This window comes from Argopecten irradians, chromosome 3, assembly GCF_041381155.1.
Source record: "Argopecten irradians isolate NY chromosome 3, Ai_NY, whole genome shotgun sequence".
Lineage (NCBI taxonomy): Eukaryota > Metazoa > Mollusca > Bivalvia > Pectinida > Pectinidae > Argopecten > Argopecten irradians.
Window position 1 is genome coordinate 13095075 of NC_091136.1, and position 65300 is coordinate 13160374.

At 35.1% G+C, this 65300-nt stretch overlaps 4 protein-coding genes across 5 annotated transcripts; 2 read left to right on the plus strand and 2 right to left on the minus strand.

Moving 5' to 3' along the window:
• The first annotated feature begins 12232 nt into the window (after positions 1–12232).
• LOC138317588 (uncharacterized) lies at positions 12233–16508 on the plus strand. The gene is made up of 2 exons (XM_069259364.1): positions 12233–12639; positions 13792–16508. The coding sequence occupies exons 1-2, from the start codon at positions 12628–12630 to the stop codon at positions 14524–14526; spliced, it is 747 nt and encodes a 248-aa protein (XP_069115465.1). The 5' UTR covers positions 12233–12627; the 3' UTR covers positions 14527–16508.
• A 10237-nt stretch (positions 16509–26745) lies between these two features.
• On the minus strand, positions 26746–30731 carry LOC138317589 (uncharacterized). Its single transcript, XM_069259365.1, has 2 exons — positions 30395–30731; positions 26746–28672 (listed from the first exon to the last, which is right to left on the minus strand). The coding sequence occupies exon 2, from the start codon at positions 28546–28548 to the stop codon at positions 27634–27636; it is 915 nt and encodes a 304-aa protein (XP_069115466.1). The 5' UTR covers positions 28549–28672; positions 30395–30731; the 3' UTR covers positions 26746–27633.
• A 3948-nt stretch (positions 30732–34679) lies between these two features.
• On the plus strand, positions 34680–38690 carry LOC138317592 (SAYSvFN domain-containing protein 1-like). The gene is made up of 2 exons (XM_069259368.1): positions 34680–35116; positions 37558–38690. The coding sequence occupies exons 1-2, from the start codon at positions 35012–35014 to the stop codon at positions 37969–37971; spliced, it is 519 nt and encodes a 172-aa protein (XP_069115469.1). The 5' UTR covers positions 34680–35011; the 3' UTR covers positions 37972–38690.
• A 1864-nt stretch (positions 38691–40554) lies between these two features.
• On the minus strand, positions 40555–60152 carry LOC138317591 (conserved oligomeric Golgi complex subunit 2-like). 2 transcript variants are annotated; one of them, XM_069259366.1, is made up of 18 exons: positions 59821–60152; positions 56541–56702; positions 55825–55890; positions 55031–55111; positions 53423–53520; positions 51540–51645; positions 50731–50910; positions 50025–50137; positions 49679–49802; positions 49037–49176; positions 48129–48190; positions 47101–47267; positions 46178–46378; positions 45806–45881; positions 44512–44657; positions 43507–43643; positions 42884–43055; positions 40555–42020 (listed from the first exon to the last, which is right to left on the minus strand). In XM_069259366.1, exons 1-18 carry the CDS (start codon positions 59902–59904, stop codon positions 41919–41921), a joined length of 2217 nt encoding a protein of 738 aa, XP_069115467.1. In that variant the 5' UTR covers positions 59905–60152; the 3' UTR covers positions 40555–41918. The 2 variants fall into 2 exon arrangements, with proteins under 2 accessions (XP_069115467.1, XP_069115468.1); XM_069259367.1 differs by lacking the exon at positions 59821–60152 and adding an exon at positions 57532–58287.
• Between the last annotated feature and the right edge of the window lie 5148 nt (positions 60153–65300).

Sequence of the window (65300 nt, forward strand, 5' to 3'; positions counted from 1 at the left end):
ACAGTTTGCAACGCGGATTCTCACAAAATTTTGCAAACAAAATTTCTTTCATAACCCGATGAAATAAAAACAAAAACAAAAACAAAAAACACCAATGCATATAATGAATTTGCCAGACTTCTTGATAAAATAAAATACGTTCACATGTACGATTCCACTGATTTCACAAAAGTATTATTTTTCCAAATCAATACGCAACGTAAATGTTTCAATTGTGACGTCACGATAGCGTCGGGTTTCCGCAGCCAAATCCCCGGATTGTTTTTCATAGTGGTATGAAAAAAATGAATTTGTCAATCAGAAAGCCAGATTAAGTATGAAAACAAAGAAAAAAAATTATTTTGTCTTGACGGGACGTGATTTGCTTTTGAATCTGATATCCACAAGATGTACAAAATCATTGACCTAGAATACATATCCGATCCAAGCTCATATATCAGACTGCAAAAACTCGCCGAAATCCCAACTAATATTACCGATAATGTCATTTTAAACGCACATTATCTACAATTCCGATTTGCGAGCGATGACGTGGAGGTAATTTTCTGCCATTTGCGTTCAATTTCACGTCGAAATTAGATAAATTTTGCTATTGAAAACTGCTATAGGACACGTATTGGAGCTGAAGACGGACCAGCTACTTTCATAATTCAGTAATAAGAATGTTTATTAAGCGAAGGCCTATTCCTGACGAAAGACAGACTGAGAGAAATTATGCCCCCTGGCGGTCTTCCCCTGCTATCTATCTTATTTGGTTACGTGGCCAATTCGACCATCCGAAAGCTCCATTCGGATAACGTCCTTACTAGAGGCCTGAGTGACAAGTACGAAGGTTGATCTTACTTCAGGACCTATGGAACTATGAAAAAGCTTGTACTGATACTGTAACACAAAGATACATGTAAGAAAACAAAACTAAACAAAAAATAAATAAATAAAAATAAATAAAAATATATGAATAAATAAATTATAAGAAGTATGAACAAAAGATTGCAGTTAATGGACTCGCTTTGATAGCAATCTGCATTGTAGCATCACATGTAGCTAGATATCATCCCATCAGATATAAAATCTAAACCGAACATTGTGCGCGACGTCATAAGTGTTAGCTTGAGAAGTCAAGAAAAGATGGTTGTTAACTTATCAAATTAGCTTATTTTTAATTTATTCCATCTTTGATGGTTTTGTTTTGTATGGCGTTTACTATAAAACATGCATTTCCGAACTAAATAGTTATCAAATATGAAATCAACATGTATGTACAGAATCATATGTAGTCTGGTCTGTATCTGGTGGGTGAAGGTAATTTCCTCATGGCTGCTGCATTCTCATTTCTTTATTATTATACTTTTTTCAAAACAAAATTACTATTTATAATCTTATTAATAATATCTCATATACTGTCATTACTTCTCAAACATATACTTTCAAATGCTTTTAAATACTCTTTCATGTCATTTGTAAATATAAATTTTGTTACCAGGGAGAGAACTTACATAGGCACTGCCTGTTGTTTGATCCCATTTCAATTTATTTGAAATAAGATTTTGCTGAAATGAAATTATATGTAGTCTTCTGGTTCTATTGACATACTGTTTTATAAATACAATTAAAGACAAAACAAAATAGGTTTGTTAAATTGTATCTCTCTCCTGCAATATCTAACATATATTTCCATACAACAAAACTATAGGTAACTTTATCATTTGTTTTATCTGAGTATAACATAAATATGATGGTTAATTTTTGTCAATACATCACACACTTTTTAATAGAAATGTTTATATGCAATCGCATTACCATAATGAACAACTGACTATCATGCTTCTGTGTCTATATCTTGTTTCCAGATTCTGCATATGTATGTATGACACGTTAAATAGTTGATAATTCAGCAACCAGTTTCTTTCACATTTTATGTTTTGAAATGTAAGATTTTCATCAATACTTCTTTCTTCCAATATCATATCATTTACATCAATTAAGTTGGAATCACACCATGTAAGCTTTGTCAATAAAAGTGATATACTATAATTTCCCCATATTACCATACTTAAAGTTGGCCCAAATAAACATCAATGATGCCGTAATGTTTTCGCAAAAGCTCTGTCGATCGGTGTTGATTTTGACTTGTAGACAATTCTTTCCAGACTTATCAAAACATAAGTGAGGAATTAGTTTCAAGTTAGCATATTTTTATCTAAAAATCGTGATACACATTAGGGTAAAGTTTTCTCCGCTTGGCGCTTTCTTGTTATGATTGATAAACTGGCATCAGAACTAGTCGGTCAAGGTCTTTGTCTTGGAAACACATATTCCATGTATATTATTATTAGCTGATGACACTGCAACATCGAAAGGGCTACTCCAGAAAGAGTTAGATACAGTATATACATATTCTATTGACTGGCGTCTGAACTATAACCCATTAAAAAGTTCGCTGTTAAAATTTCAAACTGACATATAAAGCGTTGTGAATTAGAGTATGGTTGTGAGCTGTGGAACTCCTATACCAAAAGAGCTGTAGATGAGGTAGAATGGATACAAATATGAGTGTTGACGCCGTATTGGTCTTCTCAAAACCACCTCCTCAGCAGTGACTGTTCAAAGTTTAGCATCGTTTGATATATGGGACAAGAGGGAAAGACGGAAATTATTGTTCTAGAACAAACTGTGTATTGGTGGTGCTAGATGTTTGCGGAAAACACTTTTTTCTACTAGAATTTGTCAATTTTGTATGGCAATATCTAGTACCCAAAAGGGATTTCTGCTTGACATATATATAATTTTATAGACACGTTTACGCTGTTATTGTAAGTCATATTGTTTTAAATTGTTCATAAACTAAACAAATAAGAGATGATTTCATATGTTTTATTGTAGCAATCGAAAATATATGTTTTATTTCATATTTATACCCCCTCCCAGATTTTGAGCTAATTCATGTATTATTGGGAGGTCCCATGGGCTTTACATTGCAAAGGTATGAAGATTGATATAACTGTATGCGTTTAAAAAGATATTCAATTTGTATTTGTAGCTGATTTATAATCACTGCAAAACGTACTCTTATAATTCTTTAAATATATATGGGTCAAAGAAGTAATAACAACAGGATTTTCCAGATGACACAGGATCCTATCAAACGTAAGTCTGTTGGATACGAATTACTTCAAATGGTAAATATGGGACAAAGAAGTAATTCAAACCGTGTGGACGAATATACACATATTGTACATGTATATACATTGCAATAATTTTTTATATAGAAATATCCAAGAGAATTGTGCCCTCTTCACTTTTTTCTCTGATATAAATTAATCATATATTTTTCTTTCTCTCTCTTTCCGTAATTTTGTACTTCGTGTTTCATGTTATTAGAATATATCTTATTATCTAAATACGCGATATCATGTGTGAACGAAGTCGTACAAAGTAAACTTTGTGGTAAAACAAGTAGTGATAATTTTATGCATTTTGTATTAGAATTTTCACTTTTATATTTAACTCGTGATAAATCAATGGAAAGCTTGGGTGAATGCAATACTGGTAATGTGTTTTGTAATTTTTTTCAAATTTAGGTATTGAAGAACAATGTTGTTTTTACTTGGTGAGCGTTTGAATGTGTGCTTGTCAGATGAAGAATGGGAAATAATGATGAATAATTCAATATTGCTTGTAACGACCACGTTCACTGGCTTAAAAATTACTTTATCAACCCTTAAAGGACAAAATGGCGTCGCCGTTTGTAACGTCGCTTCTGATTGGCTGGGATAACGGCGTAATAATTTCATGGACAAAAAATCCCCAAATGAATTTTGAATATTGAAGAGATTATTTCAGTGAATTAAATTATAAGGATCAATTTGAATGTGTTTTTATGTTATGGAGATACATTATAACACAGAAATCTTAAGTGTACCCTGATCATAAACCGCTTCACGCTTTATTTTAGATAGGCCTACACTCAGAGTTAAGTGTTATATCTCCATTGCATAAAATATATATTCAAGTTATTCCTAAATAATGTGAAACAATAGTGAATATAAAATACATGTGATGCGAGAAGCAGAGCCTATTATAACCTAAAAATACATAATAATAGTCATCTCTGTGTAAATATGAATTGCAACCTTTACTCTAGACGATGTCCCTCTTCCTTTCTCAACACGGGCATGGGACCGGCCACGGAGGAGTTCCCAATATCGGGTCTCTTGGCCTCTTAGTATAATTAAAAAAAGACTTGTGAACTAAGTCCTTTACCTCAGGTTTATTGAGTTTTTTTTTTGGTTTTTTTTCTCTCTTCGTTTCATTGTACGTCATCTAAATATTCATTTAAAAGAAATTAGACATTATATCTTCGAAAATGATTAGTTATGTGGATGGTCTGCATATGTATATAGAGAATACATGGTCAATGCCTTAAAATATAAGCTGTATTTTGGCGAAGGTGGCGAGCCACTTTTTTTTCTTTCTGACCCGAGCCAAAATACAGCTTATATCTTAAGACACTGACAATGTATTCTTTTTATCCCACAATATTACAAAAATGCATAATATGATTCATATACTTAGCAGTGTTACATTCATTTATATATTTGTACTCCAATGTTCAACAAACATGGCCGACTTTCAAACAGTGGATCAACCAATAGGAGGTCGCCAGTGCCGAATAGTTTACAGCAAAAATATATATGGTAGGTGTTTTTCTGACGATGCAAATGCTGGTTCTTTTCATCATCCTTCACATTTTATTTTGAAAATATTAAGGTTTCATTATTATGTGTCTTTTTAAAATATTAAAATGTATATTTCTTTGCAATACAAATCCTTTATTCTTAATGTTGAACATGTTTGCTGAAGTAACATTGGTATGTATTTAAATAAAGTTATTGGGCCTCGTCATTGTGCTAAAAATGGTTTATAGCTATAGTGTAGATATATTTATTCAATTTTACTTTTACTAAAAACCCGATTTTGCCCAACAGAAATCTCTAGAAAGTTATGTATCTTAAGACATACTACATATATTATATATATAAACAACTATGAAATTAATATAAAGAGAAATCCATACATAAGATCAATCAAGTGAATTGTAGATAATACTTGTATGTTATTTCCTTTTCCAGGATTTAAATACTCCCTCTTAAAAGTAAGTTATTCCACTGAATTTTATTTCAATTATTTGTTTTATGATGTTGTAAAAATTAAAATACACACACGACAAAATCAAAATCAATGTGTCACTTGCCACGTTATATCTCATAACGGTTTGTTTGACGGTTTTTTATATTATGTGTGGTAATCTTATCGCCCATCAACGCAAATCACAGAAATGTGTACCGTATATGAACTTAATATTATTTTGCTCTTTCATATGAAAATATTTCCCTTTTCATATCAAATAAGTAACTATTTGATAAATATTTAAATTTGATTTTAACATAAATCAGTAATATTTGAAAAAAATATGCGTTTGTATGATATAATAAACAATAATGCAAGGAAATAAATTAATGCATTCATTTATAATTAAATCCAGTAAAAATACATTCTGTTTGAACATCTTTTCTAACCAAATAGTACTTGGAGTTACCTCCCCTACAATACTGAAATATTGCATGTTGTGTCCTGCCGTTTTTTTCTGTCCATGTGTCAACACAGGTAATATGGTGTTTAGAAACAAAAAATGTTAAAATGAGCATCTGTATGTCACACAGATGTTACTGAAATATATATCAAAACACTATAAGAATGTTAAATACTTTTATGTACCGGGGTATGCTAATATAGTAAAAAGTGAAAATTGACATAATATATAATAATGTTGCATAAGTTAAAAAATTAACTAGTAAGTTTATTCGTGTAGAGAATATAAACAGGACATATACATACATTGTTGTATAAACAGCATCAACAGTGAAATAGTGCAGAAAAATATTACACATACGCAATAACATTAATGAACTGAATCAAGTCTGTCTTGTATAATAATCATAAATTTGTAAGGGAAATTAGTTCATTGTTGACAACATAATTTTGAAAAGGTATCAAATTTAAAACTACATGTATTAAATTTGGTATTTCATAATAATACCTAAAAAATAAATTTATTCTATTGGATGATAATTGACCGTCAGTAAAGTTAAATAAACAATGGAACTCTTTTTTAAGGTTACACATGGTTCTTGGTATATTATTCTATCTGCCATATTCAATTGGTAGACTTACATTAATGTTCTAAATTTACGACAGACCTTCGCTAGACGTGGAGGAAGAACAATCAAATAGTTTTCCAAAATCAAATCATGCTTATACATTCTATAATTGGTACCTTTCGGAGAGTTGAAAACATAGTTTTTCCAACTATGTATAAAATTACTTTTGAGGTCATGGAATATCATTTTTTTTCTACTAATGAACTAGTGAATTCCCTGTTCTCGAAGAAATGAAAAAAAAATTACATTCTCTAAAATACTTTTAATACATTTTAACTCCTGTGTATTATAATTATCAGTAATCTGGAACAGTTTATAAAGACGATTGTAATGCGATAATCTATCATCCTTGCCCAATAGCCAATCATGCGAGCTTTAATACTGATAGCTAAAGGGAATCTACCAAGTTCTTCGTTTACCATAAAGTTGGGTGTTGATGTTTTCAACTTAAGAATATGTTTGCAAAATTTAAGGTGGAGACGTTCAAAGGGTTTATAATCACAGATCCCCATACCTCATAACCTTATAATATAATTGGTTTTATAGCTTTATCAAAAATGTCTGAATTACAATCAATGGACAGATCATGATTTCTATATTTGGCATTGGCACTATACATCGCTTTTATACCATTTTAATATAATTTCTTATCATTAGATTGAGTGAAACCATTGTTGGTGAAATAAACAGCAAGGTATTTGAAGTTTTTACAATTTCCGTGTTATTATAATTAAAAGTAAACCGTATATCTCGACATAGAAACCCTGTACCAAAAAAACATTACTTTAGCCTTATCGATGTTAATTTTGAGGTGCCATAACTTTGAAAATTTATATAAGACGTTAAGTTGTTTTGTAAATCTCTGGCAGAGTCTGCAAGTAATATAGTATCGTCAGCATACAGTAATACATACAACTGTATATTAACCTGTAACTAATTTTCCAGTTTTACGGATAATGCCGATAAGCCTTTACATTCATGTACTTATAATCAAATTTATAATTATTGCAATATTGTTCAACATGTTCAATGTACAATGTATTGATTATAGAAAATTGTTATCCTAAACTGTATAAATTTATATCGTCATTAATGCATAAACCGGTGTGAAAACACTTAAAAATCGTGTTTTGACTGAATATACCACATCAGATACCCTTCATAATGATATATCACACGTCTGTATTAATAGCATTCTATCACAAATCGTAGGTAAATTTCAAATTTGACAGCAAATACAAGTTTTTCATTTTTTTTTTCGTTTTTCGATTGAACAACAGAATAAAGTATAGCACTACCCGATTACCCAGCTGTAAAACATATCAAGGTTATCATCAGTTCAGTTCACCATTTATTGTTGTTGTTGACGTCCAAATTACAGCTAGGGTCAATTAAGGACGTCGACCCCTGTAGGCAATGATGAGTAAAGGACATGTTAGGACATTTATTTTTTGTCTCCATACAGTAATGGAACTACTGCTTATCTTGTATCCTATCAAAACATGATGTAAAAGCTAAAGACAGCACAGCAAGATCAACGAAGCAAACAATTAACTTTCTTTAAAGACAAATTCCTACATTCTTGGCTCTATAAAATTGTTTCCATCCTTGGTTCATTTTAATGCCAATTAAGATGTATAATGGCTTGGGAATAGGATACACAATTACATTATCAATTGGTTCTGTGTACGTACTGCCCGACAATCGTTATATACATATACAATCTAATTAAAATTAGACTTGTAATATGCTTCAATACAAGATCTAACAACTCCGAGTTTGGGGTCATCTAAGCATGACCCCTATGAGCCGTTTATAAATTAGATGACATCAAAGATTATATAAGCGACACTTCAAACATATCGAACAGTACACCTCACTTTATATTGACGACTAAACTCCTGTGGGATGTCTCGTAGGATCTCGGTTCTATATTCTAGTATAGGAACATCATAGTATAAATGGTGGTGTGTTCCTACTTAATAAAGGAAAAGTACGACTGGTTTAAAATTGTCATCATAATATGACCGGTAGGGGTGTGTTGTCTTTCGCATTTGCAGCATGCTTCGATGCGATATGTATAAGATGAACAAGAGTTCAACTACTACACGGAGATAAAAAAAACCACATGGCACAGGTTTCCAAAGCACACCTGCCTATACAATATACACATCGCATACAGGGGAGAATGTCATCAAATTACTTTAACTGTAATGGTACGACAGTAAAAGGCAACGGACAAACGCGTACATTTGTGGTTCCATAAAGTTGTTTTCATCGTCAGTCCATTTTTGGTGCATAACCGCTTGAGGATATGGTGCAGAATTAAAATGTGGACTGGTTCTGTGTACGCACTACTCATTGCTCAACTGTCGTCAACTGTCAGAATGACACACATATATATATATATAGAATATATATAGTGATCGTATTTTGAGGGCACTCCTATGTGAGGAAGGCTCTGGTTGTCAAGATCAACCATAGTCTAATAATGGTTATTTCTGCTCCTGCTTAGCGCTCAGCATAAAGGGAGTGGGGCGACCGTTTTACCCGTTGTCAGTATAATATGACACGTGTCTTTGGCGGTATACTGCAGTTAGTAAACATTATGAAATGAGCAAGCGATTTCTGTGCACTATTGCAAAGAAACTAACAACTTCTATTGTTTAATTTCTAGCATGCAATGTTATGTTTCACTACCCTATTCCGGTATTATGTTGCATTAGTTCATGACTTTAGGATGTATACCTCTGAGAAGTAAAACTTTCTTGTGATAAACCTTTTTCTTTAGCGGGTGTTTGGAAATAGGAGTTCATACGATAAAAGAAAATGGAAGAAAAAAACATATGTCCGTGTGCTCGGTTAATTTTGAGCTTATGTCACTCAAAGATACCTAATTGACAAAATATTGTATATTATGGGATGTGGTCTTCTTTACAAATGTAGCAGTTTTGATTATCAAGACAAATATTTTTTACTATGAATAACAACATATGCTATCCCTACCCCTTAATTTTGAGCTACACATTGCACTATTTTCAGCCATTTCTGCCAGATTTAACCCTTTATAGAAAAAGTATTTGTATTAACTTTTGTATATATTTTGCATATCAAAAGGTAAAAGTTTGCTCTTTCTAAATTAGGCAGAAAAATAGGTCGTGTCTTTGACCGGTACTTTTTAATTACATGTTATTTCACTATTTTAGAGTAAAAAATGAAAGTGCTCAAATTACCATTTAATGCAAAAAATACAAAGTGAGAAAAGTATTATATCATTTAACACATTGATACTTAATATTTCTGACTGGTTTCAATATGGCGGGAAATGTTGTCAATGTCAGTGAGTACACAAAACATTGTTCCGCAATTACTTTATTTACGAGAGGCCGTGTATAGGCTTGTTGCCTGTTACCCAATTCCGATTCTCTTTAACATTAGACTATAAAATATTTGGAAATGAAAAATAACTTAAATTTATCTTTTTTTTTTTATTTATTCATACAATGTCAGTGTTCCGTTGTTTGTATTCTTGCGTGACAACCTCTGCGTTTACGCAAGTATAAACGATTTTCCGGTATGTAAGGTTATATAGCAAAGAGAAAACGGAAATGTAAATATTAGCGTATAATTGACAAACTTACGTCTAATTTACTCTCACCGATTTATCACTGTGGATTTAAACCAAGTGGCGGAGACTTTCATGTCTTCTTTGTCCAGCTATATAGCCGGGGTCGATTATCGGTGACCAGGCAGTGCTGATCTGGTCGTTACTTTTTCTCCTCTTTTCATAGAGCTGTAAAATCAATGCACTGAAAGTACTTGAAGCTAGGCATCCAGACATAGTATCGATAAACATTTTTGTTGTTTCTATGATGTTTACAAATTGTTGTCCTTTGCTATGGATAAAATGGGAAACTCAGTCACCCTCTTGGTATTGTAATAATGTTGGAAACGGTTTTACATCCATTTTTAAAGTCTAATATATGTATGAAATGTTGCAACATGTATACATTTTGCGTGACATATAAATACAATATTTCATTGATTGAACAAAATTGTCAAGATGGATCAATGACGGTGATTAATAAATCGAGAACCTTGAGATAAACTTAAACTTGGTAGACCTTATACAATTACATTATAGGTATACATTATATTGAAGGAAACAAACATTTTTATCAACAGAAAGTAAAAAATGAAAGAGTGGTTTGTTTACTTTTCTGATACTATTAAGAAATACAACTTTTTAAATGATCGTAATCAGTATCCAACTCTAGTCATATATCGCTATCCAACATATGAGAAAGTCGGTTTATGACTGTTTATGTACCGGTTTAACTTTGGTAACACGAATTCCCCCCACGCGCAGCCTTATTCTAGTTCTATTTTTTATATATATTTTCAATTTTTCATTTATGTTAAAACTGTGAAGATTTGAACAAAATGAAGATAAATTCATAAAAATATCTAGTTTAGTTTGTAGAATGTTTACTTAAATTCTGTCAAAAACATAACGGGACTTAAGTTAATTGAATCTGACATATAGAAGCTAAGCCGTTAACGTTTATCGCATTTAAATGCTTGAGTTCGGGTCATTCAATGCCACATCATGTAGAGCCCTCACTGATCACTGTACGTGTATCATTACGCTATATGTATAAGGGAAAACTTCAAAACGTATTTTATGTTGGAAATTATACATATCAACATAACTTCGCTTTCAATAATCATCATTTAACTGCATTAATCATTTTATAAATATGCTTTAAGCGTGGCGATTTTGATAAAAAGAATGATACCATTCGATAACTGTTTCCCGACCTCTTCACAGAAGACACCTACCTCTTTTTTCGGCGATAAATATCAATACCACTATTTAAGCTCCATTCAAATTCATATTTTTTCAACCTACGACCTCTGCACACGACATGATAGGACAACTTAATGTCCCTCATAGTAATTACTGATACTTTTGCATAGACATAAACGTGATACAATATCGAAACATATTAACAAAAAAGCTGTTGATGTTTCATTTGAAGTAAGGATTAACCTGATTTTTATGTAATGGAGATATAACACAAAAATCTGAGTGTACTCTTAATAAACCGCGAAGCGGTTATGATGAGAGGTCACTCAGACTTTTAGTGTTATATCTCCATAACATAAAAATCTATTCAAATTAATCCTTATAATTCAGTTTACTAAAGATAATTTCTTCAATATACAAAAAAAATTCATTTTGGAACACTTTTTATGAAATCATTACACCGTCATCTCAGCCAATCAGAAGCGACGTTACAAACGTCGACGCCATTTTTTTCTTTTAAGAAAGATTTATGAGCCAATGAAAATGCTCGTAACAGGCAAACTTAAATTATTTGAATTCAAGCCTAATCTTATTAATTTGTAAATGCTGAAATACTTAATTATGCAATTTAAATACATGTACATATGTACTTGACATTTTAGCTTTTGGTTAGAATAAACTAATACAGTAACTGTTTAACGGTTAATTTTCGTGTGTGTGTTATTATAACTATTTTTGCGTTCTCATTGAAATCAACGAACTCTAAACATCGAAATATTCAGACAGTCATTAACGCACCTACAATATGTCCGATATAGGGAACCGCGAAATATGGACCCGCGAATATAAAGCGATATACAGTATTGAAATAAACACGGCATATTTGTGATATCATGAGCTCTAACAAGCTCTAATTATTATTAAGAGTGTTAGATGAATTTTGGTTGATGTCCAAGCACGCCATGACTAGGCGCCTTAAAGAACGTTTTTGAAAGATATTCGGCTGTCTTAATTATACCAGTAAGAGATGTGACGCAGACAGTCCTTTGTTTAAAGCGTAGTTGGGATCACGCCGAGCTTTGGTCACCAAGTCAGGCGTACCATCGCTATTTACAATAGTGTTTACTTATCTAGCCAATACAGATACATTAATATTCAAAAGGCCTATTGCTATATATACTCAAACCATTGTTATCGCAAGCTACGTGGGCTCATTTAGACAATCGGGTGGAGTCTTTCGTCTCCTGAATCACAGAACTGACATTGCATTGACTCACAAAGGACGAAGAAATACAACTGAACGGTGAAACATTGGTATATAGATACTGTATTAAATCTGTAAGGAGCTATTCTTGAGGGTTGTGGAAAAACAAAATCACAGTTCAATAGCAGCAGTGTGTGACACGAATATTGACAAAAAGGGATTTAGTGTGTTTGCCATTCACTTTAAATGTCAACTATCTATTACCTGATGTTTTGAACACACACTTACATTGTGGAGAGTATTGCTTTGATATGGAAACTGTAGTGCATACCTAGGCACGGATAAGTAAAGTATTGATATTGTATAGCGTTTTTGTGACTGCGGAATTCAATATGGTTTATCAGGTAATGCTCTTTTATTTTATTACATTTTTTATTCCTTTTTATTTTTAATTTATTCATAGCGAGTTATTTATTGGTTTTGGAAATTCATAGCTACAAGTAGCTTTTTTTCTCGTTTTGGTCCAATTAAATTTTCGTATGTTCTGATATTATTGTTTACGGTAACAGTTTTACTTTAGGTATGTTGCTCGTGTCTTACGTTAAGCAGTTACAAGGTACTGACCAGTGGTCGATGGGTTTCTTTCTTTTAAACCAAATTGATAAATCATGATATATATTGTGCTCATATTTTAGGTATAGTGATATTTTATGTATTTGAATGCCTCTTTTGAAAAGACACAAAAGTATCGGGTCCCGGCAACACAAAACTGTTCTCAGACAGATTTGAGTAAAATATCTGTCTGAAAAAGTTTCATGGTGCCGGGCCCAGTTCTCTGTCCCGTTACTTTATAATTTCCTGTCCAGTTACTATAAGTTTGTACTGTTATTTTGTTTAAACAAGAACTTTGTAACTTGTTATGGTCTTCAAACAATTAAAATGCAATTTAAAGTAGTGAGATATTTGGGAAAAGGCACAGAACTAATAATTCTTTTGAAATGAAAATCCTCAGATTTGTTGCCCCTAATTTTGTTAAAAGCAAATTGAACTTAATTCTTGGTTTTCTGTCTACCACTGCATAACATTGTAGCATCTGGGATTAACATAACCAGCTTGACAACAACATGTTAAAGTAGTTATGATTCGAGGACATTGGAACAAATTCAATTTGCTTAACAGAATTATGGGCAACAAATCTGAGGATTTTCATTTCAATTCTTGGTATTCTGTCTACCACTACATAATATGATAGTTCATTGTAGTATCTGGGAATAACATATCCAGCTTGACAATAACATATCAAAATAGTTATGATTCGAGGGCATTGGAACAAATTTTTTCATTGACTTAGTAGAAGTATTCCGTTAGTCGAAAATGTCATGAGCCAAAAATGGTCTTTCAAAAGAAAAACTGGATATCTATGTTTTGATGGTGGTGCATGCTATGTCTTAAACTTTTACGTTTATGTGATACAGTATTAAAATAGTTTGTATAGATAATCCTGGATGGATTTTTAACTTATTGTTATAATGCAATGAGTTCTACTTGTTTTCCAGGTGTTGAGTGGTGAAGACTCTTTGGGCCAACTGCAACTCCTAAGTCCTCGACGAAGGACCAATCAGTTGGTGGATCGGCTGACCACTGATAATATAAGGCAACCACAACCATCTTTATCGCCGAGACAGGACCATCAGAATCAAAGTAGGAAGGTTGCCTATAGGAGACCTGACTCTGGCACGGAGGAGTTCATGAGATTCGTCCGCAACTATCAGTATGAAAGACAACCAACAAATATCCGCCTACAGAAACGAGTGCCCCTCCCGGGTATCGGTGAAAGCAACAGAACTGGACTGACCTCTACATTTGAACATCCCAATTCTCCATATGACGATACTTATGTGGATAGTGATGTAACATTCGTGAACAATAAGCAGGACCCGCGACAGGACCCGATGCTCCAAGAAGTGCTAACTTTAGCTAGGGAAAGGACTAAGGACCATATCATTCTTAGCTCTTGGAATGGACAGATGCAAAATGGCAACCTTGTGTTTGAGAGTAACAGAAACAATGTTGTTCCTCCTCGACATTCTAATGAATCATACAAAACACCAAAAACATTGCATGGGGTTAAACCAAATACCAAAAATTTTTCTAAACAGTTACCTCCCCTATCATACGAGGACATTCCAATACGGCCCTGTGCCCCATCACCGTCACTCACCCTGCCATATCTAAACTGTTCCGAGGACAGTTTTGTTACTGAAGAACCTGTCGAAGATACTGACTTGTGAAAACGTGTTCCAAGTGAACGTCGATACTGCCAAATCACATTTAATCACAAACGTATTTGATTATGTAACTTTGTCGTGCTAAATACGTTAAAAAAGTTCAGACAAATACCGTGACCAGCTGTGCACGTGTAGCAAACATACACAACAGGACATGAATATAATTTGGATATTATTGGCCTGCAATTATCATTATGTGAATTCTAGGTTTAAAAAACCAGTGACTGCTGCATACAATGTAAATGATTTAATTCCCAGTAGTTCACCCGAGGGAGATTATCGTATACATAGTTTACTGTAACGTTATTTAAGCATGGACATACAAAATACATGATCAGTGTCTTCAAATATAAGCTGTTTTTCGGTCCGGGTTTAGAAACACAAACGTAAAGGCGAGCATTCTTTCTTACCTGATCCACAAATACAGCTTACATTTGAAGACACTAACCATATATTTTTTTTAATTCTGTAGCATTTATCAAAATATATGAAGTTAGATAAACGATTGAACTGTTACAAACATGTCCGTTTAAAAAAAAAAAAAAAAAAAAAAAAAACATTTCGTAGCGCATGAGTATGTCAGTCGTGCTGAAACTCTAAGATACAGTTGTTCTCTTTCAGTGACTATCGAATACAGCAATATTATATGTTGTAGGTGTATTCCGACAACACCAATGCTGGTCGCAGGATAAATTGGTATAGTGTCATATTTTGTGGTCTATATAATAGTACTTAGTAGATTTATTAGATTGCTGTTATTCGAAGTCAAAACCCAACTGTCATCGGAACAGAAAACCGGTGACTATAGGCCATGAACAAAACATTTTTATATTTTGTCAATATATCTAGTTGGCAATGATCCGAGTGCTATATCCGAGAGAGATATCTACGTATAATATTTTAAACCCCCCACCCTCTCTATTTCTTCTTTCTCTATCATTGTCTCATCTTCAGTTCGAGATTTCCTTCGAGCATCTTACCCATATTTCTTTCCATAAACAATTTTACCAAAACACCACAAATCCAGTCAATAGCGAAATTAGATTTAAATGTTTTCATCATTTTTTTTTGTAAAATTGTTTTTGTGGTTATGTGATCGATGTTACACGAGTGGGACGAATGTGATACTGGTAATTGTGGGCTATCCATGTCCAAGCCCACTAAAATCATTGTTAATATACAGTCTGCCATATAAATAAAAACATATGGCGCCTGAAGAGTTTGTAACAGATAATTTAACAGAGTTTCATAACTTGAATCATTTGATGCTATGCCTTAAGACACGGGTTTTACGCCAATAACCCCAAGAGCTATGTGTGTTCATATTCAGAAAGTGTTGGAGTCGATTGATCCTAATTCTGGTGTTAATATTTGTGTAAATATTATATTAGCCGTCCATGCTGCCCTGTCTGTGTACAAAACTGTAAAAGTTAATCAATAAATCATACTTTTAAATGTGATCATTTGATGACAATATATCCTTCTATGCTTCTTTATATTGCAATTATGAATTGATTAACTGACTTTATATTGTAATGAATAACTTAATGTTTGACGGATTAGTGACAGCATCATGTTACAATTGACATCTTGTTATTTGCTTGTCTTGTCGTTATGTTCATCATTATAATTAAGCTACTGTTGTAGTGTAAAATATATTTCACTTCTGACTTTTCTAAAATACATTTGTATGATGCATCTGACGTTTTGCGTGTAATTTTCATAACCGAAAGATTCCAAAATTTCGGTCGAGTTTTGCCAAGATATTGTCATCATTATATCCATGACAAGTGCATCTCTCTGATTAAATACTGGTGATAAAGTTAAAAACTCGACCGGGTTTGATCGAAAGTGAAATATTTGTTCGCTACAGCAGTAGCTCTGTTATTGTTTCGACTAGATTTTCTGAGGGAATCTTGCATATTTTTGTATTTCGTGTCATCAGGTTCTACATGTTTCAGTAATAAAGTACTGTTTAAATAGAATTTTGGTTCTGTGATTGTTCAATCTCTAACATAGCACCATAAGAACTCACTATATAATGTTAAGAACGACTAAGACGTTCTTTTTGTATTAATATTATTCTGACGCGTAGTTTTTTTTTTAAAGTGAATGAGATCTTTAGGCACCGAATCGGAAAATCCACACCTAAATGCCATCATTTCAGAGTCTGTAAAAAAGTTCATGCAAATGTAATAAATATATAATTCGAACATGTAATTTTTTAACAAAGGAGATTTGATATAAATATGACGCAGAAATTTTTGAATCACACATTATTCAATCCGTTTCTGAACTCATCTGACCTTAAGGATAAACACATTTTGTTTCTCTGTACGATTTATAGTGCAATAATGAAAAACATGTCGAAATGTGTATCAGAAATGTTGTTCATTTATTGTCGTTCACTGTTGTGTGTACTGCATTTTGACATATATTTCAACATTTAAAATGCCTTCCATACAGCAGTCAAGAACGAAAATAAACAATTATTTCTTAAATTACTGATTCAACAAGATATAGAGGCTATACTAAAATACAAAACAAAACCCAACGTCAATTAACGAGGGGTTATCAATTTATTCCACAGAAAAAAATCCGTGACGTCATTAGTTCTGCGTGTCATGGATCTGATCAAAGGGAATAGATTCCAAATCTAACTTATATAGAAACCCTTTACGTATATAGAACCGCCTGTTCCAAATGTATCGAATGACCTTAGTACAAGACGTTAATGGACGTGGTCTCGTCCGAATGTATCTAATGTTCCTTATCATTGTGGATTGAAATTTTATATTCGTTGGTTAAAATGATATCTTTTTGTGATTTTAAAACAAATCAAACGCACCTTGGCAATATAAATAGTTATTGTATACGTCTGTCCTCTGTCACACCTGCCAAAAAACACAATTGAGATCTTTAAATGCCGTTTTATCTTATCTTTAATCAGAGAACTAAATTTAAATCGTTATATAGACCGTAGGTCGTTAAGTTTTGTGTATTGATCAATCGAATCATTAAGGTTTAACACAGGCTTTTGGCTCTATAAAAGACCTCTATATGTATGCAAAAGTAATGTGACTGAAGACATGGCCTGAAAGGATGCATCCAGATGTTTCAGTAACCATTAATTATGCAATATTAAAACGTACAATTTATGAAAATGACGGAACCTAATTTTCTGTTTATTTTTTATTCATATATTCACACTCTATCCTTGTCCAAAACCCCCATATTAGAAGAAAGACATTTTATTCCGTAACATATATTCAGTTTTTGGTCAGCTGATTATATTGGCAGCTGGTCCAAATCACTTGAACGCTTGCAAATAAAGAGTATCTATATGTAATGTTACATAATATGGTGGTGATGGTTTCTTCCTTCTTTGAAGACATAACTCTCAAGTGCATAATTAACTTCGAAACGTTAGATTTGCAGTTTTCAATAACACTAATTCTGGAACAGCTCTAGTTACTCTGTAATCACGAAAGTCAAAAACAATTTGCATCATAAACTTTGCATTTGTCACACTAACGCCAAATCAATGCTTATGGGCACAAGAAATGTTTTTACCAAGAAAGCGCTAATAACTGATAAGCACATGCTATCATTATGAAATATCGTAATCGTTCAGATAATTTGGTGATCGGGCATATCGTCGTGGTCGTATGGCAAGAGTGAGAGGGGTAACACCATCATCGGGTTTTACATGAGTATTCTCCTCAGCCGGAGTGTTAACGACAGGTGGGCTGTCGCAACACGTAATACTGTCCAGTTCATAGATAAGAATAGGGATATCTGGAGAGTCACGAGTAGGATGTGCAGTCATTGCAGAGGTGGACAAAGGGTTGGTATGTCTAATGGAGTCGGCGGTCTGGTTACAACACCTGGTGTGTCATCATATCCATCATTAAACTCCGGAATATGTTTAATTGTAAACTTGCTCCGGGTTGGTATATAAAACATAGAGTTTTAATTTTGTACGATGTTGAGTGTAATTGGTTACCAGTAAATTTCTTTATGAAACACCATTCCGATCCTCCTGGGATTGATACAACTAGGTAACGATTACGAGCTTTAGTTTTGTTCCTATCTGTACAGATACACTAACACTAATTCCAGCCTGTTTGGGATATTTTCACTTTTTGCTAGACCAATGATTGGTTTCGTGGCGGTTGTTCTGTTCGATGAATGTTGTCTCTGTCAGAAATTGGTAATTGGTTATGTGTAATTGACTGCGTTGTGTCCAACATCATGTGCAGATAGACCAGATCCACGAATACGAGAATTTAACTGAGTAACTTCAGTAACAGGTCCTCCACCAGGTTCTTGGCGTAGAAGTTTATCTTCTAGTTCGGCGAGTGTTCTTGTTCTTTATTCGTCTGATCTTAATTTCTAGACAAAACCTATCAAGGACCTATCATCCCGTAGAGTAATGAAACTTGGAGCAGGGTCTACTCTGATAATGGCATGAGGGCCGTCGAGGGGGTGTTATTCAAGGGCGAGTCGCAAGAATCCATCACGAAGCGTATAACGCTTTTTATTAGTAATCAGGCAGGATGATGTGTAAGATATTTTTGTTTCTCGAAGTTGGCGAGTTTGTTGGCGGTTGCGTTTGAGAACATCGGTAGCGAATGAAACACCGACAGCATATGGGGTTGTTCTGAGGACTGGCGGATTAATGTCTGAGATAACTAGTCACAAACGAGAGCGATAAGTGTCTTTTCTTGACAAGCTGCATTTGATGTCTGCTTGGGTGATCCAGTTTGATATGTAACGCTGTCACCAGGCCATCAAGAACTGAGTTCGGGACGACTTAGAGCTCTGTGGATGGTTTAACTGGCCATTGCACACCTAATATTTTCTCTTTGATGTGACCGCCATCTTGAAGTTCATGCATAACGAGAAACGAGAAGTGCATTGGTTTTTTTAGGATTATTTTTTAAAAATCATACTATACCAAATGATTGGAGACTTGATCTCATTCAGCCTATACCAAAGGACGGAGTCGACAGTAGAGACCCACTATCATACAGGGGTAATGTTCTTTTATCAGTTCCGCGTTAAGTATACACTTACATTCTCAACGCGAGACTCACCAAGTGGTTGGAAAACAACGATATCCTAAGTGATCAACAGAATGAATTAAGAAGAAACCGAAGTTGTGTTGATCATATATACTCTGTATAAAATAAATAATTGGAAAATATCCAGAAAATCAACATTTTGTTTTGTAAACACAAAAAATCTTTCGATACGGTTAATCAGTAATGTCTGTGGTACAAATTAAAAAAAATGTTGAAGTTGATGGGATTTTTCTGAAAGCTATTACGTCACTATACGATGACGTCAGAAGCACTGTTAGAGTTGATAACGGGAGTAAAACAAGGATGTAATATTTCTTCAACGATTTTTATCCAATTTTGCTGAAGAATTAAAGGCTAATTGTCTAGGAATACATATTGGCATTTTGTTATAAGTAGATGACATTGTTCTCAAAGCCGAAACTGAAAAGGAGCTACAATCCAAAATTAAACATAGTAGAAAGTGGAGATTATCGTTAAACAAAGAAAAAACTAAGATTGCAGATTACCATATATGGAGAGATCAAGACATAATGTCCATTGTGGCGATATGGAAGTTGATTTTGCAAGTTCATACAAGTATCATATAATATAGTTTAAGTAGCAATTAAGTCTGAAGTTTACTACCTCGGAGTTGGCGAAATCCATGGGACAAGCTCTAAGTGCTGTTATCTCGAAAAGTTTATATGCCGGAAGAATGTCAAGTGATGTATACTAGGGTGTGCCCATCCGGAGAATGACGGAATTTTCAAAAACTTCAACAATGCCTTATGATGTATGACATATATTTTATAAATGAAAGAGATTCGTAATTCTATTTTATTTTGGATTAATATTGATTGGTCCTTCACCGGGAAGTTGCTTTTCAACTCGCATTTTTCACCTCACATTAATCAAGTCGCACATACTATTTAGGTTTTGTTCTGAGATTCTGTAACCTCAATCTTCGTGTACACTGTGAACTTGGAATCGGTTGGAACGTTTGTAAATAAGTCCGCTAAACCTGCCTATATTATTAGGTTTTTTTTATGTAAATATGAACCATATGAGATTGTAAACTTAATGGCACATTTTTGTTTTATTAGCTCAAACACATGTTTTACAATAGTTTCTATATATGTCTTGTCCTTTACACTGGGGATCTAGGCCTCCCGACCACAAGTCAGTTATCACCAGGTTTATAAACGTTTCGATGACGTCGACGCTAACGTAAATACCATGAAATATTTTCACCCTAGACTGTAAAACCAGGTTATCTGACCTGACGACGAAAAGGCAAATGACTTTATGAAACCCGGTAGTCATACAATGGCGTACATATCGCCGAGATAAAACGCTGCCATATCTCGGGTGTTGTCATGTGAGTCATGAAGATAACTGTAGCAACCTATGCACGCTTTTCAATTCTTTAAACATTAATCTTTGATATAAGGGATTCCAATGAATGCCAAAGAGCAAATCTCGGCAACAGCTTAATATATATCGCTTTTAACGTCTGAGAACACACGGTTTATTGTTGGTGTCTTTTCAATACCGAATTTTTAGTATCATTAATGACTGGATTTATACCAGTCAAGAACCACTGCCTATTTATATACGAATACACTAGCATGTATGTGGATCGATTTCATTGTTGACGTTTAGTTTAAAATCATTTCGTATTTGAAATATAGTTGTAATATTATGACCCTAAAGTTGACTGAATATTGATGAACATTGTATAACGGTATTCAAGAGAGATGAAATAATTATACGACGACTGTTTGATTGATTCATTCATAATTGATTGATTGATTGATTGATTGATTGATTGATTGATTGATTGATTGATTGATTGATTGTGTTGTCTAGCCCGTGAGGTCTTATTACTATTTCTACGACATCAATTCCACACAGCGAATGATTGAAACACGTGACCGATGTAATTTTGATGCTAAATATTCTTTGTTATATGTACTAAATATTAAAATTGACTACATATGATAGTAGATATGTATACATAGCATAGATCTCTTCATATTGCTTTGATTTCATTAACGCACAAAAACAGTTGCGATAAAATAGTTGTGTAACGTTACGTGTAAGTTTTTTTTTCTTGCATTGCAATCCTGGTATAGAAAAGGTGCATTTTCAAAGCAATCGATTTATTGAAATAACATGACCTGTAAACTATAAAAAATATAAACATGGATGTGAATTTGAGTGAACTTTGATTAATGTACATTCACTAAGCCATCTTTCGACCCAGTAAGAGTGTAAACACACCTGTTGTCTAATAGTACATGTATCATCGTGCCATCCTGAGGCCAACAAACCTGACAGACACAACATGCTATATTCAAAATGTAATATATTGTCTGTATGCAGTATGTGATTACAAACATGAAACACTATATACTAACCATACTGACTGAAAAACAACAAAATCGTCTACATTTAGTCATAAATCTAAATCCATTTCTCAGTTGTCGACCTCAAACAGATTGAAGGGAGACATTAGGAAGAACAAAGTTATTTAGGAAGAAGAGAATAAAAAGATCGTTAATTAAGTCGCCTTTTACGATGCAGTAGAGCAAGTACGCGATCAGCATTAGGTGTGTAGCGCTTTGTGTATTATAGTGATTGCTTATTGGGATTGTCTCCCTTCACAAAGTGTGTTGTATAGTTTAGAGAAGTTCTCTATCATATATTATTGTACGCAACGATTTTTAAGTGAGTTATAAAGATATATACCCGACAAGTCCTTCCTATCATTCTGCAAAGTGCTAAACCCTTAGAGCTTCCTTTAGTGTTACTGGCAGTAACCTTAATTTATTGTATATATTGGCTGCTGTAGAACTGTTATTGATTTATTACAGGGCCAAACCTCGTCCGAAATCATTCCTATATTAGTCTTAATCCAAAATTTCATTAACCTCGGTGTATATTTACTCAAGTTATCGTGTTCACATGGTTCAATAATAATAGGAAATGTGACGGACGAAGCACGACGCACGACGACGGAAAAAAAGACTATCGCCCTATGGTCAGGTGACCTAACAACCAATTGTATCGTCTCCCGTTATAGACACCACAAATTGTACATAATCTACATACAAAGTTTTATTAAGCTCGGTGCAAATTTACTCAAGTTATCTAGTTCACAAGAAAATGTGACGGACGATGCACGACGCACGGCGACGGACAAAAGACTATCGCCTATGGTCAGGTGACCTAACAACCAATGGTATCATCTTCCGTTATAGACACCACAAATTGTACATAATTTGCATGTACCTCTGTGACAGTAATCATACTATCAATGCGAGAGATGGAACTTGCATGCATCTAAGAATATATTTATAGCAAAACTTGACGATGTCCTATATCTACTGCAATCGTTCCTGTTTATTTTCTCCCTCATCAAGACGCTTCAACAAAATCAATCATTGCAACAACCCTGGTTAAGGATGTACTCAGAAACAAAACGAATACAATTTAAATATCCGGATACCACTTCGATAGCCATACACAGTACTTATCCCGAACTATTCTAGCAAGCTCCTATCATTCAACAACTCGATATTCAGAATAGACATTTATCAAACTTTCTGAATCAAAATTGGGACTTAACAACTGTTCGTTTCATCATAATCCCAAATGAGTCTAATAATTAGTCATAGGTTATATCAATTCATTTACATGTTGCAGTCCCTATATATGACCTTACTAAGCGCAGCTGGCATTCATCAGACATTGTGAACGAATTGTTTATTCATAACAAACATAAAATGTCTTGAGATTTTACCATAAATTGTTATCAAATATGAAAATAAGCATTAGAACTCTTTCAGTTTGCATTCATAGTCTATATGAATGCTAACTGGATAGAAGAAAATTTAACATAAAGTTCTTCATGGAATTTGCCGCTGACCAGATAGCATTTTGCTATGAATACCAACTGAAAGACGTTCAATGCTTACTTGAACTCACCACAGGTGGTCTAGATCAAAGATCGGATACTTGTCCAACTGTTTCAACGTTATATATAACTTCAATGTTTCTAAGTATAAACTATATCTGGAGACCAACGGGTCTTGATCGTGACTGTCCTGCTATTAACGGTATATGCTTTGTTGTTTAGATCATCTCTTTGAGATACCGATGTAGTTGGCAATGTGTGAAAATGTTGTTATTATTTCGAAATGCTTGTCGTCACAAAAATCCGGTGATTACATGATTTTTTCTCCAAGTTAAATGACCTCTTTCTTTCAAATGAAATAAAATATCAAACTGCTGGAAATCGTCACCAAAATGATGACCTTTATTTTATCTAGGAAATTCTCGAATTATTAAAAGAACATCGGCTCCAATTTTACAACTTTATCAACTGGTACATGATGTGGATTATTATTTCCAGGAATCAAACTGTGGTAACACCGGGAAGTTCCAAAACCTACCTTCGCGTGTGATAAAGTCACCGAGTGCTATAGACAATAGGTCTGCGGCTCACTGGTTTGTAAAGACGATGTAAACAAGACTTGGAACATCAGAAAAAAGTCAAAAGAATGGCTTACAAAAACTGTTGACAGACGTATATATCAATATCGACTGATAAGACCATGTTTTGGACACGAAACAATGTCTTGGTAGGAAATATATTATAGACAATGAGGTTTAATGAGACTGACTAATCAAAATCCCTTTGTTCGTCCAATTAAGGCCAACTAAAATCGTCTATCTCATGACGAGGCATTCCTGATCGATCCACTGCACCTAGAACTCACCCTTTGTAGCGAATCCATGCATAATATTTTAATAATATACGCGACGGCGTATAAACGAGAGTTTGCATTAAACATGATTCTGAATCCCAAAACATATTACCAATGCAGAGCACATGTATCTGACTCAATTACTAAATAAAACTACTCGAAATAAATATATTTCTATTCAATATATACCATTTCGATGCTATCAGTTTTGCTCCTGAATCAATACTAAAATTTCCATCTATACTAGTATCTCAGGATATACCCAATTGTTACTTTACAAGTCTAACAGAGCAATATATCGCTGCAAACAGAACCATAGTATACTAGGTCAAATACAGACATTGTCCGACGCTATGTCCAACTTAATTTTCAACATAAATATTGGCTTTCACACTAACACATTGTAGTTTAAACAGATCACGTTAAAAAGTGGACCAGTGTTCGTGGTGGTCAACAATATAATACGGCCACTTGACCACCATTGACCGTAATGACCATAGGTATAATATTTATACAAATATTTTGTCTATAAACAATCGTAGCTGTAGTGTGGAACTATAATGTGGTTTCCGGCGAGATATATCTACAAGGACATATATTTACAAGGAATATACTGATACATGTACTTACGAAGGTAGACTATAGGCGCTTATAGTTTTAAATCCTAATAACTACACTAATTATATATAGCCCTGACACCCACCAGCAATTTTTGCCCTAACACAAAAATCTCTGATATAATTTCTATCGCTGATGAATATTACCTCTCTTATACCCGCAGTTATAATACTGGCTGGTCTCGGGCATCTACAACAGCAATAGCAATTATAGTAAAAATAATAAACATCACATATAATTCGATTGACCTATATCCCCACAACTCTTTACCTTGAACAAAGTTAATAAAAGTATACTTTTAGTGGTTGATGTTTTTTGTGCGTTCTTTTTTCAACAAGTCTATCAATCCGCTAAGCACCTTTTTAAGGCGCCCGCCGTCTTGAGAGGCTGGAGAGTTGTACATGTAGCACGAGCAAGGTGTCCTAGTTGGTGGCACAGTGAGCAATCTCGGTCAATTCCCACCTATGTAGGGTATATACCGTAGTCAACCATAACTGAATTCACCAAAGTTAAGATGCCTGATATCTGACCACGGGCATTTGCAGACTGAGAAATAATCTGACAATATGTCTTGATAATAATATATTATCAGGGTTGGCAACTATAAGCAATGTGACCGAAGGCACCCTTTTTAGCTTTAATCAGTTATGTCATCTTACATGTTATAAACTATGGGCGACAATATTTCGGAAATAATAATCTTTCATTTAACGTATCACCCATTCCCAATGTGAAAACATCGCCAGATTCTGTTACTTTCCCAAACAACTAGCTACCCGTGTCCAAAATTTCATAAGCATATGGGTTTAAAGGTCATATGGTTACAAAATACAACGAAATGCGGTCACGTTGGGAATTTGGGCATAACTTTTTAATGATATGCCGCTAAAGTATGGTAGGTAGTGCTAATCACGGTCCATTGTAGACAAATTTACCAGCCTTAAGATCAGAGAATATTACCATGACACCTAATCTAATATCTTTCTTAAAATAAAATGCATGCGCCTTTGATCTGACCAAGTTAGTCTTCTGTCTATGTGGTTTTTAACCAGGAAAATTTCGGCGCATTGGGCCTCTTGTAGTTATCATAATCCAGCATATTCGTCCTTAAAATAATTATTCATACCCATCACGACACTTGTAATCCTATATTAATGTGAAAAGTAATACCAGTTGTAACAGTATTTCAGCACCAAAACCTTTATCTCATTTCGGCTTCATGTGTACCAATGCATCATGTGAAACAAAATGTCCGATCTCAATGACGCTTACTAAAAAAATGTATGTCCGTGTATTTTAACTAAGTAAGTGCAAAAATGAAACTGTGTTTCTATATACACAAAACCACGTGTTGAAGGAGGCTCCATTTTAAATAGACACATAAATTTTACCAATTTAACAAGGAATCAAAAACGAACGTTTTTAAAAAAAAAAAAAAAAAAACCCATATCATTCATGTTCTTTCAGTCATTCATCTAATACTTGCCTTTTTTCGGTCACTCTCTGTGACACTTTCGTTTCATGTGGTACTTAAGTGGTGTTTATATTGTAAATCGATAGCCTCAGCCTAGCCTATGTTCGGGGTGACACATTAATCCTAGTCTGATATGCATTTGTGAGGGGAAAGGTTCAAAGTGATTACGTTGCTTAGTTACGAGAGATAATAACTGATAAGAACGGTGTTCTGGAGTACATCTACCATACAAATAACATACTTCAATATGGAAATCGTATTAATATTGGAAATAAGAATATCAATAGCTTGAAAATCTGCAATTATCTTTATTAACATACTTACATGACGCTTTCCGTTTTCAGAAATAACATATTTTATTCTTTGGTTGCTCATTGTGTATATGACTGTTTTCATTAGTATTTCTTGATGCAATTACCACAATGCATTTGCATCCATATATTTATTGACATGTCACTTCTCATTCCTTATCTTTTTCATAGTTATTTATTCATTTTCTGAAACACTATTATTCCAAAATAAGGAACTTGTCACGAAAAAACGTGATATCACGTACCTTATCTTTTCATCCATATAGGTAAATAAACTTTCACCATTTCACTGTATAAGTCGCAGTAATTATCACATGACTTCGCATTGCGATGATCATTGTTCACTGTTTACAAGCAGACTTTGTGGGGAGTTTATACGAACTCCACCGAGTTTATACGAATTACATCAACCCCAGACCAACACATCATGCCGTCGGAGTCTTAGAAAATGAAGTCAGTTCAATTAATTTCCCACTAGTCATATGGTTGAATTCTCCATAAATGGATATTGTGCATTTATTATTATATTTTTTTCGGGATTTCCAGAGGTAAAGGTATCCATCTTTCCAAAAGTAAACATCATATATCAAGTCTGAAGTAAACAGTCAGTTTCTTTACATTATCTTCAACTTTCAATTTCACTTGTTTGTTTGAAACTCAAACCGGGAACACTTTGTTGTGACTTTTGGATGAGCAGCAAGTGTCCAAAGTAACCTAAGCGACACGTTTCTCATTTGGTGATTGCAAAAGTAACCTAAGCGACATGTTTCTATGACAGTGTCCAAAGTAACCTAAAGACATGCGTCTTCTTTGACGTCGTTCAACGTAACCTAAGCACATGTTTCTTCCGTGACGTTGTCCAACGTAACCTAAGCACACGTTTCTCCTGCTACTAGAGCGCGTTCTGTACGCTGACTTACGGCTGGATCTAACGGCGGAAGTGTCATTAGCCCAATGGCCTTTGACCTGCCCCCATACATAGACATGTTTTTGGTAGAGCCCCTAACGGGCCCTTCGAATTCAGCACGCAATGAACCCCTTCTAGAGACCGGCCTGGATTGCGGTTTCCTGTCACAATAGTCCCATTGAGATCTCTGTTGCGGTGTTAACGCGTGCACTGGACCCTGTTGGGTTTGACATGTCTTAGGAGTTATCGGCCCTTGGTTGGGACTAGTGTCAATAGACAAGAGAGTTTTGTTATTCCCTGATAGACTCAGTAAAGTTTTATCAGATTTAGGCCTTGACAGGCGAGCATCCTTTTGATGTCGCATTAAGAACACGTTTTCAGATGTCGGTCTATTGGACCGCGCGGATCTGAGTTGCTGCCTTCGGTGTTTTTGTATTGGAGAGTCTGTGGGATCTATTGTAAGGACTGTCGTCTGCTCCTGTATTTGACAGTTATTTTTTGAGTCTGTATTTGACAAGGAGGAGGATATATCAGTGACCATACTGGTATCAGAAAATCCTCTAATACGTGAACGCTGTCGGGTTAAACCTGTAGTTGGTGAACACCGCATATTTTTGTGTTTATCGTTTACAAATGCATTCTCGTCATTATATTTACTGGTAGAGACTTCCTCAATCTGATTGCAATAGGTTTCTTTTAGAACCATTCGGCGACTCCGAGGGTCACCGCTTCGAACCCCGCAACGTGACATTGGTCGAACCTGAGATCGTGAATCATCGTCACTGTCATTAAAACTCTGATAAGTCGTTGTTCTCCGCACATAGCTAGACTTAGGTCTGTTAATCCTAGTGTTCACTGGTCTCTGCTGTTCTGCCATATCTTCAGTTTTCCCTTTGTCAGAACTTAGATCGTTACCATTGTGACAATATCCCAGATATGACTTCGATTGACTTCTAGTACAGCTTTGCGGTACGGCCAAAACATATACACATTTCAAATTCCTAAAATAAAGAAAACATAGTTCGATGATAATGATTACAGACTAAACGACTCCTGTAACGCTATTCAATCACTGAAGAATATTTTGGGATCTGTTAAATAACCCGAGTTCGCTACGAATCAATGATCTGTCAAATACAGGTATATATATATACAAATGTATGCATGTATTTATGTTGAGCATACCATTTTGTAAAAGATGTTAGCCTAGTTTAAATAATTCTACGCTAGATTTAAGCAAGGACCATGCATTTAACACAAATGCTTGATAGTGATATCACCAATTATTTCTTAAAACATTACGAACTTAAATAAGACGCAAGTCAACATTTAAAAACAACCGGCATTGTATAGAGAAGATATCTAGTTTCCTCGGCTGTCACTCCAATAATCCCCAACAGAGTATTTTATTATCTGGTTTTTGTTTCGGAGTAAAACCTGAGAAGATTACCGAGAACCCCGCACTTCAATAATTTAGATATAGTCATTACTAGTCACCATTACATTGCAAGTATGTGTAAGTAACGTGCCATTTTAAAGTTACAGTATATGTGCCGGATTTTTCATACCCACGTATCTAGATGAAATTTCAATATGTTATTCGCCATTAAGAAGTTACCAACATCTTGAGAATCACAATACTTACAATACATAGGTTTTCATTTTACAAGATATGAAAATGATTTTTGAAATTACTGCCAAAAATCATTATATTTACATTTACAGTGCAGTGAAATGAGTACATATGGTCAGACCATGAAGCCAATATGTGGTCTACAATTTTATTTAACATTTTTACATTGTTATTATTAATGTAAACTGATTTCTGCTAATATGTTTCCATCTAAACATGCATAAGACATAGAAACAAGAACTTTTATGTGCATAAACTCTGTATTATAAGTAATGTTTATAATGCACCATACATGTTTGTCTGTCCATTTGATAGATTTCCACGGTTTAATTCATCAAATCCTATGATTTTCAATAGTTTATCGAAGAAAACATAACATGTCAATATTTTGCCCAAATACGGCACATATAACTTTAAGCACATTTCATGTATGTAATGTTCTGAGAACAGGATCATTGTTTCTTTTCTGAAGGATTTTAAAGAATTAACTCTATTTCCCCTATTGGGCCCCACTCTTTCTGCTACAGGGGATCAGAGTCACAATTTATGCAGATTCTATTCCCCTTCCACAGAAAATACTTCTGACAAAATTTGGTTACAATCCATGCAAAACTCTAAGACTAGTAGGAGTTTAATGATTTACCTATATTGCCCTATTAGCCCCGCCCCTCCTGCCCCCGGAAGGTTAGAGCCAAAATTTAAACAAACTCTACTCCCCCTAAGGATGTTTCTGGCCAAATTTGGTTACAATCCACGCAGAACCCAATGGCTAGTAGCAATTCATAGGAAATGTTGATGAACGGATGGACGGACGGACGGACGACAGACGCCGCGCCATGGCATCAGCTAAAACATATCTGAAGAAATAACTTTACAATTACTAATATCATTGTAAAATGTGAAATGTGTGTTTCTCAAAATGTTGGTAACTTTTTGTGATGAATTACACATTAAAAACTGTCCTTGTGTCGTGAGCACGGCACAACAACGGCATAACTTAATATAACTATCACCTCCTCTACATATTAAAATATGTGACTTAATGACATTTAATAACAACTCAAATTCAATAATAAAATGGTTTACTCACCACTCCAACGCAGTATAAGTCCAACATTGAAAGCGTAGTGAAGGAAAACAGATATCAACAATTGGAATAAACTACTCAAGTAACGATGTTGACGTCTCGCTAAGGGCTGAGCGATAAGGTCGGTCAATTGCAATTATAAGGCGATAGTCGATTCACCTTAGTAGCTATCTATATATAACTCAAAGTCTCAAATAATGATTAACCTTAGCAGGCTCTATAGATCCCTGTGTGGAACGTCCGTACACAGGAATGCTACACCTGTGTTTATCGCGGTACATAGATATACCTGTGTACATACCTCTCTGTGTATGTGTATCCATACATGCATAAATACCACAAAGCAGCTGTGTATCCCAGGTATGAATACCTTATGTAGACGTCATTCTACCAGTGTGGACAAAATATTGCCGAAATATCGAAACGACCTTCAACTTTATCAAGATACAGAAAACAAACAAAATTCTATCTTACTGACGGTTACAAATGGCTTCAAAACACAAACAAAAACACAATCAGAACATCAGTAAATAAAAGTGATAGTACATATAACAGCGTGTCGTCTGGATGAGTGTAAGCTAACCTTTACAACTGGTGCATGCAGAGCACGACATTTAAGGTTTTTTAACCTAGTGATATTGTGTATGTTTATATATAGCTATACTTAAAGTTATATGTGCCATATTTGTCATACTCACGAATCAAGAAGGGCTTTTAATATGTTATCCATTACTAAAAGTTACCAACATTTTGAAAATTACAGTATTTTCAGTGCATAGGTTTTTACGAGTACAAATACGAGCTGAAAATGGTTGTTTGCAGTACTACCAAAAATCATTATATGATTTACACCTTAAATACAGTCAGACCATGAAGCATAATTGTGGTTTACATTTTTCAGTGTTATTAGTATTTGTAAAGTGACTTCTGCAGGTATGTTTCCATCTAAACATATCTTCAGTGTAAGGCATAAAAACAACCATTTTACAGTACATAATGTCTGTGTTGTGGCTAATGATTATAAGGCATCTGAAGCCATTTGAATGATTTTTCACAGCTTAATTCACCAAACCTTTTGGTGTTCAATGTATTAATGAAGAAAAAAGCATTTTATTTTGCCCTGTTACGGCACATATAACTTTAAATAAACATAACTCAGTTGATAAAAAGTGTGTATGAAAGGTCAAACAAACGTCCCTTTTACATGCTATACGCATGAGTAAACATAATAACATGATTATTTGGTAACATTGATATGAACAGAACCCTATGGACTTGCTAAACTGAAATATGTTCCATTTTTTGTATACCGGTATTTTGCTAAATTTAAAAAGCAGCACAACAATCTACAATTCAATAATAATTCCTAAGGTAAGGTCTGATACATTAGTTTATACATATACAAGTACCTGTATAAGGAAATTTTCCACGAAAATCAATATACATAGTTTACCAATACAATATATAACAACAGTTGTGTAACATAGCCAAGATATGTTGAAGAGACTATTATTATCAAGAAAATAGCAAATAGATATTTACAAAATATGTACAAGTTCAAGTCTAATAATTAGTAACTAGTTGAGATTTAATCGTAGCACTAAGGATCACATGCTTTCAGGAGCCTATACAAAAAATCTAAACTAATCTAAGTCACTGTTTGAAAAAATCATAGACGAATTCTTTACCCAACAAGGCGTTACATCAATCAAAATCTCATTCTGGTAAATTATGAAGTGATCACATGAATTCTAATCCAAAATTATTCACCCAAAAGCACCAGTACTCGTCATGAATTTCGCTATTTTTATCACAATGCAAAATAATATGGGTAACATGATCATTAAAAAATTGACATAATTCAGTGCAATTTGATATTCATGAGTTTACACCAATATTCAAATTACAATGTTCATGACTATTATTACTCAATCCACAAAAAATGATCTATTACTGATAATAAATTAAAAACATACCACCTTTAGGCGTGGTTTTTAGTTCAAATGCTTAATGGTCTCTACACATAGAAGAAACTATTAAAACCTGTATGTAAAAGGTAACAGCGTTAAGAAAAAAAAATCTAGCGGGAACACTTTATTCCGAATTCATAGAGTATTTGTGTTGTCTGTGTTGGAGTGCGTGAGGTATGTGATGGTTGTTCTCTGGCAGATGTAAATAAACTGAAACAAGTACAACGCGAGTCAGCATGAATTATCACCGACATGCCATCATTCTGTAGTAAATTATCTCTATATAAAGAATCACATTTACAACCATTATCTGTGAGAATGCAATTAGCAAACGTTCAATCTTCTTCCTCCAAGAGTAGGAGAATGTAAATCATGACATTGTCTGGAACAACGAAAATTATACAGTACTACATATTCGATTGTCTACTTCTTGTGAGTCCTTCTTTCCATCTTCCATTAGGTTATGTAACAGTTTATCTGTAGATGTCAGAGAACAGCCTTTCATCAACAGTCTTAAATCTAAAATGAATAAATACATTATAAGCATAAATTGGTATTACACTATCCATTTAGTACCACATCAATGTCTCTACGTTTATATATGAAAATGTTATGAAACTATATTATATTGTACATGCATATTTATGTAAATAATAAGTTGTGAGGAAAATGCTTTCTAAGTTGTAAAAACTTCTGTCTGAAAATTCACATTTTCATTGTTTAAGTCCCAGTAAATTAATCATTAGAATAGAGATAATATTTTTTGCAGTTTCTGCATGTAAATATTGGGTTTGTGAAGCTCAGTTAAGAAAACTGATGAAAAATTAAAGAAGTAGGTCATAGTGACCTAATTAAGCATATGTTCTATTTTAGCATAAAAATTCAAATTAAATATTTTTGCAGGAAACTAAGATTGTTCAACGATTTGAAAGCTTGAGATTGAAGTTTAGTACTGCATGTGGATCTTGACATGACCTGCTGAAGGTGATAACATTCTAGGGTCACATTGACTAGCTATATAGGTCACGTGCATAAATTAAGTCATATTAAATTAATGGTATCATCTTTCCATAAAGCATCCGCTGTTTTTCCATGTTTAAAACAGGTTTTTAAAAATGATTTAAGCATGATTTATGCGCTTATTTCAAGCAACGCCTTCATTGAAGGATGTAAGAATTGCGCCTTCTGCCTCGCTGTATGATAGTAAAAGGCGACTAAATTTGGATTTTATAATTTCGTGGTTACCTAGATGAAAATACTTAATTTTTCAACCATTTGACAGCTTTAGAGTGACGTTTAGGGCTTTATTTGGATTTTGTCATGATAGAACGAAAATACGTACCCGGTCTGCTATACCTTTCGGCCGGGTATTAATTGGTCCCTATGTGTCCTAGTGGAACAGTGCCTCCGAAAATCACACGGGCACAATTTTCTATATTTTTTGTAGGTTTCCAATTTTTTTATGCGTATACAAGCATTTATTTACATGATATTTTTGCCCAAAACAAACATAACTACCAATCTTTTCACACTTGTACACTCAAATTCGTATTTGTACACTTGCCGTATAAAATTTTCAGAAAGGCCTTCATATGTGTATGTAAAAATAAAGTCTCCCTTTGAATTTGATGTTTCATGTAGTTCAGTTTTATTGCCTATATAGTAGCTGGTAATTGATATAAAACAAATACGATAAAATGCATACAAACGCTTTTATAACCATTTCTTTGCTCCATTAACAGTAATAGGCACCAATTGTAGCTAAAGACGACACAATTTTCTTTCTTGAAGTATTCAATGAAAGCTACGTATCTTTTGTCAACTATATTTGTCTGTATTTGTCCATATAAATAGCCATTTCACCATAGTGTACACATGGTCTAAATTAATAAGGCATAGACCTACAGGGGCCAACTCAATGAAAAATGGACGTTGTCATACATTTTTTTGTATTTGGAGGATGGAATGATGAGTATATATGACAGTCATGTGATTTTTTTTTTCATCGTTTCCATCCACCAAATACAAAAATGAATGACAACATCCATTTTCATTGAGTTGGCCCCCTGTAGGCATAGACTAACATAAAAGCACAAATTTTACTTTCTGTGTATTTCTACTTTCACTTTAATATCTGTGCTTGCTTTGTCCCGCATTACTGTTCGTATCCTATTATGTAATCGTGTTCGTTTTGTATATTTTGATAAAGGGGCAGATCGCCTCGAAAAATTTGACAATTTTGTTTTGTCCACACAGTTGGAATTACTTCCTTGTCCCATACTTTCACTTTACAAATACATAATCCACGCAGATGTACTGGTACGTACGTCGGAAATAAGTTAAATCTAGCGATTTTCATTGACTTACACGAATGGTTTTATACTTTTATAAAATTCAATATCTTTGGTAATACTTATTACTAAGTTAAGGAACCTAAATAACATTAAAAAACGCAAAAAATACGAAACTAGTTGATAAATGTAAAATGCCAGATTTACATCTACGGAACTCCTCGGAAGTAACTATCGTACATCATGTTACATCCAAGGAGTTCCGATTTTAGAGTACGTAGGCCCATGGCCTCCACATGTAACAACATCAAGTAGGTCTACATTACAATGTATTGCATTGTTTGTGCGAGTTAATAGGGATGGAGGCCAAACTCGCCGAGTATCGGTCAAGAAAAGCAAAAGAGACTGCAAGACAAGAAAACAATCATTCTGGTTTTATCACACACTTACTTCGAAGAAATAAGGTACATGTTGAACAGCTGCTTGCCATTCTGTCAATAATATACTCGAACGTTTATCTCAGAAATATATTTCTGGTAATATGCATCAATATCTAATTGTATTATAATCGACCTATTTCATCGGATAAAAGATACATATAAGGCAAGTAGACAAAAACGTATAGCTCGAAATAATCTGGCCCTAACACTATAGACTTATTTAGACATTACTACATTGTATGACAGATATATGTCTGGTGTAGGGGCAGAGCGCACTAGTATATCAGAAGGTCACCAAAAGATAATGCTATTATTTATATCTATATTTATTTTAGAGAAAATATACTGAAAATATAGAAATATGGAATTTTCTTTTTAATTATTTTACTTGACATATTTGATAATACATTTGTGTACATGTACATAAGTTTGGAGATCTCAAAAGGATGTTGGTACAGTCCAATTTACTGTCGATTATTCCCACCTTCCGCTTATTATGACATAACAACATTCGCGCCAAAAGATGACGTCACAATTACCAGAAGGGGGAACTAATTGACGGTAAATTGTACTTTACCCACATTTTAGGATCTCCAATATGAAATAATTCCCAGGTATCTGCACATAATAAATTTTCAAGGTTTATTTAGGTTCATGTTCCTTTATGTTACGTTCAAGGAAACCTATTGATTTGTTAGCATTTGATGTGATGTTGTTAATGTGTTTGTCGCAGCAATGGTTGTGTTGTCGTGTGATGCATATTTGCTGGACTTCACTTGATCTAATGTATGATTTAGTTGTGAGTGATTTTGGTGTATTTTGTTTCGTTTAGTTGGGATGTTGATGGTGTTGCATTTGTCAGGGTAGAAAGTCAAAAGCCAGGCCTGTGCCCAATGTGCTGCTGCATGTAGGTCTTGTTGTAAATGGCTGTATATTTGTTTGTAGGTAATGGCCATCCGCAAAAAGCTTTAGTGTGCTGTATATTCATTGAAGTTGTTTATGTAAATGTCTAAATGAGGAACAATATAAGTTCCAGACAGGTATTTCCTGGTATTTCCCGTATGTTTCTGGTATTTTTCTAAGAGATTTCCCAGGGCTGACCATCCCCCAACCCCTTTTGTACATTACTAGTAAAATGACCTAAATTTAGCCCCAATCTGAATCATTGATTGGAAAGCATTCATATTCACTATTGCATTGGTAACATTCTTATGGAGTGGGTTCAAAATTGTACAAATGAAGGGGCTGCACCCCCCAGCCTGAAAAAAGTTCCGAAGATATCTTTCTGAAATTTCTTATGTAGGCCCCCCTATAGGGACACTAAATTTACATGTAATGTGGATATTGCTTTTATGAACTAATCAGTCAACATGATGGCCAATAGACCGTCATCTTTGAGTTTGATACCAAAGTTTGATTTTGTCTCTGCTTTTTCTCAGAAATAACTGAAGGGCTTAAATTTCATATCCTTTCGACAGCCGGCCAGGAAACTTGACTCAATTTTGATAGTAGGGCCATCTATGAAAGCAGTTTGCATCTAGATTTCGGTTTGATGCCATTTTTCACGATGATAACAAACAGTACACACTACAAACAAGCAAAAACAGTCACCGGAAGTCCCCTAAAGGTCACCACACATGGGTCATGGGAGGCAGAAACCTAAACCTGCGCGTGGGACTTGTTTTTTTGTTGTTGTTTTTTTGAAATCGGTGCTATTTTCCCCTTCCTTTTCCCTTTCTCCCTATTTTCTCTTACTTTGATATCTCTTTTATCGTTTAAGACCCATCTGCATGTCTGTATCTCGATAATTAAGCTCACAACGACAGGTTTCCGGGCACACACTAAAATCCGAATTTTCAGACCTCAATTTTTGACTTATTTGGGCATGTTCAATGGTGATTTGTGACGTCACTAATGCAATGACCGAATCGATATTGACATGCTGTATAGGATGAACATCTCCTTTTCAAAAAACTAGTATTTAGTTTTCAACGGTCTCAGTGGGGCTCCAGAAGGGTGCATGAAATGGGGCAAATGAATAATTACGCATAAATACGTTACGGCCGTCCAAAGGATATCTAGTCTCTCCATGGACCCTTTGTGTGTATTGCACTTGATGACTGAATTCAGTCATTCACAGATTTGATGGAATCAAATATTCAAATTGATTAAATCACTGACTTGCTTCAAGAGTCTGATGGATCAAGATAGTGTTTATATGTTTTTGTTTTGAAAGTAAGGTGACCGTTGAGGCCCATGGGCCTATTGTCGTACATAGATCTTTCTTTGCTGGGTTCTAAGATATGCCTCTGGTATCTCTTGTTATGTACCAAGTGCCAGGTTCCTTCCGAGATCATTTGTTCATAATTATTTTCTCTCTTGTATACACGTGTATTAGACTGTTCAAATGCCAAGATCCCTCTGAGATCTTTTCTTTATAATTTTTCCTTTTGCGTTTGTTTTAGACTGTTCAAATTGATGAATCTCAGTCTAAGAAGGAATCTCAAAATGAAGAATCATCAGCAGCTTTGATAACTAAAGATGACAGTGATCAGCAGCAGCAGCAAAAAGATGATGTTATGGAGGACGATATTCCAGAGCCCAGAGTTTGGGATAAAGTAACAATTGTAGAGTTCACTCTGAAGTGTGTGTTATGGGTGGCCCTTTGGGGATTGTTTGTAGAGCTACAGTTCGGTGCTGTTTTTGTTGTGTTATCTGGATTGTTTTTTCTCTACAAAAGCCTTCATAATCGGAAAAGAAAGAGAAATAAATTGAGTGCTTATTCTGTGTTTAACCCAAATTTCGAAAGGCTTGAAGGAACCTTTACTGCAGAACAATTTGAAAAGGAACTACGTTATGGTGCAAGTGCAGTCAGGTGATCTGAAAACAAACAAATGTAAATTAACCATGTTGTCTTTTGTTTTGTCCATTGTTCTGTCTTTCTGTCCCTAGACAATTCTTGTTATCACGATTTTTTAGAAAGTACTGGAGATATTTCACTCATATTCATATGAAGGTTTCTGTTGACTAGCCCACATTGTTACTGATGATCGATCTTCAATAATAGGGTGATTCCCAGCACTATAAGTATTCAAACAAATCATTAAAACAAGAGAATATTACCCTTTTATTACTGTTGCCATATCCTAACTGGAGACATATAAAGTTGTTCAAAAAAAAATGATATGAAAAATGAGTCGAAGTACAATAGGTACAACAATGTATATGGTATAATATATATATATTAATACATACACATATATATCGGTAACAGATCATAACATACATGTTGCAATTTATTTTTTAATATCATGCTAAATTTCAAATTAAATTATAGTGAAAAAGTTGTCGCCCTTCTATTTCTTTCACAAAAGAGTTGTCTCCCCTGATATAGTTTTTTCTTATCAGTGTATTAACAATATGATTTTTTTTTTTTCATTTCCTGATATTGAACGGAAGTGGGTGAATAAGATGTAATAAAGAGAGAGTGATGTAAGCTTATCTAAAAATAAAATAATGAAATGTGGAAATGGTGTGAGAGTCCTGCGAAAGGAAAATATATTGTTATTTACATGTTACATTGAATAAATTGGTTTTTTTTTCGGAAAAAAAGGTTTCTGTTTGTGCCTCGTTGAGCATATTGGATTTAAAGATCGACTGAACGTCATAATGGCTGACAGGCATCTATCGTGAATTTGGACAATTGGAGCTTATAGCTATATCTATGAAAGTGCTGCATACATGCTGTTATATAGGTTCAGGTTGCCCTTGATGCCATAATGTGTATGTTGCATTTTGGGACCATTCAGACAACAACATGGTCGACAGGAAGCCATCTTGGATTTTGACAATTGAAAGTTTGTTATCACTTTTTTGTTGAACGTACTGTATCTTTTTAGCCCACCATCATTTCAAATTGCCTTTCTTCAGTGGTGTGTAGTCTGCCTGTGTGGCAGTCCATCCGTCCATCCTTCCATCTTGTTACCGCTATTTCTTGGAAAGTACTGAAGGGATCTGTCTCAAACTTCATATGAAGATTACCCTAGAACCTTAGTTATGCATAATAATGCATTTTGGGGATCAATTGGTCAACAAGATAGCCCTCATGATAGTTGAAGTTTGTTACTGCTATTTCTCAGAAAGTACTGAATTAGATATTTCTCAAATTTCACATGTATAGACTCCACATAGATCCTAGATAACGTTGTGCATATTGCATTTAAGGATCTACCCATCAACAAGACACACATGCAGCCATCTTGGATTTTATTAATTGATATTTAAAAAACAGAGAAATCATCTCACATTCTATTGTCAGACATAGATCATTCATTGGTGGGTGTCAAGATCCATATAGGATCTCTTGTTGAAATTTTATAATCATATATCGAGATACCCATTTTGGATGGTCATGTACTTTTAGTGTATTTGTCAAATTACGGGTGCACAATTCTTGTTACTATTATTTCTCAGAAAGTACTGAAGGGATCAGTCTCATTTCATATGCAGTGTTCCCCTAGGGCCCTTGTTATGCTTATTGCAATTTTGGACCAATCGGTGAACAAGGTGACAGACAGGCCACCATCTTGGATTTTTAAAATTGAATTCTGTTACTGCTATTTCCTAGAAAGAACTGACAGGATCTGTCTCAAATTTCATATGCAGGTTCCCCCCTTATTGTGCATATTGATTTTGGGACAGTTTGGTTAACAAGATGGCCCACAGGCTGCCATCTTGGATTTTGATAACTGAAGTTTTTTTTACTGCTATCTCAGAAAGTACTGAAAAGATCTTTCTCAAATTTCATATGCAGTCAAAGTTTGAAATGCATAAAAAAAATCTCGGCCTCTTTCCATTGTCAGACGTACCTAGTAGATAGTTCTTTGGTGGGTGCCAAGATCCCTCTGGGACTGGGATCTTTTGTGATAACTAAAGTTTTTCACCGCTATTTCTCTAAAAGTACTAAAGGGATCTGTCTTAAAATTCATACAGAATATAGTATATTTAGTCAAAGCAGAAAAGCAGAGAAAAGATCCCCCTTTCCATTGTCGGATGTAGAACATTCTTTGACGGATGCCAAGATCCCTCTGGGATCTCTCGTTTTCATATTTTATTACTTATCAATAAAATGCTTAGTAACTTTCATTCATTTTGGACCATGGGAGTCGGAAGGTAGCTTCCCACGATTGCCTTACAGTAATGCAGTTGTAACAGCTAGGGCTAGAGTTAGTGTGCTGCCAGCTGGGCCTGGACCCGCAACCCCAAACTTACTGGTTTGCCGCTCTACCGACTGAGCCAAAGGGAAATTCCCCCTAGCGTGATGCTAGAAGGCAACCGTATCACTATGCACAATTTAAACCTGCAACACAGTCATGGAAAGACCACCTTCTGGTTGGTCCAAAAAAATATTCAAACAAGAGTGACTACATTTTCATTGTAAATTTGCTTGTCAAAAAGCATAATTAGTTTTCATAAATTTATTTACATATTTTACTCTTTAATGAAACTGTTAGTAACTTTCATTCACAAATTTCCTATGCAAAGAATTCCTTTGGACCAATCAGAAGATATTTTGCAATTACAGTAATGCAGTACTGGAAAGACCACCATCTGATTGTTTCAAAGGAATATTTTTCAATGAATAGGGAATTTATTAATAAAAGTAAATGAATGAAATGGTTCAATAGGTCACCACTAGATGTCATTGTCCTACACATACATAGTACGTACTCTATACCAAATTGTAATAACACAAGCGCTACGCGTTGTGTTCAAAAACGTTAACATAAAGTCAAGATCTTAGGTTGGTAAACACACACGACAAAGTCACACTCATGGAAGAATACCCATTATTGACATTTCTAAAATTCACAGTAATAAATAAAATAAATAATTGTAATGGCTGATGTTGTAAAGTACAAAGTCAATTAAGATAATTCCACGTTTGAACCAAGTTACTTTAAGTGATGATCAATATCATATAATTGAACAAATTTGACAGCCTTTCATCCCAGTACAGGCCCAATTTCAGGTCTCTTTTGATTTCTTAGTTATTGAACCAGTGTGATTTCATGCCAGCATACTACAGACCCAATATTAGGGCTCTAGGCCTCTTAGTTATTGATCTGAATTCATTTTAAGATTTTAGCTCTTGTGATCTTGAAGGAAGGTCAATGTCATTCATTGAATAAACTTAAAAGCTAGTATGCAACAGGTCTTACATAAATTCTATGATGACTTAAGTTTTCAAAATAGAAGATCTGAAATGGTTTAAGAGGAAAAGTTAACAGCTGGACAAAATATGCACCAAATCATGAACTAATTTGCCTTCAGACAGGCGAGCATCATGGCCATAAAAGCCAAACAACATACAAAAAATATGAATATTGTAGTTCAAGTTGTAGGGAATTCACCATTTGGAACTATGAGACAGAAATCTTATTTAGCTCTTTATACAAAGATATTGACAAAGCTTGTTTTTTTTTTTATCTACAATCAGAAATGATCTTTACACATCTGTTATGAGTTTGTGATTATATATTTAGTGAACCAAAACTGTACCCACACATACACATGAACCATATCACAATACCACTGTTAGGAATGTGTTTTTGTTTAAAACAATTGACCCACAATAGTTTAGCTTCTTCAATAAGTTATAAAGTTTACAACTCCTGTAGAAAAAAAGTGTTCAATGTTGATAACACATTGTTATCTAAATGACTCCCTTGATATGCATGTACATGTATATAAGTTTTTAGTGTCCAATGACATGAATTTGTTTTGTTTTTGCTGCAAACACCTGGCACATGATGAAGCAGTATGATCACTGAACTGTTGTCGTCATGGATGATTTAGCCTCAGCGGAAAGTTTCTGCAATTTCTTGTAACATTCAAAGTCTTCTTTTTGCACGCCATAGCTAGATATCTGAAAAATGATGAATAATAAAAAATGTATTACGTAACACAAGTTAATATGACAAAAACTCATTCAGTGACCGGGTCTATAATCTGACACTATAGTGGTGTGTAGTAACCCAACCGTTTGAACCCTTCTGAATCCCTAACCATGCAAGAACAAAGAATGACATGTATCAAATTACACCCTTTCTATGCGAGAAGATTTCTATTTCTGAGCATCATATCTTCTAGGTGATTGATACAAAAACTCCTTACATTCGTATTTACCTGCAAAAATAATAACCCCAACAATGTTTCTGGATAAATTTGGTAACAATCCATGCAGAACTCTATGACTAGTAGCGATTTAAAGAATTTACCTCTGTTTCCCTATTGGGCCCGGCCCCTCCTGCCCCCGGGGTTCAGAGACAAAATTTATGCAAGCGCTGTTCCCCTTCCCCAAAAGACGTTTCTGGCAAAATTTGGTTACAATGCATGCGGAACTCTACTCTTCAGGCCAGGTGAGCTAAAAATGATATTTAGTTGAGTTACACCAAAGTCTATAAAAGTGGTAGTTTCTGCTCCTGCTTAGCGCTCAGCATAACGGAAGTGGGACAACTGGTTCACCCGTTGTCAGTATAATGTGACCGGGTGGAGTTTGTTGCTTGGTGTCTTCGGCGGCATGCTTCAGTGATATAGCACTATAAAAAGGGCAAAAGTTCCACTATACAAGAAGATACACCATGAATATACCGCAGTCTCCCAAAACACGCACCTCGCACAACATACTCGCAACACATCGCATACATGGGAGGCTGTCCTTACATGACCATGGCTGTTGGTAGGACGTTAAAATAATCAAACAAACAAACAAACAAAGAGTTGATTTACCTGTTGTCCATAATTATCGATATCTAGTATGATCTGTTGTCGAATCTTGTCATCGTCTGTGAGCCCCTGTGACCCTGCCCCCTTGTCTGTACCTCGCACCTTCTTCAGTCTTTTCAGTGAATCCTCCATTTTTTTCACAGATAGAAGGACATCAGATGTCACAACAAAATACCTGAAAACAACAAACAGTTATATAACTTATATAACATATCAGAAGTGATCGTTGTAAGATAAAACAATTTGACACATTACAAGTTCAATAATCTTGATGTACTAGACTGACCTATATGTCTTTTATCTAATTCTAATTTGGCACAGTATGACATAGTCTCACCTAATGTAAAACAATCAACATGAGTCACAAATAAATGGAGATACAAGAAATTGTTAATATTTTTTTTGGACCCCTGTGACCTTTCAAGTTTTAGCCAAATCCCATTGGTAGAACTTGAGAAGTTTAAAATGTGAAAAGTTTAAGTAGTATCGTCATGTTGAAAGTGTAAATCAAACAATATTTAATTTTGTGAAAATGAGCGGAGTAAAATTTCCATGTTTACTGTGTATCTGTTGGTGGGAGATCTTTGGCATCTCTAGACCATTTGTCATTGAAAGGAAACACTTACTGGTCTGCCAGACAGGAGAAAATCTCCTCAAATATCTCTTGCTTCTGTTTCTCTCCTAACACATCTCCATGTTCCTGCACAAACATACTGATGGGCTTGAAGGCACTGCTGATGTATGTGGATGGTTTCACTGGAACCTAAGGAAATGTAAAAAGAAATAAGTACTGATTGTGAACCACAGCAGATGTCCCTTAAAACAACCTGGTATGCGTTTTTTGTATCCTTCATGACCCCTAGGTACTAATTTTTACTGTATCTACCTGTTACAAATGTTCCATCAAAGGCCACCATTTAGTTATCATAGTAACAGATCATAACAAACATTTTACATGGTTTTAAATCAATAAAGTTTGGGGACCTACATGTAGATTTACCTTGAATGACATTGAGGGTCATTTATTTGAACAAACTTGCAATTGGTAGCCCTTCATTCCAAAATTCTATGGGTCAGATATGAAGTCTCTAGGCTTCTTAGTTATTTACAAGAAGTCGTTTAAAGGTTCTAGCATATTTCACATGTGTTACCTTGAAAGGTCAATGTCATTCTTTTGAACAAACTTTGCAACCTTTTATTCCAGCATATACTGCAGGCCTAATATCAGGTTTCTTGGACTGAGTTATTGGCAAGAAATCGTTTTGAAGGCCAAGGTCATTTATTTGAACAAACTTGGTAGGCCTTCATCCCAATATGTCACAGGCCCAATAGGAAGTCTTGGCTCTTAGTTATTAAAAAAGAAGTCGTTTACAGATTTTATACATTTTGACCTCTGTGACCTCGAATGAAGGTCGAGGTCATTAATTTGAATACATTTTATAGCCCTTCATGCCAGCATGCTACATGCCAAATATCAGTACCTTGGGCCTTTCGATTATTGCAAACAGCATTACGACTAAAATGTCATCCCAACTGTTTGAGTCAGGTGACCTAATAAGCTCTAAGTAAACTTTTATCAAGCTAAGTGGATTATTACATTAAAATGATTTACAAGTTGTGTAATTTCTTACCTCTCTGTTTGTCCGGCGATAAAGCCGAGGGACGTCATTAACCTGCTTTAGATGCACAGAACATTGACAGGTGATCTCCTCCACAATAAATTTACGATAACGTGGCAATTTGTTGATTAAACCCGTACTGCATTCTTGTAAGCTTTCTGTTTAACAAAAAATAGATCAGGTCATAGGTGATAAACATTTCACATCATACTGGTTGGGCGACTCATGAAGAATGTCACAAAAAGAATGTAGAGAGCAATAACTCAATAATGAGGGATTTTGTCACTTTTAGCAGTATTAAGGGAAAATCTCTCATGGCAAATTATTGAAAAATCCAGCAAAATGGAAGAAGCCCATAGGGCCTGTATCATTCATCTGGTATGTTATGCCAAATGATGTTACAAGTAAATGCTAAATATCTATTTCCTCAAGCATGTGTAAGAATTACCTCTATTTCCCTCTATCAGGCCCCAATCCGACTGTCCCAGGGGGTCAGGGTCAAAATTTAAACTAAAACTGTAACTAGATTGGATGACTAATACCCCTACTACACAAATTTAGTAATATTTCCATTAATAGGGGACATTACAGAACCCTATTTACTTTACTCAACTCCTCTTTATATCAGGGTACTGTGTACCAAATTTTATCAAAATCTGTCAAGTAAGTTAGGAGAGTTCGCCGAACAAAGTTGTGTCTATAGACGGACGGACGGACAATCCGATTCCAATATACCACCTTAACATTCTTACTGGGGGTATAATAAAATCTGTTCCCCATCCACAAAGGATGTTTGTGGCCAAATTTGGGTACAATCCATACAGAACTCTATGACTAGTAATGATTTATAGGATTTACCTCTATTTCCTCTATTAGACCTCCGCTTCTCTTACCCCGGGGGGATCAGAGCCAAAATTTATACAAACTCTCTACAGAGGATTTTTCTGGCCGGTTACATTCCATGCAGAACTGTTTATCATTCTAAACTCCATTGTATGTAATACCTAGTTGTGAGAAAACCTCTGAGTGAAAAACAGAAATACCACTTCTGAGTATGAAAAACACAGGTATGAGCCTTGAAACACCGACTTGGGTCAAGTGGAAAATAATATCTTGTTCCATACGTTTTTTTCATAGCTTTTCTGGAAAATACAGTCCTGCAGTACTGCAAAAGCACCTCTGGTTACAATCCATACAGACCCCTATGACTCATAGCAATTTAATAGACATGTTGACAGACGGATGACAGATGGATGGCGGTCGTTGCACCATGGCATAATCTCAGCATGTGAGCTGATAAACGTACCCTTTAAATCATTTGTCTTCTCTGAGCATGCAGCAGATATCTTTGGTTTGATTGTCTTTTCAAATAAGCTGCATATCTGTAAAGTGAAAAAATGTTGAATAAACAATCTATTTTGTCAGAAGTATCCCAAATCCATCCATTTTGTAACTAAATATCAAGAAAATACAGATCACTATAACCCCTTGAACTTGAATTCACTTTCCTCAAATTCATTAAACATATTGCTTGGTCTTGACTGTTCCCTTTATATTTCATGTAACAAAACCCTGGATAGCTGGAAGCATTATTAGTCGAATACATGCATTTAACAGAAATATATTTTCCCCTTTCCTAATAATAAATACATAAAAAATACAAACAGTTTTATTGTACCTGTTGTGAGAATTTTTCTACATCAGACAATAGGCTGAGAATTTGTCCAAGAGTAACAGGAGGTGTAGCTACAGTTGTCTGCCCTTCACTGGTGCCATTTGTATCCATTGCACCATTATTTCGATCGTGAGACGGAAGGACAGGCATCGAAACAGATGTGGTCATTTTGTGATGTTCCACTTCCGAGGATTTCTTTTCAATCTACAAGGTACAAAATATTTAGTTTACATATACATGTAAATACGTTTGGGATTATTGCTTTAATGAAAGTGAATTAAAAGGATGGACCACAGATTCTGTAACAAATGATTCTAAATGTATCTTCATCAAGTGAAGTTTGGATTCTATCCTAACATTTTTACCACATAATATGACTTTTTTGGTTTTATTAGTTTAAGGTCCTATTAACAGCCAGGGTCATGTAAGGACGTGCCAGGTTTGTTGATGGAGGAAAGCCGGAGAAAAACCACCGAACAGCTGTCAGTACCTGGCAACTGACCCACATGGGATTCGAACCCATATCCCAGAGGTGGAGGGCTTGTGGTTATAAGTCAAGACATCTTAACCACTCAGCAACCGCGGCCCTGATATAATATGATATAATATGACTGCAAGGATGATCAAGTAATATATAATTCTGTGTAAAACTTTCTTGAGAAGATGTAGAGAAAATGACTGACTCAAATGTTTACCTTCTGGGGGCCGCGGTGGCCGAGTGGTTAAGATGTACCGACATATAACCACATGCCCTCCACCTCTGGGTCGTGAGTTTGAATCCTATGTGGGGCAGTTGTCAGGTACTGACTGCTGGTCGGTGGTTTTTCACCAAGTACTCCGGCTTTCCTCCACCAACAAACCTGACACGTCCTTAAATGACCCTGGCTGTTAATAGGACGTTAAACTAATCAAACATGTAAGTTTACCTTCTGAGTGTAGCATTCATCTAACCAGGTAGCATAGCGACTAATCAGCTGTAGAGATAACTTCCACAGTTTGTGACAAATCGGGGCAAGGTAGACATCATCATCCCAGCACCGACTAACACACCGCCATAAGGTCAAGGTCACATTTAAGTGGAAAAGACCCTGATCTGTAAAAGAAAAAGGAAGAGTATTCCTTATTTGCATATTACAGAGTTAGCTCCCTTGCGGATAGGTATTCATTGTGATGTCGTTATTTTATGGGTGCAATTCACATTGTTTTCTCCAAAATGTATGACATTCGGCTTGCAAAGACAAGATCTCTGGCTTGCAAAGATATGACTTCACAATCAATGCCTATAACCACAAGGGCAGATAACTCTGCAATATGGAAATACAGAATAGTTGATGTTTATTTTTTATATTTAGCACAGTGTACGAGCGGAAGTGGATATATTCCTGACCATAGAGTCACTTGAGAGTATCGAACCGAGAAAAAGAAGATGGAGTGGTAAAGATGTCAGTAAAACATTGATTATTGACAAAATAATGACATTCAAAATAATATATGTAGGAATGTTGAATACTGTTTCCTGACAAAATTTTAGATATTTTAGTGAGAATTTTATTATAAAGCAAGAGGTTAAAAAAATGCTAGAAACCATGACAAGCAAAAATAAAGTTTGACATCAACAAATAAACAAAGAATCAACTAATTATCCATGAAAGAAATCAGAATAATTGTGCTGAAATAGAGCATAGACTCAAATTATTATGATAGCCATGCAAAAAAACCTTAGAAATTTGGTACACAATCAATCTGAAGCATTATATAGTATTATTGATAATATAAAGTATCCAGTCCAGTTAGTTTTGTCTTGCGTACATATGCTGACTGAAATGATATGATGATAACTGAGGCCAAAGGGCCTTCACAACCACCTGAGTTTGAATACAGAATGAAACACAAATGGAACATGAGTATTCATATTAAGAGAATTCCACTGTAACACATTTCTTTTTGTACTTACCAGCAGATTTATTGAAGGCTGAACAAATTGATGTCTCAAAAACACCTGCAATCTCTTGGAATCTAATAAAAAAAAAACCAAATAAATCTAATGGTTAATTTTTATCTAGAATGCAATATCATGAGGCCGAAATTAAATAAGATCCTTATTAACGGCCCTCTACGTTTCAGAAATAAAACATTGAAATTTGTCAGTAACAATTACAATTATGTTAGAACATCTGTACTAATAGTCTTAAATGAAGTGGAGACACGACAAAAATGTAAGATTACCTGAGTGTAAATCTAAACTGTTAACAAGGAAGGTTTATTTTGCTGTTTTGTGGTATAGCGTAGTGATAATCAACTACAGTGCAGTATTTAGCATGACACCGCAAAATATCAGACAAACATTATGAAAATTAATATTTGATTCATCTATTCTAAATTATCCAGGGAGTCTGAATACAGGTTGATTGTTTCTTTTTTGAATTCAAAGATTTTAAAGATTTACCTCTGCTTACCACTATAGGGCCCTGCCCTTCCTGCTCCATAGGGGTCAGAGCTAATATTGATATATATTCTTGTTAATATCTGTTCCCTTTCTACCAAAGATATTTCTGACCAAATTTGGTTACAATCCATCCAGAACTCTGATTAATAACAATTTAAAGGATTTAGCTCTATTTCCCCTTCTGGGCCCCGCCCCTTCTGCCCCAATGGGGCCAGGGCCAAGATTGATATTCACTCAGTTCCCCTTCCATCATAATGTTTCTGCCCAAATTTGATTTCATGTAGAACTCAATGACTAGTAGTGATTTAAAAGAAATGTTGACTGACATACAGAAAGACAACAGACAGACAGACAGACAAGCTGGTGAGCTAAAAATGAGATAAAAACCATTGCTTTTTGTTTGCCATATATTTGACCTGATTTGGTAGTAGACTGGTAGACTCCACTTGTTGATGAAGAGCTGGTAATTTGGGTGTTCTCTCAGTCGCTTCACACTAGCCTGGGACCCACAGAGTGCCTCGAAGTCATCAAGGAACTTCATACTGATCAGGAATTTCTAATGAAAAAAATCAATAATTCAATAAATTTCTACATTTCTTTATAAAATATTTATGTTAAGTGCACGTATTTTCTATAAGGATGCTCCATCACTGAAAAAGCGTAAACCATATTGATCATTTGGACACACAAACATGTTAATCCAAGCCATTCTGACTTATCAATGGTCATTAATAAATGTTATTAGAATGCATTTAATTCCAAACTGCAATTATCTCAGTATGACATTAAAGCCACTCTCTTGCAAAAAAACTTTGCTGAAATATTTAAACATTCCTCTGTTATCAATGTAATTTAAATGGCAGCTGTTTGTCAAACCATTGTGTAATTTTTATATATCATACAATAATATTCAAATTTTTCCAGCATGATAAACCATTCATTATTTGATCCATGAATTAATTATTTGTATTAATTAAGGAACGTTGCTTATAAATAAAGGGAGGCAACTCTAGTATCAATATTCCTATATGACACTATCAAAATAGGCAATGTTTTACCTCATGGAAAGTGTTGGGATTCCCAGGAGCAAAAACAGACGGTGTTCGAGCTTCTATATTACTAACCACCTCAGGCCAAACAGCATTTACCATGAAATCATAGCCTCGAACACTTTCCACAGCACTGAAACACAAGGTCATTAATTTGAATAAAGTTGGTAGCCCTTCATCCCAGCACGCTACAGGTGAAATATCAGTACCCTGGGCCTTTTAGTTATTGAGAAGAAGTCATTTGAATGAAAAGTTTATGGACATATCTTATCAGAGCAATAAGAATATATATATATACTGGTATGGTAAATTCCTGATACATTTTTTTATTGTATTGTGTAAATGTAATACTCACCCCATATGACCTCCTGTGGTGACCTCCTTTAGTATCCCACAGTGTTGGGGTATAAAGTCGAGGATCTGTTGGAACATTGCCTTAAGATTCTTCACATTCTGTTCATTGATAACCTGGAAATATATATACAAATGCAACTACCATTTGACCCCAGCTGAAAATGAAGTGATAAAGATTTTTTTTTATATGTTAACATTGGTTCAACACCAGAGACAAGAGGTCAAATGGTCCTGAGGATCATCTGACTAAAGTAGTACACAGCAATTCGCTAAAGATTGTAAGCTACTTAATCCTTGTGACCTTGAAGGAAGGTCAAGGTCATTCATATAACCAGACTTGGTAGCCCTTCATCCCAGAATGCTGCATGCCCATTATCAGGTATCTAAGGCTCTAAAATTTTGGCAGTAAGTAGCTGAAATATTTCAGCATATTTGACCCCCCTGACTTTAAATGAAGGTCAAAGTAATTTATTTGTACAGAATTCTTGGTAGCCCTTCATTCCAGCATGCAATAGGCCCAATATCAGGTGCACGTGTCTAGGGCTCATCAATGGATTTAAAGATTGATATGAGATAGATATTTGGCTGGATTAGAGGATTTATATTAGATTCATATTCTGCACAAGCTTCATTATTGTTAAACAAAACTTTGTGAAATTTTACCTAGATGACACTATTAGTATTAGGATTTAGTTGGGAATTCTTACCTTTTCCATGTAAGGCCTGACTTTTTCCTGTCGGAACAGATTTTCCACATCCTGTATCTTATCTATGAGGGTGTAAGTCCGGAGACACTGTTGGAGTATCTCTGTATTACCCGTGTCTAGACCTTCCAGGAAGTGACCTTCTAAACTGATCTGCAGTGTGCTGGTGATATTGGCTATTCTCTGTAATAACAGAAAATCATTTAGAAATTGAACTCTGATGATGGTAAAACTACACGATATGTACATGATGATTATAGTGAAAGATGTCTAATGGAGAAAACCAGCTTTAAATCTCCAACTTCCAAGGTATCTAAAATTTGTGTTTGTACATTCCTCTTTTAATGTAGTATCATTACTGGTACTGGTTCCAATAGGTGATTCCTCTTGATATGTTTGTGTATGTACTACACCTATATCGTAATACAAGTTTGTACATTATTTCAATTATTCAATTACTCATGTATCTGAACATAAAACTGTATATATAGCATATATTTCAGCATTTCATAGATACATTCAGTGTTTATATTTCTTTATACATGACAATTTAGATAGAAAACATAAACTAAAAACCCACAAATCGTGGCATTATCAGTTTGTATAAAATCTGTCTATAAAGGCAACCTGTCTATAGTGACAGTTTTTCTGTCTCTCCTTCAGTGGGCATTATAGACAGGTTTAACAGGAAGAACAATCTGGCAGCATGGCAGCACAACTGATCTCTAAAATCACAAAATATTGCAGATTTCGAACTTTAATCTGAAATCTTTCCCTTAAACATACTTTTTTAACACGGCTGTATTACTTACTGGTCTTATCTGTTCCACTAGAGGGAGCCCTGTACTCTTGATTACGTAAAACTGTAGTTTGTTGAACTCATTTGCCACCCTCTCTATCAGTTGGCCATTCAGTTGACTGTTAATAAAAAATATCTCATTGTAGGCTGTCTGGTTACCCATTTCATTAGCCCCTCTAACTCGAACAAGCATCCTTGAATACCCCCATTCGTCAAACTGATCAAACAGTCTCAACCATGTCCTTTACATATTTCATGTAATAAAACCCCAGATAGCTCAAACAGCTATTTGTCGAATACCCCTTATTCCTCGAATAGAAATGTATCTCTGTTTCATCAAATACATTTAGTATTAATATAGTCCTCTAACAAATTTTCAGCCGTTTGGAAATTTTCAAACTACCATTTTTATGTAATACATACTTTTTCAATTTGATATTGCTATCAAAAACCACTTTCGAAAAAATTCAAAATGCTAAAAATCACGGTAATTAAATGTCATTGCCATGCATTGTTTGTTGTAATTTCAGACCAGACAATTTAATTGTCGATAATTGATTGTGAATACCGTGTTTTCCTAAAACTATTGATCTGGTCCTCTGCTGTCGAAGTTATAGGGGTTTACAGTAAATTAACTGATAAGGGTTTCGTTGACTTGACCATTGAAGGATCTACTCTACACCCACTTTCTTTAGCAGCTATTTCACGATTTTCATTTCAAAACAAGTTCGTGAAAATCTGCATTCTCAGATTAAACAAGAGGCCCATAGGGCCTGTATCACTTACAAGATTTGTAATATAAGACTCTTTCATATGTGGATATGAAAGATAGGGATATTCAACCTGAGGGTCACAAAATGTAGTAAAATTTGAGGCTTGCCAAGGGTTTTGGAACATTTTGTGATCCCGAGGGTAGAATATCCCTATCCTTCATATCCACTTATGAAAGAGTATTTTCTTTCATACCTTGACATTTAATTGCAATTTTACAACTATAACATCCCGTCATTTTGATATTAATTCAAAGAAATCCATGGCTGAAAGTCATTTTTTCATACTGTACATGAAAAATTACGTGATATTTTAACAAAAATTCCGTTGTTTGCATATCTTAAAGTAAAACCAGCCAAGTAAAAATGTTAAAGTTTTACCGAGGAAATAGAAATTTTGTTGAAGCCGTGACGTCACGAGGCTTTATTGCATGGGAATATGTAGCCATGCAATACAGCCTCAGGCGACATGAGTATATTGCCCTAGACCAGCCAGTATTACAACTGTAGGTATGAAAGAATACAAAGTAATGTTCTGAATACAGGATCATTGTGATATCACTTCAGTACTTTTTGAGAAATAGCAATTCTGTCTTTGCATATTACAGAGTTAACTCCCTTGTGGGTTGGTATGGATTGTTACATCATCAATTTGTCATTTTACATTGCGCTCGCAAATGCATCACATCACAATCAATACCTACCAACAAGGCCAGACAACTGTGTACTATGCAAATACAGAATGAACTATGAAATTGAGAAAGATCCCTTCAGTACTTTCTGAGAAATAGCGGTAACAAACTTCAACTATCAAAATCCAAGAAGGTGGCCTGTCGGCCATCTTGTTACCGATCAGTCCCAAAATGCATCATGCACAACGAAGATCCAAGGGGAACCTACATATGAAATTGAGAAAGATCCCTTCAGTACTGTCTGAAAGATAGTGGTAACAAGAATTGTTTATTGAAAGATGAAAGGATGACAGACTACAGACAAAAGGCGATTTAAATATCCCACCACCATCAAGTATATATGATAAATTTTGATGATTTCTTATGAAATCAATTACATGAAATCATGAAAATAAGATGAGGAATTGACATCAGTACATGTGTATTTTACTTACGTTTGGATTGTCTCCCTTCCTCCTCCACTTGGGATTCCTAAGAGAATCTCTATTTTCTCTACAGATTGTACAATGTTCATCAGTCTCTGTAGACATGCCTAAGACCAAGAAAATAACTATAATGAGGTAAACACGGTACAAATCTATTATATTGATAATCCGAAATAAAAGCAAAAAAAATATCAACTAATACTGTAAAAACATTTAATTTCATAGGGGTAAAATTTCGTTGTTTGATGTCTATAAACGTTTTGTTGGGGGGAATTTTCGTTGTTCCTCTATTTAAGATAAAGATTTAGTTCTGGTTAAATTTTCGTCGTATTTTTATGTACCAACGAAATAAATGAAATTAAATGTCCAACTAAATTAAATGGTGTTACAGTAACTATATTTTTCCATAGCACATGCCCCTTAGACCTTTTGAATTTTTCAAGGGTTATCATTAAAGTTGCTACATATAACATTTAGTTTTAATAAAACTATCTCATGATATTTTAGAAATAAAACTTTAGCAATGTTTCATATTTTGGGCAGCAGACCAGGCTCAGGCTCAGCTTGTCCTCTCCCAATGATAGTTCACACAAAATTGGGTAATGATGCGCATTATGGTAAAATAGAAAAATAGACTTTTGACTGAAATATACAATAGGTCATCCTAACCTTCATTCACTTTTAATTACCTAATACATTCAAATACAGTGAACCAATTTTTATTCGCATGCAATTTACTTTCATGAATTTCGCAATCCAAGTAAACTTGTGAAGATTTTCTCCGCAAATTAATATCTACATTATTTCTATTAATAGGGATTATCATTCAATTGTTAAATTTGCGAATTTTAATCTTCACAAACTTGATTTGAAATGAAAATCACGAAATTTAATAGCCAAACAAGAGATCCCAGAGGGATCTTGGCGCCCACCAAAGAATGATCTATGTCTGACAACAGAAAGAAGAGGGATCTTTTCCCTGCTTTTCAAACTTTTACTACATACTATATATGAACCTTGAGAAAGATCTTTTCAGTACTTTCTGAGATATGTAGCAGTAACAAACTTCAATTATCAAAATTCAAGATGGCTACCTGTCGATCATCTTGCTGACCGATCTGTCCCAAAATGCAATATGCATAACTAGGGTCGTAGGGGAACCTTCATACAATGAGAAAGTCATACCTAACCTTCATTCACTTTTAAATTACCTAATACATTCAAATACAGTGAACCAATTTTCATTCACATGCGATTTACTTTCGTGAATTTCGCAATCCAAGCCATCTTAAACTTGTGAAGATTATCTCCGCAAATTAATATCTACATTATTTCTATTAATAGGGATTATCATTCAATTGGAATTGAGACAGATCCCTTAAGTACTTTTGAGAAATAGCGGTAACAAACTTACTACAAATCCAAGATGGCCGCCACGGCCATCTTGTTGAAATGCACAACTAGGGCCCTAGGGAACCTACATGAGCAGCGAATTTTAATCTTCACAAACTTGAATTTGAAAAAATGAAAATTAATGAAATTTAATTGCCACAAAAGACAGTTGGTTTATTGTGTATTATAGAGCAAGGAAGAGTAATAATTCACTTCAAACTTCACCTTTTTTTGTCTGATCTGTTCACGTTGCTTTAATTTTTCTTCAACAGCATAAATAGCTTGGTCCATCACCATCTTCACAGTCTGTTAATAAAATCACATCAATTTAATCTCATCCTCAATTCACCAAAGGTTACTATCACGGCATTGCACTAAGTCAAAGTAAAATACTGTGTGTGCAACAAGTTGTACTTCAAAGACGCTACAGATAATTACATCCTTTAATGTTCATTAAAATAAGTCAATAATTCAGTGGTAGTCTCTGAAGACCTGTGACTTTTTTCTCCTGAAATACCTCCAGTTCTACTATGACATAGTTTGGGGATGAGTGTAATGAAGGTGATAATAACCCCTGGAATATTGAAAATGAGATACTGCAGTTAAACTATAACAACAAGGTATACACATTTTTTTTAATAATTATCACAAAGTTAATCTCTTTTCATTGCTATCCATGGATAAAGAGGACCAATGACATTTCAAAGTTTTGTTTGAAATAGTTGGGCATATTTAACTTGATTTAAGCTGTACAGCATGCATCTTTTAGGGGAAATAAAGCATTAATTGAATTACTGTATTCGACCCAAGAGCATTTAAAAAACTGATCAAATGAAAAGAGGCTTAATAAGACAAAATTATTGCAAAGCAAAGTGTAAACCTTTACAGTTTTGATAGGTTTAGTCATTATCTATGCCCGGGCAATTGAAATTGAGGTCTCAAAAGAAGGAGGGTTACTTATAGGGACATGGGCGCTTATTGGGTCAAATACCATATATCTTTTTATCAAAACAACTCACCATCACTTCATCCTTCAATTCATTCAAAGGGACTGTCAGGTTTCCTATTGCTTTGTCCATCCCGACCTTGTAAAATCATATACATATAGATTGTTTTTTACATATCCAACAAAAAAAAATCCAAGAGGATCGAACTATATACTTCTAACCTGGTACTGTTTGACAAAGCGGGTGTAAGATACAAGTGGGTTTATATAATTAGGTGTATTTAAGTCCCAGTTCATAACTTACATATGTTTTTCTGTTTCACAAAATCTGTCTCATATGTGACATCATCAGGGCATCCAAATGACTCTTGACTTTAAGCAGATTCTGAGGATGCTTCCATATTCAATTACATAATACTGATACAACTTAACGTTTATAAAATGCAAAATGCACAACTAAGGTCCTAGGGGAACATATACATGAAATTTGAGACATATATCATCAGTACATTCTGAGAAATAAAAGTACAAAACTTTTTGCCTATGTTCGTCAAGATTTCTGAGCAAGTGGGCATCAAAATGAAGAGCTGTTAAAAAAAATATTTTCATTCATAGGAGCAGGAAATCCGACAAATGATAAATCAAATTGGTATACCCCAGTATACATGGCCTATTGAATAAGAATTCTTAATTGACGGGCAGACAGACCATGGTCAAAAGACGATTTGAATAACGTACGCTAAAAATCAAACATTATAAAACATAATAAAAAATAGGTATGGCAATTACCAAGTTTGTTGAGAGGTTAACAAAATCTGCATAGTCTTTGTTGATTAGTTCTATCATGGCACTTCTTAGAATCTTCAAGTAAGTGGAAAGGTCATCTCGAAGGGTTTCCAGGGGTACACAGCGACGACACTCCATCACAAAGGTGTCAACATCAAATGTGTCCTAGAGAGGGAGTAAAAAAATTACCTTATATTCTCAAAGGTTTTTCCTGTTATTGCAAACTATTTAAGGAATATATGTTTTGATTTTGTTGAGGTTATAATGATAATGGAGCACATGTAAATTATGAAGCTGGTGTTACATAATTTAAACGTGCTCCATTACAATTATACCCTCATAACCTCAACAAAATCAAAATATATGCCTTATGTTTAAGCAAAATTAATATTATCTATTCTCGCAGCAGATGCACAGTTTTTATTAACGTACCCATATATTTTTCTCTCCCGTCATTGTCAACTAATTCAATTGAACAGCTGATAGGAACAGAGTCATTCAAATGTTCCCACAAAAAGTTTGGTCATGACTCCACTTTTCTATGCCAGCGACTAATCCCGTAACAATAGAATTGCCGCACGTGTTGTACTATCATTATACACTGATAATGATAATACAAGAAAGCATGTTAATAAGTCCATGTTAGTGCAAACTGTAAATATTATTTAAGGGACAATTAAGTCTAAGAGTACATTAAAATTTGCACATATTTCGGAAATAACCAAGTTCTTATAGAAATCAGATTAGTCGGTTTTACTGTGATAATATGCCAGAAAAGTCCACTGTACTAAAATGTATGTGAAATGTCAAACTCACTTACTGTCCGCCATTACACATAGTGGTCGGATGTCTCGTATGCCGAACCCTGTGAACCTAGATTCTATAATATAGGATTATCTATTCAAGTAAATTCTTCCTTATCATTAGTGAAGACCATTTGAGGGGAAGTTACATGTACGTTGTAGTGAATCCATACCTGCCAACTCGTACTTACTTAATTACATAAAGATACATATGTAGCTGGATTGGACTGAGTCAATCAACGGTGACCAGGTAGCTCAGTCAGTAGAATCGGCTAGTCTCTGTTCGGAGGGTCCCGGGTTCGAATTCCCTGTCTGGCCACTACATTTTCTCCTCTCTAGCTGTTACAGAACTGGCGCCCAACTTAATAACCCACGGTGGTGGCCATGCATGGTGTTTAAAAGGGTCTTGTATGTCTTCGAAGGCAAAGACTTCGAGAGAGAAGGGAGGAGTACAGCAGGATTGGACAGGGTCGATCATCGGTGATTGTAGCTCAGTCGGTAGAGCACTCGGCTAGTGTTGGAGGGTCCTGGGTTCAAATCCCAGTCTGACCCTACATTTTCTCCTCTCCTGTTATACTTATACAGTTAACCCATACCTGTTCCGACCAGTACCCATCAACCTGACCTTAAATTGGCTAAGCCATACTACTAAATTTGGCGAAATCGTACCCATCAAAATTCATTGGTTTTTTTGAAGGTTTTATTTTGTCAAATTTTAAGGTATTCATGATAGTAGTGTTTTCTGTCTCAGTATATCAAGGCCTAGTTAATGTTATTGAGCCAACATGATCTAAGTATTCAAAAATGTTGATATATTCTAGTACCTGGTAATATCAGAAAATATTACCTACATACCGTAATCGCCATATTTAGCACTTATCCCCTATAATTATATATGTAACCCCTATAATTATATATGTAACAGGAGAGAAGAAAATGTAGCGGCCAGACTGGGATTTGAACCCGGGACCCTCCGAACACTAGCCGAGTGTTCTACCAACCGAGCTACCAGTCTTCGGCCTTGACATACCAGACCCTTCCAACACCACCAACGTGGGTTATTTAGGTGGGCGCCAAGTCTGTAACAGGAGAGAAGAAAATGTAGCGGCCAGACCAGGATTCGGACCTGGGACCCTCCAAACACAAGCTGAGCGCTCTACCGGCCTAGCTACCTGGTCACCGATGATCGACCAAGTTCAATCCCGCTACATTCACTAGGGCTGTGTATTGGAAGGTCTAAAACGATACGATACGTATTGACAATACACTGAAACAATACACGATACGTATTGATAATAAACTGGACCTCTTTTTTCAAATTCAGTTGAACATTGTGTTTTGAATATTGTGACGATAAAAGACAATTTTGATAAAACATTCTATAACCTGGCAAAAACCTACCAAACATTTGATTTGGTTCACCATCTGTGTTGATTTATTTCTGTCAATTAGTATTCTTAGCTATGAAAAGACATTTCTTATCAATCTAGGTGACACAGATGCTTTAAACACTTCCTTTTGATTGAAATGTTCTTACTTGAATGATGTTTAAGAATAACTTTTGTTTGGAATTTTCTCTTTCTATGATAAAAACAGTAGGTTGAGTTGTTAAAACGATACAGCGATATACAGCATTTTTGGGTATCGATATTTGATACGCTTCTGAAATTGATACGTATCAGTATATCGATATAATGATCCAGCCCTAACATTCATTGCAGTATAAGCCTCCCTCCCCTTGTCTATAGAAACGCCCCATCCAACAGGTTGGGGACCATCCCGTATATGCAGGATAGTCCTGCATTTGAGTAATAGTCCTGTATTTGAGGGATAAATTTGTTACTCAAATGCAGGATTATGTGAAATGAAAATGGATAAAGTTGTTTTAAAAATTTGTATCAAAAAAGGGCGTCATCATTTTCAGATACCCATATAACTAATTGAAAACTTTATGTATTTGTTTATGAACTATTGAATTCTTTTATCTCACTTTGTAATAAAGTGACAATTTAGGTGCTCTCCATAGACTACAGTGTATAACCATCAGGGAAATTTAGTGCAAATGTCATGGTTGATTGACTTTTACCTGTGTTCTATTTTTAGCCCCATAGTAAGCAATAGAGGTGATTTTGTTTGTGACTTTAACAAACATTTAGATGATGAAATTTGTTTCCATTTGAGTAATAATGTGGAAAGTTGTATAAGTGATGATGCCATATAAAAATTATGATGCCCTTTTTTGATGACAATGTTTAAATCAACTTTATCACTTTTCATTTCATAGAATCCTGCATTTGCGTAACAAAATTATCCCTCAAATACAGGACTATTACTCAAATGCAGGACTATCCTGCATATACGGGATGGTCCCCAACCTGTCCAATGTATTTTTCCAAAACCAGAAGCAGACGCATGTGATGTATGTTTAGTTCTATTATGCCGATTAAATTGATTGACGAAATTGATTTAAAGGCGGTTACCTTCATAAATATGTCTTTATCAAAGCAAAGTGAAGCTGGTCCGCTCGGGAGGGGTAAAGTTTTTGCTGGCCCGGGCCCCGTCATCTTGTTTTAGCCTGCTACAGCCGTTTTCTGTGAACTTATACGGTTAATTGTTCGTTTATGAATTAAACACTAGATTCTATATGTTCGTGGATAAAAGCCTAAACTAAACTAAAATGTAAAGCCGACGGAAGCAGACACGTATCCCGTCTTCGTTTGTTTGGCTGATGTTTATATTTTCTTCATTTCCGTTTCCGGTTTACACACTAAATACCGCATGAATGAACATCACTGCCCGGCGCTGCCAATTATTGTGCAAGCACCGTCTGCTGCCCAGCTACTAAAATGGCGCACTAAATACAGTCTGATTGTAACCCGTTAACATCCGGCACTCCAAGGCGTCTAATTATATAACTAAACATAGCTGACCATTTTTTTTTTATATTTTGATATTTAAATTTGTTTTTCATTAATAATCTTCACACATCTTTGTAATTTACATAAATACAGTATAGTCTTCGCACATAATTTTTGTAAAAGTGAAAATTAGTGAATCAATTTTTGCTATTTTTGAAAGATGTTTAAAAAGATTAATCATTCTGACCAAGGATTTATAAGTGAGACCTTGTTCTGACATAATAGAACAGTAGAACTAGAACTAGAAAAAGTCCATAAAGTAAATAGAGTGGAGAACATACATAAATGTATATTTGTTCACATTTGTCAATACAATTTTTTTTTAATTTTTGTAAACTCTATCACGCGTCATAGTATATATGGCACCAAACGTGTGTAACTCTTTTAATATTTTTATTGCAATGAAATATGGACCGGATATACATCTACATGTACACTTACGATGACCTGTTTAAAGGTATTTTAATCTCGCAAATAAATGCAGTCCGAGTACTGCTTTAAATACAATGTAAATACTACTACATTGACGAAAGGACTTATAACACGTGTACGTCCTTGATTGACATCACCAGCTGGGTTCATCAGTCAGTAAGGGCCTTAACGGTCATCTGACTACCTTAATTGGCAATAGCTGTATAGGAAATTGATAAGACATGGTGTCATGGTAGTCATCTTCGATTTGGGATCAACCAGAGGTGTAACAATACTTTGTCAAGATCATATCAGGGTCATTCCAGGCAAGTTTCAGCCAAATCGCACCGGTAGAATTTCAAAATGTGTTTTAAAGATAGCGGCTTTGGCAGCCATTTTGGAATTTGGATCAACCCGAAAAATAACAACACTTCGTCGGGACCTTGTCAGGATCATTTAAGGCAAGTTTATGCCAAATCGCACCGACAGAAGTGAAGAAGAAGTTCAAAATATGTTTTCAACATGGTGGCTGAGGCGGTCATCTTTGTTCCGGATCAACCCAAAATATAAAAACACTTCGTCAGGACCATGTAAGGATCATTTCATGCAAATTTTGGCCAAATAATAGCATGGATAAAACTTTAGAAGAAGTTCAAAATATGTTTTCAAGATGGCGGCTATGGCGACCATCTTGGATTTCGGATCGACCAAACGAATAACAACACTTTGTTTAGACCATGTCAGGATCATTTCATGCAAGTTTCAGCTATCACACTGGTGGAACTTCAGTTGTTCAAAATTGAAGACTTTAGAATAGTTGATCCACGTGACTCTTAAAGAAGGTCAAGGTCATTCATTTTACAAATTTTGTAGCCCTTCATCTCAGCATACTACTGGCTAAATATGAATACCCTGGGCCTTTCAGTAAGTTAGAAGAAGTCATTCAAAGATTTTAGCCTATTTGACCCTCGTGACCTTGAAAATACTTCAATGTCGTGACCTTGAAAGTACTTCAAGGTCATTCATTTTCACAACTTAAGAAGACCTTCAACCCAGCATGCTACAGGCAAATATGAGTACATTGGGACTTTCAGCTAGTTTGAAGAGGTCATTCAAATTTTTTAGCCTACTTGACTATTTACGGTTATTGAGGAGTTGTTTGAATAAAAAGTTTACGCATGGCGCACGACGGACGGCGGACACCGACGGACGGTGCATGATGACTATAGGTCATCTTGACCCCTCGGTCAGAAGACCTAAAATTTGATTAAAATAAATGAAATGCTAATTTTCATAACGCAAGTCGTCTTCTGTTTCCCGCCGTCGTCCTAAACACCGTGCGGTAGTTGACGGGCGTAACAATTTACCTCAAACTACCCAAAAAACTTACCCCAATGTCTCATAAACTTAGTAACATTTGCTGAATCTAGATTACTTAGATTTTATGACGTAATTGATATTCATACCAGTCTGTAATATTACCTCCTTTTAACAGGAGGTACCTTTTCACGGGATATGCAGATACAATGTAGCTTTTGCTATTCATAGCCGCTATGAAAATTAGAAAAATACATGCAATCCCTATATGAAACTCACGTCAAATGATGAACGTCATAATCACCGGATGGTGGGACTAATCAATGTTAATGTACTTTACCCATGTGATATTCAAAGAGAAGTAACTATAAAGACGACCACGTGACTTTTTATACTACCGACTAAGGACTCCATGTACCTTAGAAACACAAAAACAAGAGTGTCATTATATATTTATATAAGCAATACAAGGAACTCCTTAGTTGAATATGTAAGTTTCTGAAAAAGGTAAATGTCATTTGTTAAACAAACTTGGTAGCCCTTCATCCAAATATGGTCGAAACCTATTCAAGGATTAATATAAGGAGGAGTCAGATTTTAAAACCAAATTTCAGCAAAGCTCCCATTTTGGACCTCGGTCATACTATCCCCATGGGTCTTACCTCGGTCCTTTATAAAATATGATTGTCCTTACCTAAAGTTCCCCCTTCTGAATCAATTACAACCACTATAGACCAATTTTCATTGAGATCGGAGATTGAAACCTTAAAACAGGAAGTGGGCCAGCGGCCATCTTGGAATACCAAAATCTTTACGAAAATGTTTGCATGTTATTCGGCATCAATTAAAACCCCTATAGTCCACTTTTCATTGAGATCGGTGACTGGACTCTTAAAACAGGAAGTGGGCCAGCGGCCATCTTGGAATACCAAAATCTTTACGAAAATGTTTGCATGTTATTCGGCATCAATTAAAACCCCTACAGACCAATTTTCATTGAGATCGGAGACTGAAACCTTAAAACAGGAAGTGGGCCAGCGGCCATCTTGGAATACCAAAATCTTTACGAAAATGTTTGCATGTTGTTCGGCATCAATTAAAACCCCTACAGACCAATTTTCATTGAGATCGGAGACTGAAACCTTAAAACAGGAAGTGGGCCAGCGGCCATCTTGGAATATCAAAATCTTTACGAAAATGTTTGCATGTTGTTCGGCATCAATTAAAACCCCTATAGACCAATTTTCATTGAGATCGGAGACTGAAACCTTAAAACAGGAAGTGGGCCAGCGGCCATCTTGGAATACCAAAATCTTTACGAAAATGTTTGCATGTTATTCGGCATCAATTAAAACCCCTATAGTCCACTTTTCATTGAGATCGGTGACTGGACTCTTAAAACAGGAAGTGGGCCAGCGGCCATCTTGGAATACCAAAATCTTTACGAAAATGTTTGCATGTTGTTCGGCATCAATTAAAACCCCTATAGACCAATTTTCATTGAGATCGGAGACTGAAACCTTAAAACAGGAAGTGGGCCAGCGGCCATCTTGGAATACCAAAATCTTTACGAAAATGTTTGCATGTTGTTCGGCATCAATTAAAACCCCTACAGACCAATTTTCATTGAGATCGGAGACTGAAACCTTAAAACAGGAAGTGGGCCAGCGGCCATCTTGGAATACCAAAATCTTTACGAAAATGTTTGCATGTTGTTCGGCATAAATTAAAACCCCTATAGACCAATTTTCATTGAGATCGGAGACTGAAACCTTAAAACAGGAAGTGGGCCAGCGACCATCTTGGAATACCAAAATCTTTACGAAAATGTTTGCATGTTGTTCGGCATCAATTAAAACCCCTACAGACCAATTTTCATTGAGATCGGAGACTGAAACCTTAAAACAGGAAGTGGGCCAGCGGCCATCTTGGAATACCAAAATCTTTACGAAAATGTTTGCATGTTGTTCGGTATAAATTAAAACCCCTATAGACCAATTTTCATTGAGATCGGAGACTGAAACCTTAAAACAGGAAGTGCGCCAGCTAAAATTAAGAAAATTTGCCCTTTTGGGGCCCTGCCCCTCAGTTCCTAGGGTTCAGACCAGACTCATTTATATAAAATATAATTGTGTTTCCCCAATGATGTTTCACACCAAATATGGATAAAATTCATCCAAGGATGGAGGAGGAGTAGGATTTTAAAGCTAAAATTAAGAAAATTTCCCCATTTGGGGCCCCACCCCTCAGCCCCTAGGGGTTGGACCTGGCTCATTTATAATATGATTGTCCTTCCCTAATAATGTTTCACACCAAATATGGATGAAATCCATCCAAGAATGAAGGAGGAGAAGGATTTTAAAGCTAAAATTATGAAAATTTCCCCATTTGGGGCCCCACCTCTCAGCCCCTAGGGGTCGGACCAGGCTCATTTAAATAAAATATGATTGTCCGTCCCCAATGATGTTTCACATCAAATATGGATGAAATCCATCCAAGGATGAAGGAGGAGTAGAATTTTAAAGTTAAAATTATGAAAATTCGCCCATTTGGGGCCCCACCCCTCAGCCCCTAGGGGTTGGACCACGCTCATTTACATCAAATATGCTTATCCTTCCCCAATAATGTTTTACACTAAATATAGATGAAATCCATCCAAGAATGAAGGAGGAGTAGGATTTTAAAGCTAAAATTATGAAAATTTGCCCTTTGGGGGCCTCATCTCTCAGCCCCTAGGGGTTGGACCACGCTCATTAGGTCATCTGACCGAAGGTCAGGATGACCTATTGTCATCGCGTTTCGTCCGTCGTCGTGCGCCGTGCGCCGTGCGCCGTTCGCCGTGCGTCGTGCGAAAGACTATTTATACAAAAGCCTACTCCTCCTTCATTCTTTGATGGATTTCATCCATATTTGGTTTGAAACATCATTGGGGAAGGACAATCATATTTTATATAAATGAGCCTGGTCCGACCCCTAGGGGCTGAGAGGTGGGGCACCAAAAGGGCAAATTTTCTTATTTTAAGCTTTAAAATCCTACTCCTCCTTCATCCTTGGATGGATTTCATCCATATTTGGTGTGAAACTTCATTAGGGAAGGAAAACCATATTTTATATAAATGAGCCTGGTCCGACCCCTAGGGTCAGAGGGGCAGGGCCCCAAAAGGGCAAATTTTCTGAATTCTAGCTTTAAAATCCTACTCCTCCTTCATCCTTGGATAGATTTCATCCATATTTGGTTTGAAACATCATTGGGGAAGGACAATCATATTTTATATAAATGAGCCTGGTCCGACCCCTAGGGGCTGAGGGGTGGG

Bases quoted from the DNA above. Each gene is read 5' to 3' on its own strand.
- LOC138317592 (XM_069259368.1), top strand. From the start codon at position 35,012: ATGGAGGCCAAACTCGCCGAGTATCGGTCAAGAAAAGCAAAAGAGACT. The intron at 35,117-37,557 runs GTACATGTTGAA...CGTTTGTTTTAG, and splicing joins ACTTACTTCGAAGAAATAAG to ACTGTTCAAATTGATGAATC.
- LOC138317591 (XM_069259366.1), bottom strand. From the start codon at position 59,904: ATGACGGGGCCCGGGCCAGCAAAAACTTTACCCCTCCCGAGCGGACCA. The intron at 56,703-59,820 runs GTAACCGCCTTT...CTCCCTCTCTAG, and splicing joins ATAAAGACATATTTATGAAG to GACACATTTGATGTTGACAC. The intron at 47,268-48,128 runs GTAAGTACAAAA...TTTCTTTTACAG, and splicing joins AGCCTTCAATAAATCTGCTG to ATCAGGGTCTTTTCCACTTA.
- LOC138317589 (XM_069259365.1), bottom strand. From the start codon at position 28,548: ATGGCAGAACAGCAGAGACCAGTGAACACTAGGATTAACAGACCTAAG.